This window comes from Poromitra crassiceps, assembly GCF_964638095.1.
Source record: "Poromitra crassiceps genome assembly, chromosome: 15".
NCBI classification, from domain to species: Eukaryota; Metazoa; Chordata; class Actinopteri; order Beryciformes; family Melamphaidae; genus Poromitra; species Poromitra crassiceps.
This window is the reverse complement of record NC_139634.1, coordinates 2,237,454-2,309,542: the sequence shown is the minus strand read 5'-3', so window position 1 is coordinate 2,309,542 and position 72,089 is coordinate 2,237,454. Positions and strand designations below refer to the sequence as shown.

General features: G+C 44.4%; 3 protein-coding genes, 1 long non-coding RNA gene and 1 pseudogene across 5 annotated transcripts in view; 2 read left to right on the top strand and 3 right to left on the bottom strand.

Moving 5' to 3' along the window:
- tbc1d9b (TBC1 domain family member 9b) overlaps positions 1–1,703 on the top strand; it is a 39,930-nt gene extending 38,227 nt beyond the window's left edge. The window contains exons 22-23 of the mRNA XM_083652229.1: positions 1–129; positions 1,131–1,703. The exon at positions 1–129 is cut by the window's left edge and continues 177 nt beyond it. Of these exons, the coding sequence (XP_083508355.1) occupies positions 1–129; positions 1,131–1,505 (504 nt within the window). The 3' untranslated portion in view covers positions 1,506–1,703. The remainder of the gene's footprint in view (positions 130–1,130) is intronic.
- A 3,850-nt stretch (positions 1,704–5,553) lies between these two features.
- On the top strand, positions 5,554–12,796 carry LOC310790811 (MRN complex-interacting protein pseudogene; annotated as a pseudogene). Its single transcript has 3 exons — positions 5,554–5,613; positions 10,956–11,015; positions 12,686–12,796. The product of its transcript is annotated as an MRN complex-interacting protein pseudogene (transcript).
- Positions 12,797–24,232: 11,436 nt separating this feature from the next.
- On the bottom strand, positions 24,233–47,336 carry LOC310790305 (sequestosome-1-like). The gene is made up of 9 exons (XM_083651982.1): positions 47,118–47,336; positions 45,970–46,158; positions 40,964–41,059; positions 38,331–38,644; positions 37,519–37,669; positions 36,495–36,563; positions 36,218–36,396; positions 35,755–35,971; positions 24,233–25,038 (listed from the first exon to the last, which is right to left on the bottom strand). The coding sequence occupies exons 2-9, from the start codon at positions 46,136–46,138 to the stop codon at positions 24,878–24,880; spliced, it is 1,356 nt and encodes a 451-aa protein (XP_083508108.1). The 5' UTR covers positions 46,139–46,158; positions 47,118–47,336; the 3' UTR covers positions 24,233–24,877.
- A 1,783-nt stretch (positions 47,337–49,119) lies between these two features.
- Positions 49,120–60,154, bottom strand: LOC310790810 (E3 ubiquitin-protein ligase RNF4-like; the record flags this gene model as incomplete). Its single annotated transcript, XM_083652522.1, has 4 exons — positions 49,120–50,113; positions 54,857–54,908; positions 57,610–57,736; positions 60,037–60,154. The coding sequence occupies 4 exons, from the start codon at positions 60,152–60,154 to the stop codon at positions 49,964–49,966; spliced, it is 447 nt and encodes a 148-aa protein (XP_083508648.1). The 3' UTR covers positions 49,120–49,963.
- Positions 60,155–66,541: 6,387 nt separating this feature from the next.
- On the bottom strand, positions 66,542–69,445 carry LOC310790742. The gene is made up of 4 exons (XR_014553399.1): positions 69,318–69,445; positions 68,643–68,677; positions 66,826–67,123; positions 66,542–66,651 (listed from the first exon to the last, which is right to left on the bottom strand). It is a non-coding gene; the product is annotated as an uncharacterized lncRNA (long non-coding RNA).
- Between the last annotated feature and the right edge of the window lie 2,644 nt (positions 69,446–72,089).

The following is a 72,089-nucleotide window of genomic DNA, read 5'->3' as shown; positions in this document are numbered from 1 at the left end:
GTCCAGACGGTCCAGACGGTCCAGACGGTCCAGACGGTCCAGACGGTCCAGACGGTCCAACATGTCCCAGCCAGCGAGGCCGAGAATGAGGACTGTGCGGAGGAGGATGGAGCGTCGGGCGAGTCCCAGGTAAGGCACACTCACTCACTTGATTGTTTTAAGGTAATGCATCTTTCTTCTTCTTTTATTCCACCTTATTTCTAGCTGCCATGATAATGATGTTTCAAAGCTGCAGGCGAACGGAGCAAATCAGGTCCAGCTTTGGCAGAAATCTTGTCGATAAAATATCCAGAGTTGTTCAAAGAGCAACAGAAATAGTGGATGTGATAGATACAATTATTACATTCCCTCAAATAAGTAGTCAAAGCAGTCTTATTTATTGTGACAAGCAACTCCCCCCCCCCCCTTATCCCACTTTTATCCCCCTTTAGTGCTAATTTAATGTATTTATCCTGGTTGCTGCTCCACCCTCTGCCGATCTGGGGAGAGCCGAAACTGGCTCCATGCTTCCTCCGAGACATGGGCAGTTAGCCAGCCGCTTCTTTTCACCTGACAGAGGAAGCTTCACCGGTAGGACATAGCACGTGGGAGGATCACGCTATTCCAACCAGTTCCCCTCCCTCTGAACAGGCGCCCTTAACGACCAGAGGAGGCACCACATCAGCAACCAGGATATTGCATGTTTTGGTGAAGGGGGTTCCTATATGAAGGAAACCCCCAGGGGGCACGGGGAGAACATGCAAGCTCCACACAGAAAGGCCCTTTTGACGACCCCACCCGGGCAGTGGGCACTCGAGGACATGCGGACGGGCACGCATTCCTTCAGCGTGCACAGCGTCCCAGGTGGGAATCGAACCCAGGACCTTCGAGCTGTGAGGCGACAGCGCTTACCACTGCACCACCGTACCCCCCTGAAATGCGCAAGCTTAACGAGGAAATTGCAAGCTGCAACAATCAAGTCACGTTAAACCGGACCTTGTACCCATAATTATTTTACAGCGGGGCATTAGAAAATAAGGTTGATATTTTTGTTTGTTTGTTTTTGTCTCAATGTTTTTCATGTTTTATGTAAAGCTGGTAGAATTGCCTTGTTGTCGCAATGTGCTAAATACATCGCCTTGCTTTGCCAGGTGTGCCGGGCGCTGGCCGAGGCCCAGCTGGAGGCTCCGGCCCAGCCGCCCTCAGACGAGGAGACCAGAGACGACACGTCGGTGTCGTCGTACTCGGTGGTGAGCGCCGGCTCGCTGCAGTGCGAGGACATCGCCGACGACACGGTCCTGATTGGCTGCGGTGGCGACCAGAGGCGGGGCAGCGCGCCGGACGGCGACTGGGCCATCACCTTCGAGCAGGTGCTGGCCTCGCTGCTGACCGAGCCCGTCCTGGTGGACTACTTCGAGAAGAAGGGGGACATTCGGGCCAAGATGGCCGCCTGTAAGGCTCAGCGGGCGGTGGAGAGGCAGACCAGCTCCTCCAGTGACCACGAGTTGGCCCAGCACTCGCTCTGAGCGAGCGGACCCTTCCAGGAGCTCGAACCCTCGCACCAAGGCCTCCTGAGATGAGATCTGCCCTCCGCTTCACCACAGTGTCCCAGGAGCTCGAGCCCTCGCACCAAGGCCTCCTGACATCTGCCCTCTGCCCTCCACTTCACCACAGTGTCCCAGGAGCTGCTCCTCCCACTCTGACGCTAACACAAGAAACCTGAAATCTGTTCGGTCTGCATCTATAGACCCTTTTCACAGCAACTGTTTTGGGGTTGGTAAAGCAAGGAAGTTAATCAGATGTAACCAATACCATTATTGTTGGTTCCATTCCATTTAGGTGTTCCAGTGCCAGGCCCCCCCCAATACTGTTATTAGTTACACCTGCTTTACTTCCTGCTTTACCACCTCAAAACGTTTGCTGTGAAAAGGGCCTATCATTTCCCCAACCATTTTAGATGAAACCACCCCCACTTCCGTACGACAAAAGCCTGGTATTTCAAACGGGAGAAACATGGCAGCTCGTTTGGAAACTTTCAGTTATATTAGGAAAACTGTTCCACCGAAATGTCTTTCTGGAAACATGAGGTGAGAAATCAGCCATGCAGCTGTTGAATCCGTCTTCATTTTACATCGACAACTGTTAGTTTACAAGTTTGTTTTCGGGGACGTTTCCAAACGAGCCTCCATGTTTTACTAGTTTGAAATCCGAGGCTTTCATATGGAAGTGGGCGTGGTTCATCTAAAGTGCGTTGAAAAAATGATGGATGCGTCCCAGTGAGGAGTCCTGCTCTGCTGCTCTGCGAGTCAGAGGAGGTGAAGTCTGCTACCGGTAGGCTCCTCTCCACTGTTTGGACAGATCCACGTCGTGTTTTTCTGTCCTCCGCTCAGCAGAACACAATCAGAGGCAGGGAGAAGAAGAAGCCTTTTGCTGTGAACTGATGTCATTAATGAACTCCTGTAATCCACCAGTGTCGTCAGTCTCACCTGCCTTACCACCGTCTCCATTCAAACACACAGCCTCTGTCAGACAGTATGTTCAGTGTTCAGGGAGGAAGCCGCGACTGTAAAAACACTATTCTGACATTTACTCGTGCAGTAATACCAATTTCTGTTAATTTAAAGAGTAATACCAGTCTATTAATTATGATCATTATAGTCTTTGTTGCTAAAAACAGCAGTACCAGTCTCCATTACTAACAGTAACTCGTAGTTTTCTGTCCTTACAGCTCAGCTTTGCTTTGTCTCAGTGAATCTACCTTTTTTTTTAAGCCTCTCAGTGGACTGTTCAGTTTCTGACTACGTGTGTGTATTTATCTGTACATGTATATTAATATGTATAAGGTATATTTTCTCTGTTCCCAGATAGTGAACTAGGTTTCTGTCCAAAGCATTTCTTCTGTCTGTCTGGAGTGTGAAGAAGAGTTGAAGGTCAATTCCAGTTTCAGTTTGATACATTTTAAACATTTAGTTTTATTGTCTATCAGCCTCTGTGCTGTATATGTAGGCCAGATGCAAAACTATGGAAGCCCATTGAGGACATACAGGATATTCATACATTTTATTTGCGGCGATCTTCCATGATAGCGACAATGTTCCTTGTTGTCTTGAAAACACAATGTGTTCTCTCGAGAAAATGACACCGTGAATAACTCAATATCTAGAGGAAATCAACTACTAAAAATATACTGTATGTTCCCAATGGGTGTGGGGCGCTGATTGTAAAGTGGCACACACTGGAAGTAACAGCAACATTTCACCACATTTAGCTCCAAACAATATAAACAAAAGTAGTGTGAATTGTTTAAACTCGCTTTGTACCAGATTTACAGCTTAATGTTAAATCTTAAATCTACATGTTAAATATAAATGTTAAATCTTGAATGTAAATGTTAAATATTAAATCTAAATGTTAAATATTAAATCTAAATGTTAAATCTTAAATAGAAATCTTAAATCTAAATGCTAAATGTGTGCTTGGTGAAACTAAATGTTTAGCCAATATAGCTCAAGTCTGCCTGTCGCTAGCTAAATATGTAGTTTCACCCAGCACACATTGCGCCTTTAGATTTAACATTTAGAATTAGTAAAAAATGCACACCACCGTTGTTTGGAGCTCTAAATGTGGCAAAATGCTGCTGTTAATTTCAGTGTGGCCACTTTGCAATTCTAAATAGGCTTCTGTAGAAAACAGTGTTACTGACTGATTCAACATTTATTATTGTGACTTCCTCCACAAACTGCTCTGCGTCCAGAGGATCAGTAGGTGAGGTGCTGGCGCTGTCCTCTATTGGTCTTCTCTTGGTCTCAGCTGAGCAGCAGACAGCCAATCAGCTGCTTGTTTACTGGCTGTGTCTCATACTGCCTTCATTTCAAAGTCGTGAACTCGTGTTTACAAGACCAGAAGTCGTGTGTACACAACATGCTTGACACTCAAGTAGTCACACATCGTGAGCATGCGCAGTTGACTAGCAGCCAACAATTTATTTAGCTAATGCTAGTTAGCGAGCGGCTAACTACATTAATGCAGGAAATGCAAAGGCATAATGACAGAGGAAAAAAAGTGACTGTTCGGAATATCAAAATGTTCCTCGGACATATTATATAATGACTATGGAAAGCTCTATACGGCTAAAATGACAATATGCCTATATTAACTTTCCGTCCACGGCCTTCAACATTTTCTGAAAACCTTACAAGTCACAAGTCGTGCATTTGAGGCTTTCAGAAGAATTCCACTTACCAAGTCGTGAATACCAGTACCACATGAGGGGGGCATTCAATTGGACTTATGTCATATTGGTAAACATGAGCCCAACTCCCAACTGAAGGGCCCATCAGTTGACTTTGGGAGGTGGTGTGATGTCAGCACTTTGTAAGCCGGAGTTAGTTTTGTAGCTGAATCACTTTCTATTTGCCCAACACATCTGCTCGGTCATCACAGAAAGTTATTCCAGCCTTCTTCTCTTCTATATCGTTTGCTTGACTGCCTGATTCCTGATATATAATGAAAATGATTCCCATTAACTTCAGTTTGATAAATGTGAATGATTACAAAAGCTCTTTTTTTTATTTCCATTGTCATTTAGAACTTCACTGTATCCATGTAACACATTATTTATTCACACACCTGCTTTTTAAATTGTTCTTGATCAGTACTGTATTATATTGTGTAATAAATCCTGAATGAAATTCACATTCTCTGGATCTGTCTGTGGAATTCAGCAACTTTATTTTAATTGACAGACATACTTTGCATGGATAGAAAAAAAAAATCTAAATAAGTAACAGGATATAAAAAGTTGTTTGCGGATATGATGTATAGGCTGCCTACATTCAACCTAAATACAGTTGGTTTTAGTGACTTTATGATTTGTATGATAAGACTTACAGGGTTCCAACAGGTCCTTGAAATCCTTGAACATTGTGAAAAGTCCTTGAATTAGATGTTTAAGATGGTGTGGGAACCCTGGACTTACAGTCAATACCAGGAAGTTTGGCTTCTGACTAAATAAAATTGAGTTTAGCTCAAATCCAAGCATCCTTATAGCTGCAGACCAGACTTGAGCTAGTGGGTCAAATGGAAGTCGGCCTGAGCTTGTGTTTTGGGTTTTAACCGGCCAAAAAGTGATTGTCTGCCAAAATCTGTATGGTCTGTATATAATAACATTATGTATAACAATACTATGATATTGTTTCCTATGTATGTGTTACAAATTATTTGAAAACTAACAAACCTATAATAACCATGATTTATGGATGTGTTATGTGTAAAATAAACAAATTATCTCTTTTGCAATTATCCTCATGACTTTGCATTATTTTACCTGCTCTGTGCCCTAGATTATAATCAACCCAGTCCTTTTTTTTCTTTCTTAAATATCTGTAATCTGACGGCAATCACTTTTTGCCACATCACGTTCCCCTCCCGTCCTGTAGGGGGCGCGCTCACATCAGCAGCACCGTTCAGCCGGGTTCAGTGACTTTGGGTTCAGAGTTCACAGACTGACAGACTGGTTCAAAACATCCCGGGAACAGAGCGAGGAGCCGAGCCGTGCTGAGCCAAGCGGTCAACATGGTGCAGGAGTTCCAGGTCCTCAGGTGTTTCTCCTGTGAGAGTTTCCAGGTGCAGCAGGTCAGTCACTCTGCTGAGACACGGGCTAACAACATTAGGCTAACGCTAAGCTAAGCTACACTCAGCCAACACTCGACAGATAAGAAGAGCCCTTTACGGTGCGTCGGGAATCGGTGCAGTTGTAAATCTGACCACTTTGCAACTGTGCTGTCATAAATATGCTTGCTTTGTGGTTAGGTTGCCATAACTAGCCGGGACACACATCTTGCATGTGCGTGGCGTGTGCGTGCTTGCTGCGGCTGGTGTTACGCGCAAATCAACCCCCCCCAAGGTTCTGTACTCGGTCCATTTCTGTTCATCACTTACATCCTCCCCCTCGGTCAGATCCTCCGTCACTTCAACCTGGACTTTCACTGTTATGCCGACGACACTCAGATCTACCTCAGCACCACCTCCCCCCACAACCCACCCCTCTCCCACATCAACTCCTGCCTGTCTGCCATTAAATCCTGGATGCAAGAAAACTTTTTACAACTCAACAGCAATAAAACAGAACTTCTCCTCATCGGCTCCAAGTCCACTCTCTCCAAAACCAACAACCCCACCCTCACCATCGACAACACCACTGTTTCCCCTTCCTCCCAGGCACGCAATCTTGGTGTCATCATTGACCCCACCCTTTCCCTTGAACCCCACATCCGTCAAATTGTCAAATCCTCCTTCTACCACCTCCGTAACATTGCCAAAATTCGCCCCTCCCTCTCACACTCCACTGCTGAAACTCTCATTCACGCCTTCATCTCCTCCCGCCTGGATTACTGCAACTCACTCCTCCACGGCATCAACTCCACCCTCATCAACAGACTCCAACTGGTTCAGAATGCAGCAGCTCGACTCCTCACCCACACCAAATCCTGGCACCACATCACCCCTGTCCTCAAAGAACTCCACTGGCTTCCCATCCCCTACCGCATCAACTATAAAATCCTGGTCATCACTTACAAAGCCCTTCATAAACTGGCCCCCCCTTACCTCACAGATCTCCTCTCCCCCTACCAACCCTCCCGGTCCCTCAGATCCTCCTCAGCCGACCTCCTTTCCACCCCCAAGTCCAAACTCCGCAGCTTTGGGGACAGAGCTTTCTCTCGGGCAGCTCCCAGACTCTGGAACGCCCTCCCCCAAGACATCAGAACATCAGAGTCCCTCACAGTCTTCCACTCCCGCCTCAAAACCCATCTCTTTTCCACCGCCTTCCCTTAGTCCCTCTGCTCCCTCCCCCTATCCTTGCTAGTGTGCTGTCTCTGTCTACTGTCTTGTCCCACCACTATCGCCCCCCCCCCCCACATAGTACTCAGTGTTTAGTGTAATCTCTGTCGTTATATGTTCACTAACGTCTCCCCCCGCCCCCCTCAGTGTTTAGTTTTGTTTAGCCTATTGTAAAGCGTCTTTGAGCCCTGGAAAAGCGCTATATAAGTCCCATCTATTATTATTATTATTATAGTGACAGATGCTGAAATGCTATTATTTTCAAGCAAAACACATGTAGGCCTATTCCTTGTTGATCAGCCTACCAACCATTAATACATGTTATTTCAAGAACCTTTTGCTTGTTGCATTCTCTCACACATGCAATACATGAAAGAGACAGACATGGTTAGCATGATGATTGTGAGAAATAGGTGACACCTGCAACAATGGCAAGGTGTGGTCAATCTAATTGTGCCTGTAAAGAATAGAAAAAATTGCCTCTTCACATTAAGTGTCTTTCTAAAGGATATTAACACAATAAATGCATGAATCTCCCAATTGAGGAATTTATCATCAGAGAGCTTGTAATCTTGACGTCAAAATTACCACTTAAGGTCATATTGTGACCCCAATAGGCTACATGCACAACTTTTTTACTTCCTGAAATTAGTACAGCTTCTTTATTTCCTGTCCTACACTATTGGATGAACTGATTAATCAGGTGTGCCTGATCATTGTTGTGACTGCAGCACACCTGACATTAATCAGTTCATCCAATAGTGATGACAGGAAATAAAGAAGCTGTACTAATTTCAGGAAGTAGTGGAGTTGTGCATGTAGCCCATAAAGAGGAACTAGGAAGACTAGAGCCAAGGTGTTTGGTTTTCCCAGTCACCTGGTGGCTGAAATGTGGTACAGCAGGGGACACTTCTGCATGAGGCGTACACATAGACAGTGGAAGAGATGTGAGGTCTTGGGGACAAGCATGTATGGGAGGGCAGAATTGCCCATAGAGAGGAATTAACTAATGCAAAAGACAGCAACAGTCATCAAAGCTCTCTGTGGTGCAGTGGTTTAAGAGCTGACTTTTGGCTGCAGAGGCCTTGGGTTCGAATCCCACTGTCTGTTGCATGTCTTTATAACGGTTTGTCTACTTACTTGAAAGGCCATGCATTCTTTAGTCGATTGATTGATTGATTGATTACTAACACCTATTTTTACAGTCCATCCTTTGGCAAGAGATGAAATGTTGGTACTCCAATTAATTCAAACCCTAAATATAGGCTACATTTGGAAACCTTTCCCTTTAAATGGGCTAGTGTGTACAGACGAGACTTGATGAGGTTCCATTCTTTTATAAGCCTCCATGGGAGAAACATTTGTACACATGGTGGTTGAAATGCGGTACTGCAGGGGGGGCAGTTCTGCACACTCACAGACATGTGAGGTGTTCACAGGAGGGACAAGCATGTACAGGAGAGCAAGGTTGCACATAGAAACAATTTAACTAATGCAAAACACACCAATTACCATTAATGGTCTCTGTGGTGGAGTGGGTTAAGAGCTGACTTCTGGTCCATGTTGCAGATTAGGGAGGCATGAGTTCAAATCCCAGTTGTAATGTGTTTTGCATGTCCTTATTATAACAGAGTATGTCTACAGCACTTGTCAAAGTCATGATTTTTTATTCATTTATTTTCTTAATACAAAGACCCGTTTTTACAATCCAACTTTAGACGGTTTTAACTTGACAATTGGCATTCTAAATTGTCCCTAGCTTACTTCCAGTTGCAGTGTTTGCTAATACAATAACTGACAGGAATTAAGCTAGGTTTCAAACTGTTCCCTAGCAACATCGTTCCGGGAAAACTGTCTATATTTAGTGAGATTTGAAGATCTGAGGTAACCTACTGCCTGCCTGTAAATGTAGCAGTGTTTTTATGTCCAGATGACACCTGGCGGCTAAAATGTGGTATTACGGGATACAGGTCTGTCCAATGCGTTTGTTTACATAGGGGGGCGCGCATGTACAGGGGGGTTGATTTGCGCGTAACACCGGCACGCCCGCGGCATCCACACAGGCAGCGTGGCTGGTGCGTGCAGCTGCTGCGCTGCTGCCTGTCTGCCAACTATCTTCCTATAGAGTTTACCTTTTATTAAATTTGCTATAAACAATACAATGATGATTTTAACTGAAGATCGATTGGGCTCACTTCAGAATTGAGGCAGTATGACTTGTGTGTGTCTGTGTGTGTGTGGTGGGGAGGGGAGGAACGAAGCCACTTGTAGCCTATGTAGTTCTCAGAGGGCAGGAGAACTGCAGCTGTGAGCTCAGCTCATCCTCTCGTCTCAAATCAAAACGAGCCTTGATTGGCTGTGGCTGCCCCTGTAAAATATCATTTTAATGTCTTTCTGTGTCTATTTGTGTAGAGACACGCTAGAGACACGCGCGCGGTAAAAGGAAAAAATAGGCTTCGCTTCTATTCTCTAGATGACGCGCGTCTCACGCTCGCAAGACACGCGCTTGAGACTAGAGCTGTCGAAAATAATCGATTCAGAGATGCATCGCGATGCTTAATAGGACGATTCTGAATCGATTAACAAATATCAAAAATCGATTATTTAAAAAAAAAAAAAAACTTTTTTTTTTTTTTTTTTTTTTTTAATAATCAAATAAAATAGAATCTAAGTACATGCAGTTGTTTATTTTAATTATGGATCATAATACAATGCAATTCCAAATGCACTTTTATTTTAAAAGTAGCCACACAGTGAGAAAAAAGAAAGTGAGAAAAAATAAATCATGTATTGCGGAAAAAGTGATGCATCGATTTAAGATGCATCGTGATGCATCGAGATGCATCGGAGATGCATCGAGATGCATCGTATAATCGAATCAAATCGAATCGTAGACTTGTATAATCGAATCGTATCGAATCGTGAGATCAGTGAAGATGCACAGCTCTACTTGAGACGCGCGTCTGATGCCGGTGGTGTGGCTGCTGTAACCTGTTAACATGGGCGCCGAAATGAAAACGACACGCAGACGCCACGCAGACGCACAGCACACGCAAGATGTGTGTTCCGGCCGTATTTTTTCCTTTTACCACGCGCGTGTCTCTAGCGTGTCTCTACACAAATAGACACAAAAAGATATTAAAATGATATTTTACAGGGGCAGCCAGAGCCAATCATGGCTCGTTTTGATTTGAGACGAGAGGATGAGCTGAGCTCACAGCTGCAGTTCTCCTGCCCTCTGAAAACACATAGGCTACAAGTGGCTTCGTTCCTCCCCTCCCCACCACACACACACACACAGACACACACACACACACACACACACAAATCATACTGCCTCGATTCTGAAGTGAGCCCAAGCGATCTTCAGTTAAAATCATCATTGTATTGTTTATAGCAAATTTAATAAAAGGTAAACTCTATAGGAAGATAGTTGGCAGACAGGCAGCAGCGCAGCAGCTGCACGCACCAGCCACGCTGCCTGTGTGGATGCCGCGGGCGTGCCAGCCGCAGCTAGCACACCACGCACACGCCACGCAGTCGCAAGATGTGTGTCCCGACCGATAGGCTTCGCTTTTATTCTCTAGATGACGCGCGTCTCACGCTCGCAAGACACGCGCTTGAGACGCGCGTCTGATGCCGGTGGTGTGGCTGCTGTAACCTGTTAACAAGGGCGCCGAAATGAAAACGACACGCAGACGCCACGCAGACGCACAGCACACGCAAGATGTGTGTTCCGGCCGAAACGGCTCCATGACCTCAAACTCTACTGTCTATCTGGCACATCTGAAACAACTGAATGACTGCAGGAGTTTATTAACTTTGGTAACATGTCAAACTAGTCACCTGCGCTGACAGGCATTTTTTTTAATCCAAAATAGGACACTTAAGTGAATGCCTTCTTTAAAATAATACTATGTGTTATGAGAAGGCAAATATGTTGACAGAAATATTTGCCACGGATCAATTCATTTAATTTAATGAATGGCCTTATTAACATACTGTACTGATCATTCATGTCTCATCATGATTGTGGCAGCTCAGTGCCTCTTTGTTAAGTTGTAATGAAAATAAGGGCCCAAATGAACCAAAACAAGGGAATCATGCATGTCCTGTTGTTTGTGTGTTTCTCTCAGGTGAAAAAAGCCAACAGATGGAGCTGTAAGATGTGTGGAGAGAAGCAGACTGTGCTGAAGGTGACGTCGACTTACACTGTTGCCTCTGTTTTACACTGTTCCCTCTGTTTTACACTGTTCCCTCTGTTTTACACTGTTCCCTCTGTTTTACACTGTTCCCTCTGTTTTTATAGCCTCAAAACCATCCTGATAACGTCACCTCACCTTCTGTTTTGCTCTACGTATCAGTCTGGACTTCTAGCCGCCAACAGTGATTTCCTGAAATTACAACCGGGCCAATTAGGGGCTGCGTCATTCATAGTTGATGACATAATCGGACCAATCAGGGCTGCTGCTGGCAAAACAGTAATGGCGTCTCCCAAAACAACGAGCGGCAACATTAACGTCAGTAGAGTAACGTAAAGTGCATAAATAGACTGAATAGGCCCTTTTCACACCAACCGTTTTGAGGTGGTAAAGCAGGAAGTAAAGCAAGTGTAACCAATAACATTAATGAGGGCACTGGAACAACGAAACGTTAGGGAACCATCATGAATGGTATTGGTTACACCTGCATTACCACCTCAAAATCATTGCTGTGAAATGGGTGTAACCACCTTATTTTTGAATGCCCCACTGTAAAAAAGAATTGTGCGTACAAGGTCCGGTTTAACATGACTTATTGTTGCAGCTTGCCATTTCCTAAATGGTATTCTACTTGATTTGAAAAGATGGCCGCCTACACTCAGTCCCTTGTACCCTGGCTGAATTGAACATAACTTGGCCAATAAGTATTTACCATACAAAATAAAACAACCCGTAATATCTTAAATTTATGTAGAATGCAGAGGACATGTAACTGTTTAGTTAAACTTGCATTCCAGGAATATTGTGCTCTAAAGATGACGATAGTGGCTTGAGACTGTTTTGTCCTGAAACCCACACGCTTTGTGGTGGTGGTTTTAGCGTAACCTATGTGGGATTCGAGGCGTAACCTATGTGCGTTTTAGCGTAACTTATGTGGGATTCGAGGTGTAACCTATGGGGGTTTGGCGTAACCTATGTGGGATTCGAAATAACGCATCCAAGATATAAAACGTTATGAATATAGCCACGTTATAAACAACAAACTAACGCTGGTGATCCGTATGGAAACAGTGTTACTCGAAATGGTTAAAAGTTCTATCAATTTGGTCATTTAGTGGCGTTTTACTGCCATGTAACATAACTAACTAGTGGCTAATATTAGCCACAGCAGGCGATTACCCATGAATGCACTGCGCTCTTAAAGGGATATTTATCGACGAGATTTTTGCCAAGCTGGACCTGATTAGTGATTTGCTCCGTTCGCCCAGACGGGTGTCAAGCTGTCAGCAACAAGGCTGGGAGGATCACACCGGAAGAAGCACCCATCAGCAGATCAGGAAAAAATGGCCGCCAAAAATAAGGTGTATAGAGTAGCGGAGTTTCTCGGCGCAAAATATGTCTCCGCCATTCTTCCAATTGGATTTGGCAACGCTGATTGGCTGAAGGAGTTGTCTGTCAAAGCAAGTGCTCCCGCCCACTGAAATCACTGTGGACGGCTGGAAGTCCAGACTGATAGGTAGAGCGAAACAGAATGAGAGGTCACGTGATCTGGGCGGTTTTCAGCAGGCTACTGTTGAACTGTCTGTTCCCTCTGTTGAGCCATGTGACACTTCTGGATTCCCAGTGTGTCATGTAAACAGTGGAACTGTGTTGTGATTGGACAGGAGTTTGGGCGTGGCTCCGGCGCCGACTGCAGACGTCACGTCCAGAAGCTGAACGCCAGGCGAGGAGCCATGATGGAGGAGCAGGAGCAGAGAGCCTGGTTGCTACGGTAACCTAACAACTCTCTCACAACCGTATTACATACTCTGTCTGTAAGCCCTCTGTACACTATATACACACATACTTAGGATACATTAAATCAACATCCTGATTGGTCTATGACTGGGGACACACACACACACACACAGTACTGCAGCATTCCCAGCAGGAAGCACTACAGTACAAAACAAAATAATTTAGATACGGTAAGTAGATTTGTAAGCGAGAGGGCACTTGGTAGAGTTCATACCGCCGTCAACTTTTCTACAAAGTTGTGTGGTGTTCTACAGTATGTATCCATTTAGAAGTGATGTGCCTCTGTGAGTGTACTAGTGTAGTTTCAGCTTGTCTTGGTAACAACAGACCCATGCTTGTGGGGATAGGCTATTCAATGTTTGGGGTCTATGTTAGCAGTATTACATCAGAAAGACATGGGAGCTGTTAAGCTAATATACATACTTCAATATTTGTTTATTTATCGCAAGCCATATCGTCATTGCAATATTGACCAATGTTATCGCGGCACATCACAGATTTTCCTCATATCGTGCAGGCCTACTCTCTATACTGATTATATATATATATATATATATTAGGGCATTCATGACTAGTGAATTTTACTAGTCGACTAGTCGTCCCTAAAGGTAGTCGACTAGTCGTTTACATTTTTTTTTTTTTTTTTTTTTATCTTTAAGAAAGAACATGAGGTATTTACACGACATACATGGACTATCATGTCCCATATCCCATATCCCCCACAAAGAACATCAAAACACAACAAAACAAAACAAGAAAACTGCATAAGATACACAATAATCCAAGAACAAACAAGACTATTGGACAAACAACCAAACAAAAACAATGCATTCAGCTCCTATCCTGATAAGCCTAATGACACTGGGGTAAAAAGTTCTTAAAGTCAAACTCTGTATGTGGTTGCCATATTTTGGGGATGTCTAAGAATCTGCCTTTGCTCTTGTAGTAAATGTTATCCAACGTATGGTAGCTTGAGAGTTCATTCCACCAGTGAACTACAGCTGGGGGATTGGATGCTTTCCAATTTAAAGCTATGCATTTCCTAGCTGCCAACAGGGAAAGATCTATGTATTTACTTTGAATGCATTGTTTTTGTTTGGTTGTTTGTCCAATAGTCTTGTTTGTTCTTGGATTATTGTGTATCTTATGCAGTTTTCTTGTTTTGTTTTGTTGTGTTTTGATGTTCTTTGTGGGGGATATGGGATATGATAGTCCATGTATGTCGTGTAAATACCTCTTTCGTTCTTTCTTAAAGATTAAAAAAAAAAAAAAAAATTCTAACGACTAGTCGACTACTAAGCACAGTGTCGACTAGTGGTTTTACTACTCGACTAGTCTGTGAATGCCCTAATGCTTTTAATGCCTAATGCAGTGTTTAAGCTGTATGCCTCACACAGCCCACATACTGAGTCCTGATCCCAGACCAGTGTTTAAGCTGTATGCCTCACACAGCCCACATACTGAGTCCTGATCCCAGACCAGTGTTTAAGCTCTATGCCTCACACAGCCCACATACTGAGTCCTGATCCCAGACCAGTGTTTAAGCTCTATGCCTCACTCAACCCACATACTGAGTCCTGATCCCAGACCAGTGTTTAAGCTGTATGCCTCACACAGCCCACATACTGAGTCCTGATCCCAGACCAGTGTTTAAGCTGTATGCCTCACACAGCCCACATACTGAGTCCTGATCCCAGACCAGTGTTTAAGCTCTATGCCTCACACAGCCCACATACTGAGTCCTGATCCCAGACCAGTGTTTAAGCTCTATGCCTCACTCAACCCACATACTGAGTCCTGATCCCAGACCAGTGTTTAAGCTCTATGCCTCACACAACCCACATACTGAGTCCTGATCCCAGACCAGTGTTTAAGCTCTATGCCTCACTCAACCCACATACCGAGTCCTGATCCCAGACCAGTGTTTAAGCTCTATGCCTCACTGTGTGGAAGAGACTGGGATAATTCTTCCATGTGTAAGACGTTCAGACTTTCCTAACTTTGTAAAACAAAATGGAACAAATAAATACATAGGTGTAAATGTACTGAATTGTTATTTATTAAAATAATAGCATTCGATACCAGCCCATTCTCACGATACCTGATCCAGCTATTTGAGTCAGTATCGGACCGATATGAGTATCGTATCGGTGCATCTCTAGTCTGAACGGAGCCTCACCTCTGACCTCTGAGCCTCACAGTGACACAGTTCAGCCATTGCAGAAGCACCTGCCTTCAAACACTGAAAAGCAGCACGTGTCAATGAACTCTGACCTTCCGTGTGTGTGTGTGTGTGTGTGTGTGTTTTGACAGGGAGGGGGAGGAGGAGGAGGAGGAGGAGGAGGCAGCTGGAGGAGGAGTAGAGGAGCATGATGGGAACCAGGTGAGCTGGGCTGAATTCAGCCCGACAATAATGATAATAATAATAATGATGATAATAATAATAATAAACTTTATTTGTATAGCACCTTTCTTAACAAGGTTACAAGGTGCTTGTAATAGTAAAAATACAATACAATAAAATACAAATAAATACAGACAGTCATGGAGTTCTGGACAAAATCACATCTGACAATGTTCTCAGATTTGGGTTCAAGAGACAAAATCAAACGTCTCCCCGTCTGTGTGGTTGAACGACGTCTCGGTGTGTCTCTGCAGTGGGAGGAGCCTCAGCCGAGTCGTTGGAGTAAATACATGGACCGAGCCCAGGTGGCGGAGCCAGAGGCGGAGCTGTGGGAGGAGCCAGAGGGGAACGTTTTGACGGACAGAAGCCGTCTTCATGGTGACAGGAGCGGCAGGTGAGCCTCCGTGCTGCAGGAGAACAGTGTGTCTGTTACACAGCAGCGTCTTCTGACACATACCGGACGGACCAGGGTTTCCACGGGTCTGCGAATGACTTGAATTTAAAAATAACTCAATCAAGTACTTGAAAGTGCTGGGATTTATAAAGAGGTCCTTAAAAGTGCTTGGATTTAGTCTACCGGAGTCTCTAAGTTTGAGCCTCGTGCGCTTCATCATCTCAAAATTTCCTGGGCCAAGCTTCATAACACTTTGCTCCTATTGTCATGTGTCGGTCCAGTCCAATCTTCTATCGCTTATCAGTGTTTCCCACAGGATTTGGAGTATTTGTGGTGGGGGACCGCAGACCCCCTAGGGGGGTGGGGGGTGGGGGGGGGGCATGCCCCCCTGTGAGATTTTTTTTAACATTTTAAAGTAAAATGCATGCATTTGGTGTACTTTGAGAAAGCTTAAGAGCAAAATTAAAAGGCTAGATCTATGAAGAACATGTCATCATTACTGTGCTGTGGGTTTACAATGACAAACTAAATTTCTCCCTATAGGTCAGGGATACTCAACTTGCTTTGCCACTTTCGTGAAATGATCGAAGGCGAGGGGCCAGTTAATAAACAAACAATATAAATTTTTCTGTAGCGGATTGTAGGTTTTTGGGGTGTCAGCCGGAGTTTAGGCTGACAATGTTGTGCACACCGGATAGTTAGTTAGGTTAAGTACATACAATACATTAAAACGGACATAAACTGTCCGGGCGCTGCCTCGCGCTCAGTTTAGAATCTAAGAATCTAATTTTCCCCCACCCCTAGTTCCTACTGTCGCTTTTGAATCGGCGAACACGTTGATGTTCCAAAACAGCCAACAGACAGGAATCCTTCTGTCTGGCTGTGGACTGGAACTGATAACTGCATATAGCTGCTGTCTTCTGTCTGGCTGTGGACTGGAACTGATAACTGCATATAGCTGCTGTCTGGCTGTGGACTGGAACTGATAACTGCATATAGCTGCTGTCTTCAGGTGTAGAGCCCCTCCCCCAGCCCCTGATCACATGCTGGAAACCAGCAGGGTGCCCTGACCTCTGACCCCTCTGTGTCCTGACAGGAAGAGAAAGAGAGGCGGAGGGAGAGATGGAAGGAGCGGAGAGGACTGCTGCACACCTGAACAGGTGACACTGATCCAGAGATGGGAAAAGTACACACATTCTTTACCTAAGTAGAAGTACAGTTTACCTGTGTAGAAGAAAACTGGTAAAAGTAGAAGTATGGATTCAACTTGTTTACTCAAGTAAAAGTAAAAAAAAGTTCTGAAATGTAATAAAGTATAAAAGTGAAAATTATTTTCTACCAGCTGTTTCTGTGCAAAGCTAACTGAACCTCACATCATATTAAGATAACTATAATGTTCACGTGCTGCGCGCTGTTATGACCCTGGGTCATATGTACTGTATTTTTCATCTGTTAAAGGAGAATTTTGGTTTTTTACACCACGGTCCTCATTTCCAGCTTAAAATATTATGTTTTACTCACAGAAATAGTTTGGCTTCATTCGGATGCCCACGGAAGATTTTGAGCTCCGAGTAGTCTCCTCAAACAGGCTATAACGAGAGCCTGCGGCGAGTGCGGGGCATGCTGCACACGCTCTCTAAATTACACTTTTTCTGACAGATCACGGTTCATTATGGTTGTAAATATAATTATTTAGCTAATAGCTAGAAGCTAAGCTAACATCAACACAACAGTCAACGTTGATCTGCCCCGCCCGGATGGGGTTACAGTGCGTATCTTCCCCCTTCTGTGGTTCCTCTGAAGAAGTGTGGTTTCACAGAGGGGGAAGATGGGCACTGTAACCCCATCCGGGCGGGGCAGATCAACGTTGACTGTTGTGTTGTTGTTAGCTTAGCTTCTAGCTATTAGCTAAATAATTATATTTACAACCATAATGAACCGTGATCTGACAGAAAGTGTCATTTAGAGAGCGTGTGCAGCATGCCCCGCACTCGCCGCAGGCTCTCGTTATAGCCTGTTTGAGGAGACTACTCGGAGCTCAAAATCTTCCGTGGGCATCCTATTTCCATGAGTAAAACATAATATTTTAAGCTGGAGTGTGTGTGTGTGTGTGTGTGTGTGTGTGTGTGTGTGTGTGTGGTCTGCTGATGACTGATTGGCTGGTGGAGATCATTTAAGCCAGCTGATGCTATCCTTCCTCCCCTTGCTCTCTCACATCCAACAATGGAGGCAACCATGCTGAAGCTGTGTTTTGTTGCTGCAGTCTTTTCTCTAATGTAATTTAGAGCTTATAAACATGGATGCTTTTGTGTTATGGTAACTTTTAACTTCTGTAATTGTAAATGGTAAACTGCACTGTAAACTATTTATTTAAGCAAAGTAGCAGTATGGAGGGAGAAGCCATTTTTGCTTGTGACATTTTCTCCTGTTCTGTTGTAGGAGTTACGTTACAGGTCTGTCTTTTGTTTAACCCATCCTTTGGTAGGTAAGTTTAGGGTTTAGTTTATTTTTGTTTGTTGTGTTAGCATTTTCTCTGATCTGAACTAAATACACTGCTACTTGTGAACTTTTGATTATGGTTCTGGCTGGCCGTTCTTGGAAGTGGGAAGAGTGGGGGCACCTTTGTGTTGTGATCCGGTTCCCCCAGGGAGGGTCGTAACAAATTTGGGGGCTCATCCGCTTTTCTTATTCTTTGTCGCGTAATCCGGTGAGTATTTTGTTGCTTCTATTTGGCTGGCAGTCTTTTGTGTTTGTGGTAATGGAGTGAGTTACAGGTGCTGTGGCATGAGGAGGCTGAGGAAGCTCGTGGTGGCAAAGCTGGGGAGAGAGGTTTGTTGGACGTGGAGCCGGTCATAGAGGGGAAGTGACGAGGCGGGGCCATCAGCAGCGCTCCACTCCGCCACAGATCTGCCTGAGTGGTGGGTATGTTGGGGGAGGAGCTGCGGGTAGTTCTCCATATCAAGGAACTGGAGGTTATGCGCCTTCAGATAGAGGCGTTCAAGTTGAAACACCAGTCTGGTAATGCACCTCAGTCCTCTCCACTCCTGCCCTCTTCCCGCGTAAGCTTTGATAACAGGCACATCTCCACAGGTATAAAGCCACCATCCTTTGAGGGGACTGCCAACCATAGTTTGCGTGGGAGAAAAGTGCACGCTTTTGTCTATATTGCTTCAAATTTTGGACTTTGTTTAAATTTTGTAGTTCAGTAGCTTGCCAAATTTGTGGTTGTTCGTGACATTTCAGTGTTTTGTCAAATTCTGTGGTCCTTCGGTGGCTTGCTTGTGTAGCTTGCTTAACTTTTTAGTTTGCGTAAACGCATTTGGAAAGAGGTAACAGTGTTTCCCGTTAGGAGTGATGGGTTGGCAGGGGTCGACATAAGAAAGAGGGGTAACAGTGGTTCCCGTTAGGAGAGATGGGGTGTTTGGTACTTGGCTGTTAATTTTTTCTGTCCTGAGTAGAACATCTTTTTGGGGCAAGATGTTCTTTTTGGAAAGGGGTGTTATGACCCTGGGTCATATGTACTGTATTTGTCATCTGTTACAGCAATCCTTTCCTCCTCAGTGTGTGTTACAGTGTGCTTGAGTGTGTGATTGAGGAATGATGTGCAGGTGGTGTTGATTGGCCTGGTCAGGTGATGGGGCAGTTGATGGCTGATGGGCTGATGGAGATCATTTAAGCCAGCTGATGCCATCCTTCCTCCCCTTGCTCTCACATCCAACAATGGAGGCAACCATGCTGAAGCTGTGTTTTGTTGCTGCAGTCTTTTCTCTAATGTAATTTAGTGCTTATAGACATGGATGCTTTTGTGTTAAGGTAACTTTTAACTTCTGTAATTGTAAATGGTAAACTGCACTGTAAACTATTTATGCAAAGTAGCAGTATGGAGGGAGAAGCCATTTTTGCTTTGACATTTTCTCCTGTTTTGTTGTAGGAGTTAGGTTAGAGTTCTGTCTTGTTTAACCCATCCTTTGGTAGGTAAGTTTAGGGTTGGGGTTTAGTTTTTTTGTTGTGTTGGCATTTTCTCTGAACTAAATCAACTGCTACTTGTGAACTTTTGATCATGGTTCTGGCTGGCCATTCTTGGAAGTGGGAAGAGTGGGGGCACCTTTGTGTTATGCCGGGTCGTAACATAACATATTTATGTTATGTTACGACCCGGCATAGGGGAACCGGATCACAACACAAAGGTGCTCCCACTCTTCCCACTTCCAAGAATGGCCAGCCAGAACCATGATCAAAAGTTCACAAGTAGCAGTTGATTTAGTTCAGAGAAAATGCCAACACAACAAAAAGAAACTAAACCCCAACCCTAAACTTACCTACCAAAGGATGGGTTAAACAAAAGACAGAACTCTAACCTAACTCCTACAACAAAACAGGAGAAAATGTCACAAAGCAAAAATGGCTTCTCCCTCCATACTGCTACTTTGCATAAATAGTTTACAGTGCAGTTTACCATTTACAATTACAGAAGTTAAAAGTTACCTTAACACAAAAGCATCCATGTCTATAAGCACTAAATTACATTACAGAAAAGACTGCAGCAACAAAACACAGCTTCAGCATGGTTGCCTCCATTGTTGGATGTGAGAGCAAGGGGAGGAAGGATGGCATCAGCTGGCTTAAATGATCTCCATCAGCCAATCAGCCATCAACTGCCCCATCACCTGACCAGGCCAATCAACACCACCTGCACATCATTCCTCAATCACACACTCAAGCACACTGTAACACACACTGAGGAGGAAAGGATTGATGTTAACAGATGACAAATACAGTACATATGACCCAGGGTCATAACACCCCTTTCCAAAAAGAACATCTTGCCCCAAAAAGATGTTCTACTCAGGACAGAAAAAAAATTAACAGCCAAGTACCAAACACCCCATCTCTCCTAACGGGAACCACTGTTACCCCTCTTTCTTATGTCGACCCCTGCCAACCCATCACTCCTAACGGGAAACACTGTTACCTCTTTCCAAATGCGTTTACGCAAACTTAAAAGTTAAGCAAGCTACACAAGCAAGCCACCGAAGGACCACAGAATTTGACAACACTGAAATGTCAACGAAGAACCACAAATTTAGCAAGCTACTGAACTACAAAATTTAAACGAAGTCCAACATTTTAAGCAAAATAGACAAAAGCGTGCACTTTTCTCCCACGCAAACTATGGTTGGCAGTCCCCTCAAAGGATGGTGGCTTTATACCTGTGGAGATGTGCCTGTTATCAAAGCTTACGCAGGAAGAGGGCAGGAGTGGAGAGGACTGAGGTGCATTACCAGACTGGTGTTTCAACTTGAACGCCTCTATCTGAAGGCGCATAACCTCAAGTTCCAGTTCCTTGATATGGAGAACTACCCGCAGCTCCTCCCCCAACATACCCACCACTCAGGCAGATCTGTGGTGGAGTCAAGCGCTGCTGATGGCCCAGCCTCGTCACACCCCTCCTCCGTCGTCCCCTCTATGACCGGCTCCACGTCCAACAAACCTCTCTCCCCAGCTTTGCCACACGAGCTTCCTCAGCTCCTCATGTCACAGCACCTGTAACTCACTCCATTACCACCAACACACAAGACTGCCAGCCAAATAGAAGCAACAAAATACTCACCGGATTACGCGATGACGAACAAGAAAAGCGGACGAGCCCCCAATTTTTGTTACGACCCGGCATAGGGGAACCGGATCACAACACAAAGGTGCCCCCACTCTTCCCACTTCCAAGAATGGCCAGCCAGAACCATGATCAAAAGTTCACAAGTAGCAGCTTATTTAGTTCAGAGAAAATGCCAACACAACAAACAAAAAGAAACTAAACCCCAACCCTAAACTTACCTACCAAAGGAAAAGGATGGGTTAAACAAAAGACAGAACTCTAACCTAACTCCTACAACAAAACAGGAGAAAATGTCACAAAGCAAAAATGGCTTCTCCCTCCATACTGCTACTTTGCTTAAATAAATAGTTTACAGTGCAGTTTACCATTTACAATTACAGAAGTTAAAAGTTACCTTAACACAAAAGCATCCATGTCTATAAGCACTAAATTACATTAGAGAGGAACACTGCAGCAACAAAACACAGCTTCAGCATGGTTGCCTCCATTGTTGGATGTGAGAGCAAGGGGAGGCAGGATGGCATCAGCTGGCTTAAATGATCTCCACCAGCCAATCAGCCATCAGCAGCCCCATCACCTGACCAGGCCAATCAGGGTGAACACCACCTGCACATCATTCCTCAATCACACTCAAGCACACTGCAACCCACACACACCCACACATACACACACACTGAGGAGGAAAGGATTGATGTTAACAGATGACAAATACAGTACATATGACCCAGGGTCATAACACGCGCTCAATTCTAGTGTGGGGACACACAGCTCTCCTATTATAGTACGGTAGTAGGATTGGCTACAGAGGATGTATGCAGATGGTATTTAATCTCTGCTCCTAAATTTGTTTGGGTCACAGTAGGGATGGGACCGATCCAATATTGGTATCGGGTGCCGATACTGACGTAATTCAAGGATCCGAAATTGCCAATCCGTGTGCCCTGTGGTGCCGATCCAGCTTACACATGGCTCACACTGAGCCCAACGTAACATGAGACACGCCTCCGCTCCAGAAATTCCATTGCACGGTTTGCAGGGCGCTAGCCTACAGCAGGCTGCTGCAACTCAACACGTCCGTGGAGTTGAGATATTTACTCTTGAAACACCAAAAAGCAAGACAGCAACTTGTAATGACACAAAGGCTCTCTCTCCCCCTCTCTGATGATGCATCAGATGATAGCAGTAACGTTAGGATATCATACATAGCGACTCATTTACACAAAACATTTCAGTGAAAATAAAAAGACAAGCATGTATATTTATTACTTTTCACCAATGAATGAACCGGTCTGCTACATGTGAAACAGTACATCCTCGTCTGTCTCCCCAGATGCGGAGCGTACCACTTGGTAGTTTCAGATGCGGAGCGTACCACTTGGTAGTTTCCTGACATTTTAATCTAGTATTGTTTAGTGACTGATAAAACATAAAGACTTCCTCAGATTTACACAAAACGTTGACCTGCATTCATCAACAACACTACTAAATTCCCATAGCAGAAAGAAAGTGGAAAACGTATTTAGTATCTATTTAAGTATTGTAACAAAGTATTTGTACTTAGTTACTTCCCATCTCTGCTGATATCACTAATGATAAATACAGTGAGAATAAATCATCTCTCAATGAATCAATCAATCATCTCTCTCTCCAGTCCAGCTGCTCCAGTGTGAGGCCTCCTACCAGAACTCCCAGTTCACCCAACGCAGACTCCAGAGCCCAGACTGCTCTCCCTACTGGTCTTCATACTGCCCTTCCTGGTCCTCCTACTGGTCTTCATACTGGTCCTACTCATGTTCCCACCAGTCCGCCTCTTGGTCTTCATACTGGTCCTCCCTCTGGCTCCAGGTGGACTCAGTTCCTCAGCGCTGCTCGCCAGGATGAGGAGGAGGAGGAGGAAGAGGAGCAGTCCAGGAAGAAGGTCTGTGGGCGGAGCTGCTCAGTGGGCGGGGCCAACGATCTGACTTTCGACAGGCCGGACACGGCTGTCAGTCTCTGTGATAGGCCGAACATGGCCGTCAGTCTCTGTGTATCTGATGAAGGCCCCGCCCACAAGTCAGCAGGGCCACAGCATCAAGAAGCAGTCAGTTGGCAGGCTCCGCCCCGTGAGAAGCCACACCCCTTCCTACCTGTCGGCTCTCTGTTCGACACCGGAGATGACTTCAGCTTCGACGACATGTTTTAACGTTCAGCGTAACGCGGTGACATGTTTTAACGTTCAGCGTAACATGTTGACATATTCTTACTCTCATTGTTTTCCACAATCCATTCAAAACAGTTAAGACAATGGCTGACTTGGTTTGAATTGACAAAAGGGTTGAACATGGGTCAAGTATGAACGTGGTAAAATAATCAAGTTAGGAAATAATACAATCCACCTGCCTGTCAACAGGTATTGTTTGCGTTTTGATTTTTTTTTTTAAATACATTTTAACAATGGTACTCTGACAACAGCAGGAGCTTCTGCCCTGAAACAGATCAGTGGGTCATAATAACAGCTAGAGGAAACATCTTAAAGGAACACTCCACCCATTTTTAACCAGCTTTGTATCATTAGAACATCAGTAGTATATCAGAAAACTGTAAACAGTTTTTAAGTCTGTCATTTAATTTGACAGTTATTGAGTGTTAAAGTGTGGACCAGTGACATCACTGGTCCACACTAACTCAAATTAATAACTCATTAACTCAAATCAACTCTCAAACTGTAAACGGTTTTGAAGTCATTCATCTAGTTTGACAGTTATTGAGAGTACTGATGTTCTAATGATACAAAGCTGGTTGAAAATGGGCAGTGTGTTCCTTTAAGTGACTCTGGTCCTTTAGCTTGTTTGAAGCATCTGGTTTATTGAAGCTAGTTTTCTTTCTATCCACTTTATTCTATCACTTTACATTCTAGTTGTTTAAGAGGCTCAGGAACCTGCCACACATTGGACACATTATTTCCACATGTTCACAATAAATTAAAAGCAATGAAACAAGAATAATTTGAAAGAGTTTTATTCAGACTCCTTCACCTCACCGCTGATACTCAGAACAGACAAAGAAAAACATTGAAGTCATAAAGGAGTATTGATGTCAGCTAGCAGGAAGGATTATAACATGTTAATAAGATGTTTACCGTATTTCCTCAAATACTGGCCCCGGGTACCAGGACTTTATTGGAAGCATATGATAAATAAACTACTTGAACTTGAAGCAGGGTTATATTAGAGACAGGACCCTCTGTTTCATAATTACAGTTTATATTTTAGTATCACCTTGTTTTCTGATCTGCTGCTTTGGGGGTTTGTTAGGTCGTTTGTTTCTCCGGCCTCTATTTGTTCATGCCGACCACGCCCCCCGGCCATTATCGGAGACCCGGCTTTCACTGTTAAGAGTTAATACGGTAAAACATGTTTGAACTGGTTCCAACATTATATTGTTACTGCCATTCAAATTCAAATAGATTTTTCTTCTCCTTTACATTCGAGTTATTCCACAGTCCACACTGAAAGATGACAGAACAAAAGCATAGATGGAAATGGAGGGATTACAACTATGAATGCATAGTTAAGTAACAGCTGGTGGTGATTGTTGTTACAGTATGATCGTGTGAGTGACATCAGGGTTTGGGCCTGGGAGGCTTGGCGTACTGGATGGTGACATCAGGGTTTGGGCCCGGGAGGCTTGGCGTACTGGATGGTGTCCAGCGCCGCCCCGATGTCGAAGGCTTTGGCCTGCAGGAGGCGGGTCAGCCAGCCCGCCTCATCTGTGAAGCCCATGGAGAGCATCTGGGACAGAGACTCCACCAGCCGAGGGTCCGCCTCTGCAACGGACAGAGACGACACTTTAATGGGCCATATCTTAACACCAAGGGCGAGCGTTCTCTTTGCTAGTTTCTAGCGCTCAAAATCCCCCTTTTATTTTTTCATTTTAATTACCAACTGGGTCAGTACATCAAAGGACGTGTTTCAGTGACCCAGTGGTGATTACAAGACGAAAAGGGAGATTTTGAGCGCTAGAAACTAGCAAAAATGCTTAGGTGAGAGAGTTTATGTTGAGACATGGCAGGTGTTCAATCTAATAAATAATCACCATGAAACTTCTGCAGTTGATTACTTAGATTAAGACAATTCTTTTGTGTTACAGGTTTAAATGTTATGTTTAAACATGCAAATGAGGCATTTTCTACTTAAATATGTGCTAATTTGCATACATTTCCACAACAGAAATCTGAACATTGGATAAAGCCAGGTAAAAAAATATTGTTTCATTTTGTAGACATATTGGAGCCAAAGGTTTTTACAGGGGGGATTTTGCATAATATCTCTTTTTATCACTCAAAACAAATGCATTTTTTTTTTTTTAACTTTTAAGAAATGTTATATAATTCAGGTTATGAATGATATATAAACAAACCCCATGGCAAAACCCCTCAGAATATAGATAGGAATAAAACTGGAAAGTTTGGTGTATGTAAGAGCTACTGAACTGGAGATTTCTGGCTCAGAGTATGAGAAAGAGACAACTTTTGACCCTATTCAATATTCACCTGCCACGCCTCACTCTGCTACTGATAAATACTGCAGCATGTTGTTCTTCCAGAGTAACACTCAACATGTTGTGAACAGGGCTGGACCATAGAGACACTGCATGAAATAGGCCACGCCCATCACGGGGGAAAAGCTCAGTTCATTTCCACACACCAGCGTCATTTTCCTTGAATTAAACATAGCTAAAAGCTGTTGTGTGGTGGGCTGCGCAGACAACAAATGTAAAAAATCGCCAGTTAAAGTTTTTTTGTACTCCCGAGCAAAACAAGGAAGCCATTGGGAATTGGCGAGAAGAAAAATGTGGATGTTGCTGTCAATGGAGTAAGTTGGAGTGTTCATCTTCTGTATATACGATCTTTTTGTGCAAGACCCGGCCATGCACGCGACATAGGAGAACGCCAGGATTGGACAGGAGTTTGTGTTTTCCCCCGTTTTGGGCGTGGTTTCTGAATGATGACGTGCTCCACAGTGTCTCTATAGGGTTCCTACACATTTCAAATTTCCAGACTTCTCTGTAGATTTTTCAGACCATATTTGGCCTCTGAGTAGACAAGGGCATCACTTTGTGTTGAAAGGTGGTGGGGACATGTCCCCATTGTAAAAGCTATGGCCACAGCACACTTTGGGGGTTTGGAGTTTGCGCCTCAGTGAAAGCTGGAGAACTTACAAAGTGAAGACTGAAAAGCTCTGACAGGAACGACCTGACCTTCCTGACCGTGTCAGACTCAGTGGCTCACAGAGTTTGACAATTGCATGAAGGTTTTGGAGGTTGTGGTTTTGAGTCTCAGTCAGAAGTGGACGTACCCCAGAGACAAAAGACTGAAAAGCTCAGAGAAAACCTGTAAAACCGCTCGCCACACATCGGTTAATTCACAGCCGTCAACGCCTTTTTGCGTCGTTTCTAGCTAACAAATGGTACCAGCGTACTTTGATGCCAAAATGCGTGCAGGTTATCAGGTGTGCTTTCCTCTGAAATAACAGCTGATCTTATTAGAAGAGTCAAACATTAAAACCCTTGTACCCTACTGGTCCGGCTGGCCGGATCGAAGCGGTAATCGCGTATCGGAAATTTGGAAAATCTTGGAACGAAAGGTCTGAAATTCAGCTCAGGTTTTCTTTATGGTTTATTATGGTAATTCACGTTGCCAGGACTAGAAAAAAATCATCCTGGCACCCAGAAACTCAAGTTATCATCAAATTACTATTAAGGTACGGCTGCACGGTCATTGACTTTCATTATAACCACCTTTTTTGAGACCTCCAGGAAATTCTTACAAAATTAATGTATTTCATTTTTTTCAGTGGGCATCCTGGACCAAATACCTTGAAATTTGACCTTAATATCTAACCTTGGGGTTGATTGAACATTTGGTGGAGTTACAAGTAGGGGTGTCACGATACACTCAGTTCACGATACGATACGTATCACGATACTGGGTTCACGATAACGATACGATACGATACGATTTTAACAATATTTTTTTAAACTTGAATAATGACAATATATGACTGGAAAAGTATTATTTTATTTGAAATGCACAAATACAAAACATGCTGTTGTGGGAAATTGTTATTACAATAACAACTAGAAAAAACATGAGATTGGAGATAAGGCTTATCTTGAAATAGAATGAGTTACACCGTCACTTAGATTTACTTTGAACTAAAAGGTTTCTCAGCAGTATAAAGGCCTAAACATGGTCGTCCGTCAGAGCCTCGCCCCGCCCTCCCCGTGTGACGGCGGGTGGACCGCCGTCACACGGGGAGGGGCCGCCGTCGGCTGACGGGGGCTGCTCGAAAATGTGACTTCACGGCGACGATACGTGCGTGACGACAGCGGCAGGAGAGTTGTGATTGGCCGTTGCCCTGGCTCTTCGTCGTAAAGTCGCCTTTCAAAGCATGATGTTAGATTATAACAACTAGTTGTGTGGCTTAGCCTTCCCAAATGTTGAAGGTCGTTTTTTAGAATTTAATACATAGAATTGGGAACGTTACATTCAATTTCATTCAGACTGCCTGGCACACAATCTCCGCCATTTTCACACGGAGCTTCCGCGGGGGGGGGGGGGGGGGGGGGGCGTAGTGGCGTCCGAGCATGTGGGGCTCGCTGGCGCCGCCAGACGGCGAGACGGCTCCAATTCGAGGCGGACGGACGACCATGTTTAGGCCTTTAATTCTCATTATGCATCTTCAGTTTTTCTTCAAACTCAAACAACAAGACTTTTCTTAGTCTATTTTTTATGCATCTTCAATTTTTCCTGTCAAGTAAACAGTTTTGCCAGAAACTCAATTGAATGGTTTCTCTCCTGTATAACTTCTCATGTGTCTTGTTCAACTGAACTACTTTCCACACATTGAACTTCAACAAACAAAGACGTTTCTTTGTCTATTTTTGGAGAAAAAAAAAAACATTTTTTTTTTTTTCCCCCCCCACGATATGAGATTTCATCTCAACGATACATATCGTGACGTTTTACTATCGCGAAATTTCGTGGGACGATATATTGTGACACCCCTAGTTACAAGGCTTCAAAATCCATTGCATAGTTTTTTCCCATTGATTTCAATGTTAATTTAGCAAAAAAACCTTTTTTTTTCGACTCCCAGCTACTTTCCCCAAAAATAATTATTTTTCTGATCTTACACCTCTCAGCTCGAGTCAAGACATCAAATTTGTAGTTTCTATTGTGTTTGCCCCCCCCCCCCCCTATTTGCTCAGTGTAGGCACAGCAACCAATTGCATGGAGATTTACATGAAATATACAGTACAGTGATCGTCATGGAAACATGGTCACATGACCTTGAAACCCGGATTTTCCGGTGCAAACTACTGATTTGAAGCCTTTAGACCGAGATTGATGGAGGAATCAAGCTATTTTGTGTTTTTTGTGAAAATTTGCCGGGAGTCCAAAATTGGCAGTTTCATGTATTTTTCGTTAAATTTACCTTCTTAGAAAGTATGTCCGTATCTCCGCGCTCGTTCGTTGTAGAGACTCGCCACTAGCATGGCTGGAATCGGCGTCGAAAATTGACTCTAGATCTCTAAAATCGTTGTGATCTGGCGTTCTAAGAGCGTTGTATCACTTCCGCTTTGAGGTACGCACAAAGCACCGAGGCACAATAAATCCGATGCCCACGAAGGAGCCTCTCGGGCGGGGGAGGCGGTCAGAGCGTCATAGGTGGAGCCCAGCTCTGCGCTCTCTCGCTCATGGCCTAAATGGCGTTGTTCAAGCGTGTGTCTTCAGCCGGATGTTAAACTACGGATATGAGGTATGAGGAATGGAGTCAGGAACGGATAAGAATCAATAAAAAATAAGCAAATAGTTAATTATGAATATAAAAAACAAGTACTGGAGATCACGTGACCGGCAACCGCGATGGCCGCAGACAGCTAGAGCTCCTCATAAACCTCCATATTTTATCACTAAGTCAGGTTTATTTAACCACTAAACAGGTGGAATGGCTACTCTATGGGTCCAGGACGATGTCTAGTGGTACAAGGTCGAAAATAAAATCGTTATCTACACCTGCGGACAAGCAAAAGAGAACAGCGAAAACAGCTAGCAAACATCCAAGAGCAGCTAACGTGGCTAGCGACAAGCAACCGGGAGTAGCTAGCGCGGCTAGCGACAAACAACTCAGAGAAGCTAGCGGGGGTGACGATAAAATGGAGCACGACATGGAGGATATTATCGCCAAAGTGTTAGAGAAACAACAAGGCATGCTCGAAGTCGTCGTTCACAATGCAGTAAAGGGAGCAGTGTCTGAGATCAACACTTCACTACAATTTATTCGGGCAGAACTTGAAACATATAGTACCACTGTACGTGACCTGGCGCAACGGGTGGACAATGCCCAAGGGGAAACACGGGAGATGAAAAAGTCAGTCAATGTCTGTATCGGTGATCACCTGAAAATTGAACACAAGATGGCCGAAATGGAGGACAGGTCTCGGCGTAATAATATACGCATCGTTGGGCTGACAGAGGGCCGTGAGAAGGATGACCCAATCGGCTTTCTACAAAAACAACTGCCGGAGTGGATCCCCGTTCTGAGCAACAAGCCTGTCATAGAGATTGACAGGGCTCACAGAATATATGGCAGAGGCTCCACACGCACCATGATATTCAGGTGCTTGAGATATCAAGACCGCCAGGCAATTCTGCAAGGCACGAGAGAAGCACAGAAGAACGGGCCAATTCGTGACTCTGGGAAGCTGTTACGGTTTAAAGCAGACTACAGCTCATTCACCATACAACGCCGTCAAGCATTTGTGGACGTGCAGAGAGAGCTTTACGCCAAGGGAATCCTCAACTTCCTGATTTACCCGGCCACTCTGAGGGTAAATCACAAAGGAAATACGCACAACTTCACCACAGCCAAGGATGCAGAAGAATTCTGTCTGGAGCTGAGAGAGGCAAACAACAGGGACAAGGACCCCAGACCACGACAGGACACCCCACGACTGGAGGCAGGACAGGAGAAGGAGCCGGACACCAACGATTAGCTTCTGAAATGCGTGGGCTAATCTTCACTTTTACAGCGGGACATGCGCAGCCTACTATTGTGATTACGTTCTTATACGGACTGCTGGATCCACGGAAAAGCTGACTCTCTTCATACGGAACTGGCAGATTTACGTTTTGTTGTGGGCGCACGTTTATTGATATGATTAGGACAGCCATGCATTTCGCCTATCACGGTGGGTAAGTTTTGCTTTCACTTTATTTGGAATAGGCTGGACTCTTTTCTGGACTGGGAAACTTATGATTTGCGCTATACAAATGGAAATAACTTGTTTAACACTGCTCTATCTATGTTAAGATAAGTCTGATTATTGTTTATACCCTGCTAATAAGTTAACGTTACGAATGTTGATGCTAGTTGTCACCCGAGCTGTAAGGGCTAATTTGACTATGTAAACAAACCTGACTCATTCTAGTGGGGAACGTTCCAGCCTACGTGACAGCTGCGCTTGGGAGTAGCGTGATTCATGTGAAACAAAGTGTCTCTAAACACACATACACACAAAAATTATTTGGGTGGTCACGAGTATTTATCTACTCAGTAGTAGTGTCACAGGACAGACTATAGTTAAGGAAGTGATATTTCACATACTTTATGATTGTGTGGGAGCAGCACTCCAGAGCAGCGGATGTGGGTGGGTCCTGGAACGTCCCCACGCTTCAGTTAGAAGGAGGTAGAGGGTTAGTGTGTGCGATCTGCGTTTGATGTGGTCGCGTATCTTGACAACAGGGGAGGGGTTTTGCGGTCTGAAGGAGGAGGGGGTTTTTCTTTTTTCTTTATATGTGAATCACACTTTGCTCAATGGTTTATACATATTACTGTCTTCAGTAATGTCCGACAGGGGAACTGACAATAACCAGCTACAATTTGATAATGGCTGATCTCTCGCTCCTTTCAATCAATATTAGGGGGCTCAATGGACCAATCAAACGGGCTAAATTCCTTGACTACTTAAAAAGAAAGAATGTTGATGTGGCTCTCATACAGGAGTCACACTTACGCAAAGTTGATGTTAACCGTTTACAAAACAAATATTACAAGGTGGCGGCTTCTTCTAGTGAAAGTACTAAAACGAAGGGCTCAATTGTTTTACTCTCTCGAAAATGCAACTTCTCAATAGATAAAATTAGCAAGGATCAAACAGGTAGAATTTCCTACATATGTACCACCATGAGAGACAGGAAAATTGCTTTTGTTTCTGTGTATGCGCCCACGGTATTTGATGCAAACTTCTTTCCACACTTAACCAGTGAATTGCTAACACTTAGTCAATACTCCTTAATTATAGGGGGAGACATGAATGCAGTATTAGACCTGAACTTAGATAGATCAAGGGCTAGCCACACTAATGTTCAAAGTCAAGCATCAGACATGTTTAAGGCAATGGTGGAATCCCTAAATCTCACTGATATTTGGCGGCTACATAACCCCTCGAGTAGAGATTACACCTTCTTTTCTACACGACATCATACACATTCCCGTATTGATTATCTTTTGTGCTCTGGTGAATTCAAGACTCTTTTTAAAGCAATAACAATGGATCCAGCTATTCTATCTGATCATAACCCGCTCATAACTACATTTGAGTACACTGCATTGGGTGAAAAGTCCAAACGATGGCAGTTTAACACGTCCCTTCTCCAGAACACAGATTTTGATCTGAAATTTAGAGCCAAACTCAATGACTTTATCTCAATTAACTCAGGTTCAGTCTCTGACCCCTCTTTTGTGTGGCAAGCAACTAAGGGTTTCATCAGGGATTTCACATCATCATTTGCTGTACATTTGAAGAAAAGTAGAGAAGCGAGAATTGTTGAATTGGAGGAACAGTGCCTTTCTTTAGAGCAGTCCCTTAAGACAGGTTTTTCTAAACCCACACAAAACCTTTTAGTGACACATCGAACAGAATTGAACGACCTGTTAAGAAGAAGAGCCGAATTCATAATGCACAGAGTGAGGCAAAACTACTATTTCAATGGCTGCAAACCAAGTAGGCTACTCGCTCTTAAACTTAAACAAAGTGAATCCCGAGCGGCAATTAACAGCATTCGCACACCCAGTGGTGTTTCAGCCAATCCAAAAGATATTAATGCGACCTTTCAATCATTTTATTCAAAATTGTATACAGCCGACTCCAAGTCAGACATGACCCAATACAAAAAATTTATAGAAAACTTGAATCTACCCAGTCTTGACCCCGAGGAGGCAGAAGAAATCGGCCAACCAATTCAACTACAGGAACTCCAATCAGCTTTGAAAGGGGTTAATAAAGGCAAAACTCCAGGGCTAGATGGAATCCCGTCTGAGCTGCTACTACAGTACTTTGATATATTAGGGCCAACCCTTCTTCAAGCCATAAACTCAGCTGTAAAGAGAGGCACTTTTCTTCAACAGACAAACACTGCTTTAATTTCCTTAATACCCAAAAAAGGTAAAGATCACTTGGACTGTGCTAACTTCAGGCCGATCAGTCTCCTGGGGGCTGACCTTAAGCTGTATGCCAAGGTGCTGGCACTCCGACTGGAACGTTTTATCCGTAAACTGGTTCACCCCGATCAGTCGGGTTTCATACCTCAGCGCCTGGGCGCGGACAACATACGCAGGCTATTACATGTGATTCATGAGGCTAGCACATTCCAAGTACCTACTGCAATTCTATCAGTTGACGCTGAAAAAGCCTTCGATCGGCTAGAGTGGAACTACCTTTGGCAAGTTATGGAAACGCTTGGCCTCGGGGCCAAGTTTATTGAGATGGTTCGCGTGTTATATGCAAATCCCACAGCCATGGTTTCAACAAACGGACTGCACTCAAAACCCTTTTCGATTGGAAGGGGTTCTCGGCAGGGGTGCCCACTTTCTCCCATGCTTTTTGCGATTTCTCTTGAACCATTGGCGCAAATGATAAGGCAGAAGGAAATTTGTAATATCAAAATTAAGTCATGTAACAATTCAATCTCGTTGTATGCAGATGATATTCTGTTATATATCTCTGACCTCAAGGAATCTATACCAAACATTCTCAAGACATTCAACGAATTTGGCTCGTTCGCCGGCTATAAAATCAATTGGGATAAATCTAATTTGCTTTTTCTAAACAATAAGACAGCGACACCATCCGTGTATGATAAGATACCGATTCAATCCAAAATTACATATTTGGGTATTAGCATACAATCCTCACTAGATAAGATTGTCAAAGACAATTATGAGACAATATTAAAAAACATTCAAAGTGATCTGGCCAGGTGGTCCACTCTTCCAGCGTCATTACGATCTAGGATTGCTGTGGTTAAAATGAACGTGTTACCTCGTATTAATTTTCTCAGTCAAATGATTCCTTTGCCCCCACCAACAACTTTTTGGAAAAGACTTGATTCACTAATCCGTAGCTACATATGGAACAATAAGCAACCTAGGTTAAAATATTCTACCCTGCAACGTACAAAAAACAATGGTGGTTTAGCTTTGCCTGATTTTAAAATGTATTACATGGCTTATCAATTACGATGTATAAAAGTGTGGATTGATCCCTTGTCTACAGTTCCATGGAGAGATTTAGAGCAACAAGTGATTGGAGTGCAAAGATTGCAGGATGTGGCTTTCTCAGGTGTTAAGTTAAAGAAGTGTAGGTCAACCTTTGGTCCCATCATAGCCAATACCATAGTCAATCTCAAACGAGTGGAGGAACATTTACGTTACACTAACAAATGGCATTTCCAAACTCCAATTTGGAACAATATGCATATACTATCTGGGAATAAACCCTTTGTTTGTAAGCAATGGAGTGAGAAAGGCATCTATAATCTTAATCACATGTATGACGGGAATGGTTTATTATGCTTTGAGGATCTAAGAACTCAATTTGATGTCCCAAGAAATACCTTTTTTGTTTATTTACGTTTACGTTCTGCCCTGAAAGGTTATGGAGCTCCATGGGGGAGAGGTCTTGAGGCACACCCAGTCATTAACTGGATTTCTGGTTCACCCTTTAGAGGATTGGTGTCGAGATTGTATGCCAATCTAACAGATGCACTCATAGGACAACTGCCAATAAGTAGAAAGTGGGAGGAAGATTTGACCTCAGAGGGAAACATGATTGAGTGGGACACAGTCTGGGAAAATATCTTCAGCTGCTCCAAGAACCCAAATCACCAGTTGATCCACTTCAACTTTTGTCATAGGACATATTGGACTCCTCAGAGAAAACACATGATTAGAGCCATTCCCAATCCTTTCTGTTCCTTCTGTCAACCGGAACAAGTCGGAACGTTTTTACACATGGTTTGGGAATGTGAACTAGTTCAAGAATTCTGGGATAAAACAACTTCAATAATATCAGATTTAATTGAACACCCACTCCCTCTGGACCCAATACTTCTATTAATTAATGATGACTCTAAGCTTAACTTATCGGGGAAGCAGAGGAAGATTTGGCTTGCTGGCCTAACCGCAGTCAAGAAAATGATAGCCCAAAGATGGCTTCCCCCTCACTCACTTAACATTCACAAATGGCTGGCATACTTTCGTGATATAGTAATGCTTGAACTTTCCACTGCGAGGGTTAATAGAGCGAAGTCCTCAACTCTCGAACTCTGGAGAGGTGTAGCATCTCAGATCTCTGACTTAATGACCTCAGTGCCTCAGGAACCAGTGCTCCAATAGCGAAGTGTGAGACAGTTAATTTAAACAAGAGACCGCGGGGGGGTGGGGGGTGGGGGGTGGAGAGGGGGCTCTCCTATATTTTATTTCATTTTGTATTTCTTTTTGTGTTGTGATAAATACAAAACTGATGTCACTCTGCATATATTCTGATGGGTATTGGGGGGGTGATATGAGTGGGCAGGTGGGTTGAGGGCTCATGCATCCTGACTAATGTCTGTCATATTGTCGTGTAACTATGCTGAACTACTGATGTCAATAAAAAATTGATCACAAAAAAAAAAAAAACAAGTACTAATATCAAGATCCATGACCATGGACCAGTGTTTGCTTAGTAGGAAAAAAAAATTAGTAGGAAAAATGTGCAATTCTCAAAAGATGGAAGCTGGAAGAAAATAATTCCTTCGCCAAATATGTGAGAAATCCAAAGCTATGATAATCCCACCACCCGCCACCAGGTGGCATTCATGGGAAGGGAAAAAAATAATATTTTGTGTTTTCTTACAAAATCTTATTGCACAGTAAGTACAGTAAACTGGCATTCGAGGGGTTAAAATTCAGAGTAAGCATGAAATGTTGATATGAGGTATGAGAGATGAAGTTACCAATGGATAAGAATCAATAAAAATAAAAAAAATAATTAATTAAGACTATCAAAAATAAGAACTAATGACCATGACCATGACCATGACCATGACCATGGACCAGTGGTAACTTAGTGATAACAAAATTAGTAGGGTAAGAAACCAACTGCAGGGAAACTCAACAAGGAGGTCAAAGCCAGTTGATGTGTGAGTGAATACCTTGAGGCAGGTGAGGGTAGAGGGCAGCCTCTCTCAGGCCTGAGGGCCTCTGTTGGTCGGGGGGCCCCTCCTCGCCCAGCGGCAGGCTCTGCAGCTCCCCCTGCTGGCCGGGTGGCCCCTCCTCGCCCAGCCGCAGGCTCTGCAGCTCCCCGGTGGACGGGTCCACCTCTCGGGGGCTCAGGTGGGTCCACTCCTCGTCGCTGCCCGGCTCCTTGCCCTGAGGGACACACCGCTTTAACACTAAGCCAAGCTCTGTGTGTGTGTGTGTGTCTGTGCTGTGTGTGTGTGTGTCTGCTGTGTGTGTGTGTGTGTGTGTGTCTGCTCTGTGTGTGTGTCTGTGCTGTGTGTGTGTCTGTGCTGTGTGTGTGTGTCTGTGCGCGCGCGCTCTGTGTGTATGTGCTGTGTGCGCGCGCTCTGTGTGTGTGTCTGTGCTGTGTGTGTGGTATATGGCAGAGTAACATACCTTGGCTCCCTCGCTGCTCGTTCCATCTGTCTCCCCTCCACCCTCTGTCCCCCCCGCTGCTTGCTCTGGCCCGCCCTTTCCCGGCTCCGCCCCCCCTGCAGGCTCCGCCCCAGGCTTGGCGCTGGGCGTCACCTTGGTCCTCTGGCCCTCGTGCTCCACGTCAATGTCCACGTCGATACCTGACACACACACACACACGCACAGTTTATTGACGTCGCAGTTCAAAGGGATTCCTGTGTTGTGTATTGGAGTGTTGCGTCGCTGTGTCTGTATTTACCCAGTGGGCTCAACATGGCCGCCACTCCCTCACCGATGTTCTTCAGGAATTCAACGTTGGCCTGGGAGGCTGCAGGGAGAGGTCAGAGGTCAATGTGAGGTAGACACATGTGACAGGGCTCACTAAAAACACAGTATTTCAACTAGATGGGCGTGGTTTAGCAGGGCATAGCAGTGCACACATCGGCAGGCTCTGTTACCAATTCAGCCCGGGCTCTGGGTGCACGTTCACGAGTTTTACACGATGCGGGGGGAGTTGCGTTCATTTTTTTTTTTTTTTTTTTTACAAATAATGTACGTTACTACTTTTAATTTGCATTTAAAGTCATGCTAACATTATTAGAATGACTTGGCAAGGTTCAGGCACCAGGAAGGGAGTGGTTGAGGTTAGGGTTTGGGTTATGTAAATGTCAGAATATATTTGAAGACTATTTAGTTACACATTTCCCAGGAGAACATGGTCAATTTGAGAATTTATCAACAGTCACAGAAATCTGCAGGAAAGTCTGGTCACGGTTGCAGCCTGGCAGCAGTGGTCTCTTCGTAAATTATCACAAAAAAGTTACAATGGCGTGAGGTTGACTGAAGGTTTAATCTTAGGGTTAAGCTAAACATGAGGTTAATAAACAACTTTTTAGTTACAGTTTTGCTCGCTTATCCAAAAAGTAACAAGACGACCCGTTGCGAGCCGACAAGAATGTGCATCGGGCACACAACACTGACGCAGGACGTAAGGCCCCACCCCCGGGTGAAATGGCGTATTTTTTTAGGGAGTCCTGTTTTTTAATGAAGTCTGGTCAACTTCCTGCTGTGAGTGAGACAAGATGGCCGCAGCATCACATCTGCTCTGCTGTAGGATCTGTGGTGAGAAAACTAAACTGGGCTCTGAAGAAGAAGGCTTGCTAGATTGAATCGACCAGAAGGACCTAACCCCGCCTCCGTACCTAAACCCAACCAATCGTCACTCCTCATGTCCCTCCGGCTGATCCATTCTAGCATAAACCAAGAAGAAGATCTGGACTCACCACCAGAGGGGGTGCTGCCGCTGCCGTCTGCTGCAGCCTGGCCGGACCCGGAGGCATCAGACTTCTCCTGGTCCCGGGTCTGGTCCTGGGTCTGGTTTTGGTTCCACATGCAGTGCCTCATCTTTCTCATCCATTTCCCACGAGGAAACCACTGCAATGACATCACAGCGGTCAGTCATGATGTCATCACTCAGAGACAAACTAACAACTGATCTCTCACATCAGTCTCCAGACAGCAACACTCTTGTATGTACAGCAGTTTCCTCTGATATGAATTGAACAGAATTAATAAAACTCCATGAAATTCCACTTCTAAGAGAGCTTGTCTCAACTCCTAAACATCACAAATCAAATCAAACACCTTCAGTTACCATTGCCATCACATGTTCTGCATGAAATACCAACTGAAAGATGTGGAATACTGTACTGGAATACTATTTTCTTTCGACCAAAATACACCCGCCAATTGTCTCACTGCACAGAAGGAATCTAAGGTTAGCTTAGCTTAGCTGTAATGTTAGGTTAGCTTATCTTAGCTGTAACATTAGCGCGCTTCCTTGCCATCCAGTTCCACTGTATTCATCTCTACAGCCGATATCTCCAAAACTTGGCAAATCACACCAAAACAATCACGATGGATAAACAGCACTACAGGTTAGAGGAAAAATATGTATTGGGGTGAACTGTCCCTTTAAATTAAGTAAATTAAACTTCCTGAAATTCTAGTTCTGTTTCCTATATATATATTTTTTTCTTCTTCTTCTTTTCAAATTCCAGTTGAACTATCCCATGATGCTGTGCGGCTGGCTCACCTGCAGCATGCTGATTGGCTGCCAGATGGGCAGCAGGCAGTGCTGAGTGTGCAGCCCCTTGGCCTGGCAGGAGGAGCACAGGTCGTAGTCGGGACACACGGTGCACTTGAAGCGCGTCCCGACCACCTGCCCCTCGCAGCCGTCACACGTCACGTTGGGGTGCAGGGTGGGCGGGGCATGTGGGGGTGGGGGGCCGTGGGGGGGTGGTGGGCCATGGGGGTGTGGGGGGCCATGGGGGGGCGGGGGAAAGGCGAAGGGATTCACTCCTCCCGGGAAGGCATGGAGCGGAAACTCCCGACGGTGCTCCTTCTTCTCTGTAAAGTTTCACATAAGTTCATTAGTATCAAACAGTCAGAAACACACCAACAGTCTGAACAGAAAGAAAGCGGTGTTGCTGCTCGATCTGAGTCGCACATGCGGGTCGGCCATCTTGGACAGCTATGTACGGCAACACCACTTGGACAAACCACATTAGAGTTGAGTTTGACACTCCCCGATTTGCATCCCATGCCCGATGTCTACCGTCCATGTGCAATATTTTAACTCCATTAACTTCTGCTAAAAGCGTTGGCCAAAAAAGTCTAAAGGTCCACTGGCCGTGATGCTAATTTTCACTATGTTCAACTCCATAGTTTTGTGGAAAGCATTAACGATCTAATAGTCCGCTAGCTGCAAATCCGCTAGCCGTCATGCACATTTTTGCTATATGCAACTCCATTGAGTTATGCTAAGTGTTAGAGAGCTCAAAGTCTGCTGGCCTGGAATCAAGTTTTTACTAAACGTATTAGCTCTCTAAAGTAATTATTTTGATTGGTTATGAATTAAATTGTGATTGTGAAACTGAAGTGAGCTGCCCATGTTGCACAACAGAAGTTTGTTAACTCATTGAGTGCCAATGACGACTATAGTCGTCAATTCGAATAGTAACGTAGAGCGCCAATGACGACTAAAGTCGTCAATTGCGTTTTTTGACGGTGGGACGTTGATCAAAGCCTGATCCATCTCCTGTGAAAGTATGGTGGATCTTGAATGTGTAAAAGCTATTTTACGGACCCATTAGGTGGCGACAGTGCTCTCCAGATTAGAGAAAGGCGAGGAAAAAAGAGAGAAGTCATGGGGAAACGGAAATCGCATCGGTATGCATCGATATGCATGAAGCATAACGTTAGCTGTGCCTGCAGCAGCCAATCTGCTGCCACAATTGAGCCCCTCCGTGTCCGCTGCGATAGCCCATCCGCATGATTAGTTGTGGAGTTGTTATTATTCTCAACTGGAAGCGATGGGAGCCGGTGACAAATACATGCGGAACGCTGTAAAAAAGCTGGATGTAGCGCACTTTTCAGTGCAGAGCAAACTCAGCAGAGAGCCACCAGAGCCACACCCACGGAGGAGGGGTTTGCCGTTGAGGGGAGGGGGGGGGGGGAGGTGGGGCACGCAGGGCAGCATACAACACTGACCCAGACAGACCCAGACAGCAGGACAGGATTGGCAAACACAAGCTAGAATATCTGATGCCCACCAGCAGTAAATCAAGACCAGCAAGAAGCTGCAACCAGCAGCGCACGCAGGGGCCAGCGCTGCTGGTTGCAGCTAAAAATTATTATTTTGCCAAACAAAATTCCTTTGTTTTCACTGTTTTATTGAAGGAAATTATTTTTGAGGTGTCACATCAGAAAATATTAGCTTCAGAGTCAGTCATGTGCTTGAAATGCTTCATTTCACAAAAGGCTAATTATCTCAGCTTCTAGTTTGAAACGTCTCTTTTTGGTGAAATCAACCTATCTTCTCCGGCTCATAACTAAAGAAGGGAAAATTATATCAATAAACTTTTTTTTGCTGATGATAGAAGAGAGTCTCATCGTTCTTTGGGCGTGTTCGGTGTTTACATAGTAATATCACACAATATTCTGTGGGCCTCGAGAAATCACTGAAAACACTCTGAAACTCTGGCACTGGGAGCGTCCGTTCTCCAAAAGTGGCTGGCACTCAATGAGTTAATTGAGCCTCTGAAAGTACATTTTCAAAAATTGAGCTATTTCCGAAAATTGGCCCAAGCCGGCTACTCCTGAGGGTTAATGTGTATGTAAAAACTGTTTGTAAAAAAAAAAAAAAAAAAAAAAATGAAATGCAATTCTCTGGCGGACCACCAAGCGGAGGCCCACGGACCACCACTGGTCCGCAGACCACAGTTTGGGAACCAATGCTCTATGTCATTGCCCGATTTGCATCAGATGATTTGCATCAGATGCAAAATGGGCATGCAAATGGCGTAGTGTCAAACACAACTCCAATGTGCTTCGTCCAGTTGCTGTTGCTGTACCTCGCTGTCCAAGATGGCGGACGCACTCACACATGCATGACGCTCCAGATCAGCCAGCAACAACCTGTTGACCCACAATGCTTTGACAGAAACAACGTCTTCAACCTCCCACAGATATAAAACTACAGACTGACAGACGCTCGGCTCACTCTGGCTCCACTGCAAATCAGTCAGTGTTTGTGTGTGTGTGTCACAGTGTGTGTCTGTGCGTCAGTGTGGGTGTGTCAGGTTTGTTGGTCAGTGTGTGTGTCTGTGTGGTCAGTGTGTGTGTGTGTGTGTGTGTGTGTGTGTGTGTGTGTGTGTGTGTGTGTACCTCTGATGAAGAGGCGGAAGGTCTGCTCCTTCATGCAGACCAGCCCCATCATCAGCTCGTCGTCTGTGGAGAAGGCGATCAGATCTCCATCTTCATCTGAGAAACAAACAAACAAACAAATAAACAAACAGATCAATTTATTCATCTTCTGTATTCTTGGATGTTTAACTTGAACAGATTATTGGTAACGTTTCCTTTTACTGTCACCTAAAAGTAAAATAATATAAAATAATATATAACGATAGTATATTATTGGGTAATTACCACTGGTAAACAAGAAGGTAAATACAGAGAAAGTACAGTTTGTGTTTATTGCATGGAAAAGGGAATAACCAGTTAAGAGCCTGGTAATACATACCTACTTATTTACTTGTGCTAATTATTCTATCATTTACCACATATTTACTGGGTAAATATTATTATTGTTTATGAGTTTATGACCAGTGTAGGAAATTTAAAGTCGAAGTGAACCGGAACGGAATGCACCAGCGCCAGCTGCTTCGTGCGGAGCGAGTGGACAATCCGATCCATAGGTGCTGCCCGCCCGCCTGGAATCTCCGAGAGACGACCCCTGACAGCCAGGGAGGCGCGCGCCATTATCGTTATAAATGTAAATAATATTCCTGGAATGCGTGTTTTAACGAGCCAGTTACATTTCTTTGCATTCTTCTTAGACATTACCGTTTGATTTAGTTTGCATAATTGTTCAAGTTAGTAGTTAGTTTATGGGCTAGAAACTCTGCCAGATGACAGGCACTAGGCGCCATTTTCCCCTTCATTTGGAAGAGAAAATGATCCTGAAATGAAGATTCGATTGACAGCTGCATGTCGTGAAATGATTGGTTGAAATGGGGTAGAAATTTGATAGTATTAGGTAGGGATGGGCATTTCTAGCAAAAACACTATTCGAAATTCGCTGGCCAAAGTCGACTTTTAATCGAAATTCGAAAAAAAAAAAAAAAATGTAAAGAAAAAAAAAAAATGTAAAAAAAAAAAAAAATGTATTTTTTTTTTTTTTTGTGAGTGAAATGTTGTATTGTCTCCCCTGATTCTAAGCATAGTCGAATCGCATGGTTTGAGCAAGTAAAACAATTTTTATAAGCATTTTAAGCAAGGTTTATGGAAAAATGAATGGCGGATGAAATCCCATGAAGAGGGAGAGGTTGCTTATAAAAATTGTTTTACTTGCTCAAACCAAGCGATTCGACTATACTTAGAATCAGGGGAGACAATGCAACATTTCACTCACAAAAAAGATTTTTTTTTTTTTTTTTCCAATAAACAAATTTCGACTTTCAATAATAAAAGTCGACCTTGATAATAACAACGATTATTCGAAAATTCGAAATTCGATGCCCATCCCTAGTATTAGGTGACATCAGCAAACTGTACATTACTGTTATCAATGAAATCTTGAAAAACGAACTTTTGATGTGAAAAAGTGTGAAAAACTAAAGAAATTAGATTGTTGTGATTTGTTTTGCATACATTATTAAATAGGTGCACTGCATACCCAGGTATTTGAACTAAAAGAAAAGAAAAGTCATTCTTGGGTTCAGCTCGACTTTAAAATATATATATTTTGGGGGCAACTTTTGCCTCCACTGTCTAAAAACTGGGGGCATTTACAACGCTAGGAATCTCGCGCGGTTGATTCCTGGGCGAGGCCGCGTCCTGCAGCTCGCCAAGCTGGCCCTTGCAGCTCGCATTCGCAGCTCGCCCGCTGCGCGGCCTTGCCCGCAACTTGGCTGCTGTGTGGACAATGAGACCAGCATCACGATGTCAGATTTATGACATCACTGATGATGTCACAGTGGGATCAGGGATTTATGACATCACGGATGATGTCACAGTGGGATTTATGACATCACGGATGATGTCACAGTGGAACAATCACAGTGGGACAGACACACAGAGCCCGAGCTCCCATTTTTGTTGGGGATTTTGGAAGCACTTAAATTTTTTTTAATTAGTGCATAACGTTGCTAAATTGTAGTCTGAACAACAACGCTGTGTGTGTGTGTGTGTGTGTGTGTGTGTGTGTGTGTGTGTGTGTGTTCTTCTTCTGGCAACCAGCTTGCAGGTGCTGAGTGTGTGTTAGAGATGCAAATGGAAATTAAATTAATTGAATGAAAAGAAAATTATCTAAATCTTGGGGCAATTTTTAGCCCTGGATCATGATTTTTAGAGGCATTCTTTAGAGATGTCTTGGGGCGTTGTTGCCCTCTTGTCCCTGGCTCAATTCCTACACTGCTTATGACACATGATCGTGAAAAGCAGAACTTGTTTTTTCATACTTCACTGACAGACAAAGCCGACTGGACAGGTTTCTGAGAAGTCCGTCTGGTTTGATCTGCTGCTTCTGCTCGTTATGAAAGCAAGGAGACAACTTGAACTCTCAGAGAGTCTCAGCCACACAAATACATTTCCATTTCCACTTCCCTTTATTTCTTTTGGATTTCATTCCATGTCTGTGGGTTCAGCTCACGTCGCGTGTCACAGTGTCAGTGTGTCATACCTGTCACAGTGTCAGTGTGTCAGACCTGCCAACACTCCCTATGGGAGTCTCCCTATGTTTAACCCTTACTCCTGCCGTGCTCCCGCTTGCTAATCAAATCAATCTCTGCATTTCATTCAAATAGCTGAGTAGTTTGAAAGCCACAGTGAAGTGACTGGTCATCTGGCATCATAGGAAACTATAAGACGTGAGGCATCTATTGGTACCAAGTAACCAGGTCATGTTAGCTTGTCGGGAAGGGGGGCTAATATTAATAATGCTCCAAAGTTAGGCGACGATGGAAAAACTATTTTCAAAGGACTCCCTTGACCTCTCACCTCAAGACATCTGAATGGAAATGGGTTCTATGGACCCATGAGTCTCCCCTTTGCAGAGAGGGGAGCACGGGCAGCATCCATCCACTAGGGGTGGGGGAAAAAATCGATACACCACAGTATCGCGATATTTTGCCTGACGATATTGTATCGATATTGCAAAAAAAAAAAAAAAAAATTGCAGGCCACCGGGCTACTATAAACTTTAGTTCCAAGGCCAGCAGTAAACACACGGTAGCATATTTTCATTTTGTTTTAACAGTAACAGTTTTGTCATAACAGTAATTTACAAATTCCCCAGTTACTGAATGGGCTGCACAAAATGTTTTGTGTAAGTGAAGTGAAGTTGCAAAAACTACATAAGTACAGTAGTCCACACACACATCCAGTTAAGGTGGACTGTAAGTAGACTGTAACAAACAGTTCAGTTTGTCAGGTGCATGCAACTATGACATGACTTTATGAAAGTTGTTGGTCTGTCTACTTGACAATGTTGCTGCAATAAAATGGTTGAAGTCAGATGTACAGACTGAAAAATTGTTCTTATATAAACCAGATGTTGACAAAGTTTTCCTTTGGGGACATCATTTGCAGTTGAAAAAGTAAGAAATCGCAATATATCGAGATATCGCAATATTCAATATATCGCAATATCGATATATCGCAATATCGAAAATATCGCAGTATCGCAATACTATCGTATCGTGACTTAAGTATCGTTTCAGTATCGTATCGTGGGCATCTGGTGATTCCCACCCCTACCATCCACAGAACACTGGATCTTCAGTGGACCTGACAGATCTGATGGGGGGGGGGGGGGGTACCCCAGAAGACCCCTCTCTTTTTCACAGCCTAATGTTGGCAGGTCCGGTGATGTGGTGTCATATCATCAGTGTCTTATTAGGTCAAGTTATGTAGGCTGCATTTGTTTATTTATGATGGTTGTGTTTATATAATCTGCACAGGTGGTTTCTGCCTCTTGGCCAGGCTGTCACTGTAATGTAATGTATATATATATATATATATATATATATATATATATATATATATATATATATATATATACATATATACATAATTGTCTCCGTCTGTCTGTGTCATAACACAGTAACAACAACAGACAGCACGAAGCAGTGTCAGGTCAGCCTACGACCAACCTGCCATTGTCTACAATAACATCAAATCATCATCTTTGAACAAAAGTACTGGACTAAGAGAACACAAACAGGATATATGTTATTATATTAGACCCTGAATGTCTGGGGACATAGCTAGTGGCTAGTTAGCTTTAGCTAAACTGATTACTCTGCTCTGAAAACAATTTAAATGGGACTGTTCCACTAGCCTTATTATGTCTCTTATTTATGTATTTTTCATCTCTATTTTTTTGTGTATCTTATCTATTCAATCAATGTTTAGACTCTAAACATTGATTGAATAGGTAAGATACACAAAAAGACTGAGGGAATAAATGTCTTAGGACCATTTCATAGCACTCTTTAGGGTCTTAGGTTAGTCTTAGGACAGAGGTGTCGTTGTACAGTCTTAGGTGTTTTGTAGGTTGTAAATGTTACTGTATAGATTATATACATGCAATTTTTTCCAAATCTAGACGTGTTAGTAAACATATTTTAAATATTTGCTTAAGTGTCTGGCTGGGCCCCTCATCTCAAGCTTCAGATAGCTTATCAGGGGTAGCATTTCACATATCTCGATTATGTCTTGGCACGTCAATCTATTTCTATTCTCGGCCTATTTCTATGATCTGCCATGATGTAGTCAGCTCTACAAAAACAGGAAGTCACACCATAGAATACAAGCAGACGCAGAGTGGACTTTATGCTGCGAGCTGCGTTCAAGACAAATCGGAACTTGAAAGTTTCAACTCGAGATTTCCGACATCAGCTGTTTTTAACTCGGGGTTTAAAATAAAACATACACAACTAGCTAATTTCATTGGTAAAATAGCTGTTGAATTCAACCAGAGCTCTGAAATGATGCCCACAGACCTGTAATTCCGACCTCGACGACCGTTCAATTCGTTTCTTACAAGTCGGAGCCCGTTCTTTTCAGAGTTCCCAGGTATCTTGAACGCAGTACAAGATTTGAAACAGACACAGAGTAGTAGGGGAACAATATCATAACAATAGAAGCAGAGTGGTACGTTATCTGACCCTTGTAGAACATGTTGAGGTTGGCGTGCTGCAGGTTGGAGAAGACTTCCTGGACTCTGGCGCTCAGGTGCGAGAAGCTGCCTGAGACCTCCTGGTCCACCGCAAAGCGCCGGATCTCCTTCACCACCTCCTCCTTCCCCAGCAGGTAGGCCTTCACCGTCACCGACATGGCTGCTCTCTGCTCTCTGCCTGCCCGGGTTACACCACAACTACAATCAGATTGATTCTTGGGGACATCTAGTCCCCATTTGTTCCCTCGCCCATCGCCAATGATCTCCGGGACTTGGTCACGTGAAATTTCCATCCGTGGTGTGAGAGGTACCACGTGCATAAAACGGATCCTTACCCGTTTCCGACATTGTATCGCAGATCTGAAGATCTTAGACTCCTCTTATAGAAGGCAGTAGTATGTCCGGAGGTGTTCAAATGATATTCCTGCGTGAAACAACCTTTTAAATTCAGACTTTCGACAGCCTGTGCCGAATTTACAGCAGGGTGCGTTTGATCTCACTAACCCGGTGCACCAACTAATACTGCAGTCACACGGATACGGCGGCACAGTGATCAAAACCAGCGCACCTGGGAAGCAAAACACATCATGGAATACTCAAACTCAAACTCCCAAACTCCTCTCCTAAATTCAGCACAGGCTGTGGAAAGACTGCTTTTCAACGGCTCTTTCACACTGGAGGAATATCATTTTAACATCCCCGGACAAACTACTGCCTTCTTTAAGAGGAGTTACAATATCTTCAGATCTACAAGACGACGTCAGAAACGGCTAAGGAACTGTTTTATCCACTTGGTTGGTACCTCACACCACAGAGTCCCAGGGCCAATGGAACAAATGGCTAACACACACACACACACACACACACAGACACACGCACACACGTACACACGTACACACGCGCGCACACGCACACACACACACACACACACACACACACACACACACACACACACACACACACACACACACACACACACAAGGTATGCATACAAGCTAAAACAAACAGTACAGTGACTAGACAGCGCACAGAGGTACATTTAAACAACTTAACTGATAGTTACAATAATAAGTGGGATATGTAAACCACACTGGATTGTAAATAACACTATAAGTCAGATATTGCGCAGCTATTTACCGATCTATGTGAGCAAAAACACTGCTTCAGCCTCGGTGTGTTCTGCTCTCTGTGTCCGGGTTACACTGCTTCAGACTCGGCTTCAGGTGCAGCTTCTCCTCGGTGTGTTCTGCTCTCTGTGTCCGGGTTCAGCTGCTTCAGACTCGGGTTTAGCTCCAGGTGTGACTCGGATCGGTTCTGTCGTCGGTCTGTTGCGCAGTATTAAATACCGAAGGCAGTTCTTTCTCTGTCTCCACTTCCGTGATCCACGTCAGCACGTCGCCTCCAGGAGGCTTTTGATTGGCCGAAAAGAGGCATTCGCGTCTGCTCGGCCAATCAGAAGCCTCCTGAGTTCGTGGAAAGGGCGGGTCAAGTGTGAAGGGTCCGTGCTCGAGTGCTGTGAGTGCTGTGTAAACAAGTAGGCGGGGCTCCGGGGCTGGACCAATGGGAGGTCGAGGAATGACAAAGCACTTTCCAATGGGGACTTTCCAATCTAATTTCTCATGATGTCATTACATGTCATTAATTTGCTGGTTATTTTAGCCGAATTATACATTCATGAAATTAAAATTCTTGAAGAAGTTACCATCTTATTAACCCCAACAAACAGATCTAGTATAATCTTCAAACACTTACATTTAAGAAGCTGCAATAAATTAATAATAATAATAATAATAATGATAATACACTTTCCAATGGGGGTTATTTCCCCGCTGATTCACATGACCCAGTAGAACAAGGCTAGCAAGTTAATATATCAACATGCATCACTGAATAATATTGCAAAATCTAATATTCAACTTCATATCACTAGAAACTACTAGAATCTTTTCACAGCCAATCGTTGACTGCTGTAGCGTAGACTCACTATGACATACTATTACTATGGAGAGAAAAACAAGGATTGCCTGTAGTATTAACAGTTTAACTAATCATCTGTGTTTATGTATAGTTGTAACAGTTTTAAATAGCCTAGACAGGTTTAATTAAAAAAAATTTTTTTTAAATGGCTGTGACTTTCTAGACATAAGTTCTGATATAGTTTTAATATTTCACTGTGCTGATATGTGACTATACATGACCTTCACCTTTGCTCCTCCTTGTTATCATGTAATGTTGTCATATTGAAGCCACGCCCCCCACATCATGATGACTGATATCAGACCGGCTGATAGAAGTTTCTGGAGTTTACATCAGATTGTGTCGAGCTGTTCGGCCAATCACTCAGCAGCAGCCCATGGGTCAGCTGACGGTGACTCATCTCATCTCTGCCCTGTGATCACATGACTCACCATCACATGAAGGGTGTTTGTTTCTGCTCCAAACTGCTGAGTCATGCTGCCTCACAGTCTCAAAGTTAAGACAGCAAAGCATCGAAATAACTCAATACAAGCAGAACACCTCTCTCCTGTTTTTAGACTGAATGGTGTCACACAATCTGCATGTTCTACCAAGTGAGCTAAATGTTCAGTTCCAAGTCAAAGCCACACACGAGATCTCACAGGCAAACAGCATAGGGCTGGGCTATATGGGCAAAATCAAACGTCACAATATTTTTGACCAACTAGGCCAAAATCGATATAGATATTGTAACAATATTGTAGGGCCCCCTGACTGTTGGTGCTTTCGCAAAATAGTTTAGCACACAAGATGTTTTGATAAATAAGCATCAGTAATGTGTATACAATCAAGTGGGTAAAGGCACATATTAGAACAGCTAGAACAGTCTGGTAAATTCAGAAAATGACATCATTGCACTGTAATGCAGCCTTTAAAACCAGGGAAAGATAACAATATATGCCATATCACCATATGACATTACCATATCCAAAATCTAAGATGGTATCTAGTTCATATCATGATACCGATGGAATATTTGCCAAGGCCTTTGTTCAGGATCAAATGGAAATAAATCAGTTAGGAAGTGAGTTTGCCTTTGCCTAATCATTAACAAAGGGTAGAACTTAATAAAACAATACAATACCAGAATCGGATTTACTGCCAGGTAGACTTACACAGACAATCAGAATCAGAAAACTTTATTGATCAAAAATAAATATATAATAATAATCAAGCAAATGAATCAAAATTAGAGAAAACTTTGTAAGCTGCTATGTTCCCCGCATACGCATCAGATAACAACTTTTAATGGATCAGAAAGAAAAATCTATCAGTTACAGTTGAAAAGCATTTAAACAAGAGGCACAATAAATGTTTCCTCCCACAGAACATGTTTTGTATTTCTTCTCTAGAAAGAACAGTAGAGACAAATCCAACAAATACAGACGCTTTGTGAACTCAAGAAAACTGTCTTGTAATAACACTGAACTGGACCAGAGAGATGTTGCAAAAAAATAATAATAATTAAATAATCAACATTTGAACTCAGAAGAGCAACTTCTTCTCCGGTCGTTGACAAAACTCGCCGACCATTTCCACCGTGTCAGCAGCTGCCCAAACCTTTAAACAGAGGGGCGCTCGGCTGGCCGCGGACATTTGAACATTTGAAAAGGAGTCCAGTGGAGTTGAGCTCAGATGTAGATGGGGTGGTCCTGAGTGCAGTGGAGTTGAGCTCAGATGTAGATGGGGTGGTCCTGATTCCAGTGGAGTTGAGCTCAGATGTAGATGGGGTGGTCCTGATTCCAGTGGAGTTGAGCTCAGATGTAGATGGGGTGGTCCTGAGTGCAGTGGAGTTGAGCTCAGATGTAGATGGGGTGGTCCTGATTCCAGTGGAGTTGAGCTCAGATGTAGATGGGGTGGTCCTGAGTGCAGTGGAGTTGAGCTCAGATGTAGATGGGGTGGTACTGATTCCAGTGGAGTTGAGCTCAGATGTAGATGGGGTGGTCCTGAGTCCAGCGGAGTTGAGCTCAGATGTAGATGGGGTGGTACTGGCGGGGCGTGAGTTTTTTGCGGCAGGTCGGACAGGTGTGTGACCGGGCCAGAGAGTCTCTGATGCACTGGCTGCAGAAGAGGTGCCCACATTTAGTAGAAACCACCAGCCTGCCGGTGTCCATGATCTGAGGACAGACAGGAGGACGACACGTCACACATCTGCTATGCTAACCCCATACAACACATGTGCTATGCTAACCCCATACAACACATGTGCTATGCTAACCCCATACAACACATGTGCTATGCTAACCCCATACAACACATCTGCTATGTTAACTCCATACAACACATCTGCTATGCTAACCCCATACAACACATGTGCTATGCTAACCCCATACAACACATGTGCTATGCTAACACCATACAACACATGTGCTATGCTAACCCCATACAACACATGTGCTATGCTAACCCCATACAACACATGTGCTATGCTAACCCCATACAACACATCTGCTAACCCCATACAACACATGTGCTATGCTAACCCCATACAACACATGTGCTATGCTAACCCCATACAACACATGTGCTATGCTAACCCCATACAACACATCTGCTATGCTAACCCCATACAACACATCTGCTATGCTAACCCCATACAACACATCTGCTAACCCCATACAACACATCTGCTATGCTAACCCCATACAACACATGTGCTATGGTAACCCCATACAACACATCTGCTATGCTAACCCCATACAACACATGTGCTATGCTAACCCCATACAACACATCTGCTATGTTAACTCCATACAACACATCTGCTATGCTAACCCCATACAACACATGTGCTATGCTAACCCCATACAACACATGTGCTATGCTAACCCCATACAACACATGTGATATGATAACCCCATACAACACATCTGCTATGATAACCCCATACAACACATGTGCTATGCTAACCCCATACAACACATCTGCTAACCCCATACAACACATCTGCTATGCTAACCCCATACAACACATCTGCTATGCTAACCCCATACAACACATCTGCTAACCCCATACAACACATCTGCTATGCTAACCCCATACAACACATCTGCTATGCTAACACCATACAACACATGTGCTATGCTAACCCCATACAACACATCTGCTATGCTAACACCATACAACACATCTGCTATGCTAACACCATACAACACATCTGCTAACCCCATACAACACATCTGCTATGCTAACCCCATACAACACATCTGCTATGCTAACACCATACAACACATCTGCTAACCCCATACAACACATCTGCTATGCTAACCCCATACAACACATCTGCTATGCTAACACCATACAACACATGTGCTATGCTAACCCCATACAACACATGTGCTATGCTAACACCATACAACACATGTGCTATGCTAACCCCATACAACACATGTGCTATGCTAACCCCATACAACACATCTGCTATGCTAACCCCATACAACACATGTGCTATGCTAACCCCATACAACACATCTGCTATGCTAACACCATACAACACATGTGCTATGCTAACACCATACAACACATGTGCTATGCTAACCCCATACAACACATCTGCTATGCTAACGCCATACAACACATGTGCTATGCTAACCCCATACAACACATGTGCTATGCTAACACCATACAACACATATGCTATGCTAACACCATACAACACATGCTATGCTAACACCATACAACACATATGCTATGCTAACACCATACAACACATATGCTATGCTAACACCATACAACACATGTGCTATGCTAACACCATACAACACATGTGCTATGCTAACCCCATACAACACATCTGCTAACCCTATACAACACATCTGCTATGCTAACCCCATACAACACATGTGCTATGCTAACACCATACAACACATGTGCTATGCTAACCCCATACAACACATCTGCTAACCCCATACAACACATCTGCTATGCTAACCCCATACAACACATATGCTAACACCATACAACACATCTGCTATGCTAACCCCATACAACACATATGCTAACACCATACAACACATGTGCTATGCTAACCCCATACAACACATCTGCTAACCCCATACAACACATCTGCTATGCTAACCCCATACAACACATATGCTAACACCATACAACACATGTGCTATGCTAACACCATACAACACATCTGCTATGCTAACCCCATACAACACATATGCTAACACCATACAACACATGTGCTATGCTAACACCATACAACACATATGCTATGCTAACACCATACAGTAGCCGTGTTTCCATTTCATTGTCAAGCGGATTTTAAGTGAACTGTTGAAATGTTGCAAAAAGCGGGGCGGAGAGAAAAAGTGAATTAGGTGCGGTTCCATCAGCTGGTTTGGAGCGAATACATTAGGCTAGCGTAATGCATAACTTGGTCAGGACAGGAGATGGTGGTATACTATAGAGGCTATGTTACGCATGGTTAAGTAGAGGTTGCGAACTGGGGGTTTTTTTGGGGGGGGGGGGGTCAAAGTTGCCTTGGCCATCTACAAATGAAAATGGAGAGAGGTCTTTGAGAATTATGTTCAGTTGGGCAAGTTGTAATTGTTCTTTCATGTCAGCTACAGCTAGTATTGGCTTTTTCGAAAAATGCAAAAACCACCTTCAAATCTGTTTGTGAAATTTTGGATTTCTTATTTTATTTTGCAGTTAACTTTTTCTAATATGATACTTCAAAATGTGCATAAAAATATGTTTATGGAACAAATAAAACTACTACATTTTTAAAGCTCGATTTCTAGGGTGGAGAGTCTAGTCTAGAGTAACTACCTTTTCTAGGGGTGCACCGATCGATCGGCACGCAATCTGTATCGGCCGATTTTGACCTCAAATATGTGATCTGCTGATTGCAGATATTACTTTATTGTCGCGATTGCATAGCCGATCATGCTGCACGTGAGAAACATGAGGCAGCCCATTTTCATGTCTTCAATGTCTATCGTTTAACTTTCATATTGTGCTCTAACGTTTATATCATTGTGTTGCAAAGCACACGCTTTGCTTTCGTCAGTGTACTCACCTCCACACACCACACCAGACTGTCAACACACCCCTTGCGTCTTTGAATCACACAAATCAGCTGGTGATTAGAGCAGACTCGGCAGAGAGAAGTTACCTCCAGTCCTCCCGCCTACCGAGGCATTTGCATGCTGTTAAGTCCGTGTTTGATCCATATGTGCGTGTATCCTCGTAACGTTAATAGCGCCGGTTAGCTTTAGCAGCTTTAGCTTAATCGATAAAATAGTTTACTTGGGTCGAAGTTATTTTTCTTCTGTAACAGGGAAATCCCAGAAAATTGAGTATTTTTGTGGAGTGAACTGAACTGCATTGAACTGGTAACATGGAAATCCCGAAGTGGAACGATTTTTGTTCTTTTATAAACTGAACTGAGGGAACTGGACTGAACTACGAGCCATTTAGTTCAACATGTCTTGTGCCCCAATTATCTCACACACAAAAAATCATGTTGGCGGTTTCCTTTAGCCTACAAAATATAAAATATTGATGTAGAAAAAAAAAGAAAATGTGCTGCACTTTCAATTTGATGCATGAAATGTAGGCCTATATGTAAAATGGAAACTGTTCTATAATAGACTGCTATAGCTGCTTACAAAATAAATAAATATATATATATATATATATCGTGATCGGTGATCGGTGGATGATCGGTTGGGCAGATATTTCTCATAGCTGATCGGCAATCGGTGGCAAAAAATGTGATCGGTGCACCCCTAACCTTTTCCACTTAACTCACCCTTGTCCTCTTCTCCCTATACTACTTCTTCCCTACATTCTGTAAAACCTGATCGGTTCCTCCTCCTCCCTACTTATCAATCCTACATCTCCCACCACTTATAAAGCCTCAGCCAGGAATCACTAATGACATCACAATTGCTCAAGTGACATCACTGATGACATCATAATTCAGCGATGTATTACATCACTTTCGTCACAAATCATGACTGCCACTGCCACAGACAGCCCACTTAGGTCGCTTTCACATATAAGCTGGTGGACTCGGTGTGATTCGGGGGGGGTGAAGTTGCAACATTGTTGCGATTTTCATTTGGTCTGGTTCACTTTTACACAGCAACTTGTCACAAGCAGCAAACTTTCTGAACAATGTCACATGGTGGAAACAGTCACTCGTCTATTGGATAGAATAGAGAAGGGAAATCTCTCCTCCTGAGCAGGCTTCTTGCCTGGCTGAGGGCTGACGACCTGAGGGCAACACCACCTGCGATATCGGGATTTCTGGTTTTACTTTGGTGTTACTATCAAATAAATATTTGACAAGAATGTGCCCAATATGAGCAGCAGAAGAGGCAGCGAGCTGTTGAACATTTCATTCTGCAGATGAGACGAGTAGCCTACATACCGAAGGAGAAAGCTGTTGAGAAACGATGTGTTGTTATAACGTACGTCATGCGGCGCGCAGGTACTGTAGTACACGTGTGTGCACCACAGTGTTTGTTTTACTCCCTTCTACGTTCTACTGTCTTCTACTCATGATGCACTGCATGAGTGCATCAGATGCAAGCGGACCAGAGTTCACTTGTTTGTTCCGCCCCAGCGTTCGTTTGCGCTTTCACACCACCCCAAACGAAGTGCACTATCCGAGGAAACAAACTCTGGCGTGTTTAAAGCGGACCAAACAGCTTATATGTGAAAGCGACCTTAGCCAATTTTAACTAATAGATCATGGATAGGATTAGGCGGTACAAAAGTTTTAGAATAGCCATTTTTAGCCGCGGGCGGCAGTCTCGGTTTTTGAGGATTAACAGCTTGTAGATAGAATATTAACAGGTTATAGTTATAATAGCTTAGCAGGATTTCTCAGTACTCACCTCAGTGTAAAGGTCCATACACACCGGACAGCTGATCGCCCCTGGTGTCGCCCTGGAAAACACACTCTAGTTAATAGTAGTGAACTCGAGTGTTTTGTTTTTAGATTATTTTTGGGGGCATTTGCTTTTATTAGACAGGACAGTTAGGCACACAGGGAAAGTGTTTATTAGACAGGACAGTTAGGCACACAGGGAAAGTGTTTATTAGACAGGACAGTAGGCACACAGGGAAGGTGGGGAGAGAGGGGATGACATGCGGCAAAGGAACTCGGGTCAGATTTGAACCCGCGTCGGCCGCGCGAAGGACAGAGCCTCCATGGTACACATGCTACCAGGTGAGCCACTGAACTCTACTGCTAGCCGGCACTAAACATGATATTCAGCCCTACTAGATGCCAGCAAACCACTACTATATATCTAGCGAGACAGGCGAGCGATGCTGTTCTGAGCAGGCAAGGAAGCCACGCCCCCTCTGTGTGTTGTGAAACGCGAGGCAAGGAAGCCACGCCCCCTCTGTGTGTTGTGGTCGCCCAACCCCTAGTTGGAAGACGTGCCATAGACCAGTTTTTCCCAAAACTTTCTTTTTAAAAATGAGAAAAAAACATTGTGACCCAATTCACAATAGGCCTCGTCTAAATGAATGTTGCCGACCATTTTTACTGCCATTTCTGCGTCACCATCTTGAATAGGTAAACCAGCCATTTCGAAGAGATATACGTTTGATAAATAATAATTTTGTTTTATGCGTTATTGAAACACACATTTTATAAATGAGCCCAATAAATGCATTTAGGCGGCATTAACAGACTCAAATGTTTTCCTCTAATCAGTAAAAACTAATAAAGTAAAACTCATTTTAAATAAAAGACTGTAGAAGAAATTCTGTACATTTATTAGGCAACCCAAATAAAATCTCCTGCGACCCACCTGTGGGTCCTGACCCAGTATTTGGGAAACACTGCCATAGACTAGGGCATTCATGACTAGTGAATTTTACTAGTCGACTAGTCGTCCCTAAAGGTAGTCGACTAGTCGTTTTTTTTTTTTTTTTAATCTTTAACTCATTGAATGCCATGGACGTCCTTCGACGTCCAATTAAATAGTGACGTAGAGTGCCACGGACGTCCTTCGACGTCCAATGCGTTTTTTGACGGTGGGACGTCGATCAAAGCCTTCCGCAGCTCCTGTACAACTATAGTAGCTATTGGAGGTGTATAACCTATTTTACGGACTCATTAGGTGGCGACAGTGCTTGCTCGGTGCAGTCCAGATTAGAGACAGGTCCGAGAAACAGCCTAAAAGCCGTGGATCAAAGACAAACCGATGCATGCTCCCAGAGCCATTTGCTCTGTCGCGGGAGCTGACATTGGCTCCGAACAGGAGTCAATCCGCGCTCACAACTGAGCCCCTCTGTCCCTGTCTGTCTGTCTGTCTGTCTGTATAGTTTCTCCACCCGATTAGCAGCCAGGAAAGCAGCCCCTGACGCCAAACCATTCAGCAATCCGGGTTGGCTCTTCCCTGCTGTGGCGCTGAGAGCCGACAGCAGCACACAAACGCAGCACTCCGAAAATATAATGGTTGCGTGAGGCTGTGTGCAGTGTGGGGAGGAGTTTACGGGGGGAGGGGGGGAGGGGGGTGGTGCACGCAGGGCATCACACAACAACTACGTCACTACATCAGAAAATATTATCTTCAGACTCAGTGAATGTGCTTGAAATGCTGCATTTCACAAAAGGCGGATTATCTCAGCTAATAATTTGAAAAGCCTGAAAACGCTGAAAACAACCTATCTTCTCCGGCTCATAACTAAAGAACGGAAAATGGTATCAATAAACTTTTTTTTGCTGATGATACAATAGAGCCAGCTCGTTCTTGTGCGTGTTCGGTGTTTACATAGTAATATCACACAATATTCTGTGGGCCTCGAGAAATCACTGAAAACGCTCTGAAAACTCTGGCACTGGGAGCATCCGTTCTCCAAAAGTGGCTGGCACTCAATGAGTTAAGAAAGAACATGAGGTATTTACACGACATACATGGACTATCATATCCCATATCCCATATCCCCCACAAAGAACATCAAAACACAACAAAACAAAACAAGAAAACTGCATAAGATACACAATAATCCAAGAACAAACAAGACTATTGGACAAATAACCAAACAAAAACAATGCATTCAGCTCCTATCCTGATAAGCCTAATGACACTGGGGTAAAAAGTTCTTAAAGTCAAACTCTGTATGTGGTTGCCATATTTTGGGGATGTCTAAGAATCTGCCTTTGCTCTTGTAGTAAATGTTATCCAATGTATGGTAGCTTGAGAGTTCATTCCACCAGTGAACTACAGCTGGGGGATTGGATGCTTTCCAATTTAAAGCTATGCATTTGTTCTTGGATTATTGTGTATCTTATGCAGTTTTCTTGTTTTGTTGTGTTTTGATGTTCTTTGTGGGGGATATGGGATATGATAGTCCATGTATGTCGTGTAAATACCTCATGTTCTTTCTTAAAAAAAACAAAAAAACAAAAAACGACTAGTCGACTACTAAGCACAGTGTCGACTAGTGGTTTTACTAGTCGGCTAGTCTGTGAATGCCCTACCATAGACTGTATTTGTTTTGTGTCTGATGCTGCTGCTCTAGTACGACATCTAGTGGGCTAAAAATAATCTCACATATGAGTTGACTCTACTGACACATGAGTGAAGAACACAAGCATGGAGAGTGCAGAGTGGTGTTCAAGCTGTGGTACCTGGCCTGACTGCTGGCCTCCAGTGAAGACATGGCCGCAGTGTTGAAGACAGCGGGGAACTCCTCCTCTTCATCACTGCTCACAAGATAACTCTCTCTGCTCTGAGCACCTGAAGGAGGAGCGTTGACTTTAGCAACAGAGATGGAGAGCAAGAGATTCAGGACAGGAAGAGATGATGAGATTAATGTCGGTGAGACAGCACCCATGCAACGTGCAGCTGTGGTTCAAACTGGGTTTCTCCACATTTAAAGACCCTGGAAACAGAAATCGACAAAAACCTTCTAACCGTGTAATTTAGGGTCTTATGCGAGTAATTATAAGCCTCAAGAGGTTTGAGACATTAGTTTCAACACAAATCCTAAATATCGCCATTTCATTATTTACAATTTTTCTGGAGGCGGGTTTGAATTGGGCGGTGCTGAACCCCTTTAAACTCCCCGCCTGTTGAAGTCACTAGTAGGCAGAGCCAATCAAGTAGCTTGCAGTTGTCCGTTCAACAAAACCTTTGCGCCCCCGCAGACGGTCCTCACCACCAGGGAGACACATTGCATTTCTTTAAATGCGTGTTTCAAAAGTCTGTACATGAAACACATTATGCTCATGTTTTTGCATATCTGCTGTGGGCTATTTAAGATTTATTTTACATTTATAAAACAGTCAGACGAGTCTCTGAGCGAGCCCATTCCACTTTCACTTTCTCTGAGCGGGTCTCAGCAGAGCCAGAGAGACCGTGAGAGAAATGAAACGTACGCTACACTGACCCGGGTTTTGCGGTCTTCCTCGCTCGTGATTCAGCATTTTTCACGGCATTTTGGGCGAGAGAGAGCGAGCGCCTTCAGACCGAGGCAGAGGCAGAGAGAGAGAGAGAGAGAGAGAGAGAGAGAGGGAGAGAGACGAAGAAACCGAGTGAGCCATCCTATTAGGGGTGTCACGATACACTCAGTTCACGATACGATACAGGGTTCACGATAATGATACAATATTTTATTTTTTTGCAATCGATTTGTAAGTTGAGGGGGCATCCTCCACACTAATTTGAGTAATTTCACCATTTTCATCCTCCGTGTCTGTAACGTCCCTCGTCTGTTCAAACAAAGCAATGAAAAGGAGAGCGAGCATGCAATCAGATGCAGATCAGTGCCACCATGTTCAGCTTCTTTTTCTCACGATATGAGATTTCATCTCAACGATACATATTGTCACGTTTTGATATCGCGATATATTGTGGGACGATATATTGTGACATCCCTACATCCTATAATATGAGACGACACATCTCTCTCTGTGCTGTGCATGCTGCTGCGCTGCGGAAGGGCTCTAAACTCGTGGGTCCAAAACGTTGCTATTTTACAATTGTCTGTGTGAGACTGTTGCCTAAAGTCTAAAGACAGCCATGGCAGCTCTCTGTCTCTCTCCCCCTCTCTCACACACGCGTACGCTACCGTCGCCTATCACAATCCAGACATGTCGAGATAGAGAGAGAGAGAGAGAGAGAGAGAGAACGTGGGGTGGCAGACTAAAGGCCGTTTCACACCGGTGCGGATTTTCGCGCGAATATTCGGCACGGAGATTTGCAACAAAATGTTTGAATGAGTTGCAATTGAACCTTGCACACCGAGGTGGAACATTCGTGCGGGGGTTTATTTTTCCGGGCGGACTTTGACTTCCGTGGATTTTCGGATGCGGCAAGATACGTTTGATCAATGAAATCCTTTATTTACAACTGACGTCACATGGTGTGATGGTGTGAATCAGATTGGCTATATAATTACACAGTATGGAGCTGCGCTGCTGTTTGGCATGGTGATGATTCAATTTGTGTTCATAGCCTACTGTCATCCCCAAAAGAGCCTCAAATTGCTCAACTCCCGTTCTGAAATACTGCCTGAAGCGACTGTGATACAGGCGCTCCTCGACCAGCTGATGAAACTCGCCATGTTCTGTGCGCCTCTCTAAAATTGGGTGAACCCAGAACCTTCTTTTCCTCTTTCTCGTTTGTTTTCTCAGCAAAATGAGGAGCAGGTCGTCATCACTGCTACTACTACTGCTTGACTCCATTGTGGTCTCTGCTCACTGTTTTTCCGCAGACGCAAAATGAACGTGGGAATGCAAATAATTCGCACCCGGACCTGTGTGTATAGTTTGCAATGCGGAAAATCCGCACAAAATTTCGCATCGCATTTCGCAACGCATTCCGCACCAGTGTGAAATGGCCTTAAAACATCACAGTGAGTGTGTGTGTGTGTGTGAGCGTCTGTGCGCTCCGCTCCTCCTCCTCTTTGTCTCACTCTGCTGTGTAAAATTAAGTGAGTAATACAACTTATTTAATTTAATTTAATTATTGAAATGGCTCGGAGCTATTCATAAAACAAAAAGCCCGGCCCCAGCCCGTATTGGCCAGGCCCGGGGCCCGCGAGGAAAGGGTACCCTCGGGCTTGCAGCTCTCTACCTCCACCCCACCTCTCCCCCAACACCACACCTGCGATTTGGGAGACGTTTCAATGGACACGCCTAGACAATCCACCAGGGAGCATGAGGGGATCATTCTGCCTAGTTTCTCCATGACTTTCAAACCTAAATTGATCAACTTTGCATCATCGTTCAAATTTGGCTGGTGGCTTATTAACATATGTTCCTGTGGTGTGATGAACTCAAAATGTATATTTATTTTTGGTTTCCAGGGTCTTTAAAAAAAAATCCATACTTTTTCCGGGCCTTGATTTGTTTTGAAGATGTTGTCTGGTGTTCAATATGATTTAGGGAGATAGACATAGATCGTGCCCCTGCTATCTAGGTTATATATCACTGTATAGTGACATGTTCTTCACAGCCACAAAATCAGAATATGTGAGATGATTGGCAGGGGTCCTACACGGTTTCCATTTTAAAAGTCTTTTGGAATTCTTGTCTGGATGTGATTTTGGTGCAGACCCTACGTTCTTGACTGGATGTGATTTTGGTGCAGACCCTATGCCTATGTTCTTGACTGGATGTGGTTTTGGTGCAGACCCTATGTTCTTGACTGGATGTGGTTTTGGTGCAGACCCTATGTTCTTGACTGGATGTGATTTTGGTGCAGACCCTATGTTCTTGACTGGATGTGATTTTGGTGCAGACCCTATGTTCTTGACTGGATGTGATTTTGGTGCAGACCCTATGTTCTTGACTGGATGTGATTTTGGTGCAGCCCCTATGTTCTTGACTGGATGTGATTTTGGTGCAGCCCCTATGTTCTTGACTGGATGTGATTTTGGTGCAGACCCTATGTTCATCACTGGATGTGATTTTGGTGCAGACCCTATGTTCTTGACTGGATGTGATTTTGATGCAGACCCTATGTTCTTGACTGGATGTGATTTTGGTGCAGACCCTATGTTCTTGACTGGATGTGATCTTGGTGCAGACCCTATGTTCTTGACTGCATGTGATTTTGATGCAGACCCTATGTTCTTGACTGGATGTGATTTTGGTGCAGACCCTATGTTCTTGACTGGATGTGATTTGACCCTATGTTCTTGACTGGATGTGATTTTGGTGCAGACCCTATGTTCTTGACTGGGTGTGATTTTGGTGCAGACCCTATGTTCTTGACTGGATGTGATTTTGGTGCAGACCCTATGTTCTTGACTGGATGTGATTTTGGTGCAGACCCTATGTTCTTGACTGGATGTGATTTTGGTGCAGACCCTATGTTCTTGACTGGATGTGATTTTGGTGCAGACCCTATGTTCTTGACTGGATGTGATTTTGGTGCAGACCCTATGTTCTTGACTGGATGTGATTTTGGTGCAGACCCTATGTTCTTGACTGGATGTGATTTTGGTGCAGACCCTATGTTCTTGACTGGATGTGATTTTGGTGCAGACCCTATGTTCTTGACTGGATGTGATTTTGGTACAGGGTATTTGATATAATGCATGCTGACAGCGGAGCATGCATTTGCGGAGCATGCATCTCATAAGAGCATCCCTCTATCTGAACATTATTCTGATCATCAACACAAAATGTGGACTCAAATTGGCTCAACAACAACATCAACGCTAGAATTATGTGTGTATCGGACCTGAAGCACCACCACATTTTCCAATTTCCAGACTATTTTTTTTTTCAAATTTTAAACTATTCAAGACCAGGAAATGAACAAATCAATTTTTAATAGCAGACTTTATAGACGTGAGTAGGAACCCTGAATCAAGCTCAAGTGTAATGTTAAGTGTTAATAGCAGACTTTATGGACGTGCGTAGGAACCCTGAATCAAGCTCAAGTGTAATGATAAGTGTTACCTTCTCCCACCACCTGGGATCCATCACAGCAGCCAACAGCATCACCAAGAAGACAGAAACAGAAAGGACAGTTGTTATTTTAATTGAGATCAAAGCACCACCTGCTGGACAAAACATGCTATAAAGCTCAACAGTCCCCTGACTTTTCGTGGCGTCATTGCCCCGGATGTAAGTTCCCCATTCATTCATTTTCTCCATAGACATTTAAAGTCCCTGGAAACCAAAATCCACAAAAACGTTCTAACTATGTTATTTAGGGTCTTATGTTAGTAATTGTCTGCCTCCGAAATTATTATACATTACCGGTACTTTCAACCCAAAGCCTTAAAATCGACACTTTTCTACAAGATTCTACAAGATACTTCCTCATTGAAGAGAGCAGTGCGCGAGGTGCTAAAATGCAGGAGCTTATGACGTCATAAGCTCTATATAACCTTTGTACACGCGCGCAATCTGCCCTTCTCCTTTTGTCCGTTCTTTGCCCCCAGTGACAGCGCTCCCTCAGTGTCCGTCTGCCTCCCACTCTGTGCCGAGCGCTATGCTGCTCTCTCTCTCTCTCTCTCTCTCTTCTCTCCTCTCTCCTCTCTCCTCTCTCTCTCTCTCTCCTCTCCTCTCCTCTCCTCTCCCTCTCTCTCTCTCTCTCCTCTCGTGTGAGAGAGAGCACAGAGAGACACACAGCCTGGTGACGCGAGGTTACTCACACATACACACACACGCTGTGCAGTCGCAGCAAGAGTCCCTCTCCGAGCAACGAACACACACACACACACACACACGCACGGTGTGTGTGTCGATCTCTCTTTCTCCGTTTCCCTCCCCCCCTCTGTCTCGCGCTCTCTCTCTCGGAGGCTGCTGCAGATGGGACACGCCCACACATTCCGCAGGAGAAAATACACTCTAAAAAATAATAAATTCTCATTACTTTTGCCAGACGGTCAAACCTAAATTTATATACTTTGCGACGTTCATCATCGTTCAAATTTGGCTGGTGGCTTATTAACATAGGCTCCTGTGATGTGATGAACTCAAAATGCTAAATAATAATAAAATATTTCTGGTTTCCAGGGACTTTAAGTACCATTCAAGTACCATGGTTACATGCTACTGAAAAGTAACCTTCTGTGGTGGAATAAATAATGTTGCTGTATTTCTATATTGTTAAATAAAGACTATACTGCATGTGACAACTTTCTGACACTAGGCAGCACACTTGATTGGCTGGCTCGCTCGCTACGCGGGCTCGGTAGCTCACCCGCCCTGCAGCTCGCATACGCAGCTCGGCTGCTGCGTGGCCTCGCCTGCTGTATTGGCATACGCAGCGCACAATTGCCTCAACTTTGCATGCCTATGACATCATCAGTGATGTCATAAGATGATTTTAGTCAATAATGATGCCACTGATGACATCAATGAATTCTGAGGGGCCGACATTCGGCAGCGACCAAAGGTCCCCGGCTAAAACATTTTGGTGGCGACCTAAGGTCTGAATAGATCTGCAATGATTCAATCAGTCTGTCCAGATAAAGTGTGCTGAATCCACTCATGACGGGTTGATTTATCTATCAATGGGTCCATTTAGCTATTTCTAAAATGTTGGCCATTTGAAGCCAGATTTAGAGGAAGATCTCATTTTAAATTAACATTAGGATTAGACTGTTGTGATGTCATTATTCAGTTTTAACCATCACTATTTTGCTCCTTTTCTCATTAGGGTTACTGTATATTTATTTAGAGATTTTGGTCAATTATTTGTGCTTTTATGGTTATTAGCTTAGTCACTCACTTCTACACTATAGCTTCTAGACTGCTGCCACTTTTCTTGAAATAGTTAAATCTTACTTCACCTAAAATGTTATTCACATAAAAAGACTATATCCACAAGAACTGCATTGACCTGGATACATCAAATGGAATTCAGTGTTTTGCTACAGTAACTACAGTATAACCTGTGATAGTGGTGGTAAAAACTAACAGCTCACTGCCATAACAGCTCTGGCTAACATTACAATGCTAACTTTAGCTGCATGGTAGGTACAAGTATAAGCCAACTAACTTGCTATGCAAACTATGCCTATAATAACTAACAGCATTTCATTTTCACCTATTTGAAAAGGGGATTGATGCTCTACTACTAATAACCGCCATGATTTTCCCCCCTCTCTTTCCCCCCCAAAACATCTGAGGGGGCAGCTGCAGTTTCAATGGGCATGACGCTTCTGCAGAAGGCGAATAACAGCTCAAGTGAGGGAGAAATGAGTTAACTAAAACTGAAATGGAAGAGTGTGTTAGAGGGTACACATAGGAGAGAATACTGTCACAGAGGACTAAAGAGACGATTTACCATCTAAAGAAACAAGAACATTTCACATTTGAGAAGCTGGAATCAGAGAATTAGGACATTTTCATTAAAGAAATGGCTCAAAATTATTAATAGATGATCCACATAGGCAATTAATGTAATATTTGGCAATGAATCGATGAATTGACTTAAAGAGCATGGTGCAGGTTAGAGACCCCAATCAGTCAATGTGTAGGTGAATTATGGAGGAACTCGATTTTCACATTAAGACACTTACATATACACTACAGTGACTTCTGGGGTCGTTTTACTTTTTTAACTTTTATTTTTAAATAAAACTCTGACGTCAGAAAGGGGAGTCGCCAGGCATGCTCGTCTGTCCCTCTGTCTGTAGTCACTTAGGTCAGGGCTGTCAGTCACACACTATGGATGCTAACGCCGGTTTTCAGGAGGAAGAGGAGGTAGCAAATGTTTATGCACATGCATGTGATGGGCCTCAGGCTAATTTTGACAGTGAAAGAGAGCAGGAACAGCCCACAACGGACCGCGGAGAGAGAGTTGTGAAGGAGCCTGAAAGCAGCGGAGGCGGGCCGAGGTGCGGACTGTAATTCGACACACACACAAGCGAGCGGAGGCGGGCCGAGGTGCGGACTGTAATTCGACACACACATACACACACACACACACACACACCGAGAGAGAGAGAGAGAGAGAGAGAGAGAGAGAGAGAGAGAGGGGGACTGACGGAGCGCCCCTCCACTCGCTCTTTCCCCTCCCTCCCTCCCTCCCGGAGCGAGTGAGAGAGACGAGAAAGAGAGAGATAGAGAGCGTGTCACCGCGCAGACAGCAGGTACACACACGTACACACACACACACACACACACACACACACACACACACACCGAGAGAGAGAGAGAGAGATAGAAAGAGACTGTGTCACGCAGACAGGCAGCAGCAGCAGAGTGGAGCTGACTTGTTATCTGCATGCAGTAACCTGGCGACACCCGACCCAAAACTCACTGACAACGACTTACTACAGGCAGCTACTGACTAAATGACTAACTATATACTAAAAACTAACTAGTGATTAACCTACCAACTAACCGACCGACTAACTGGCTGACTGATTGACTTTGACTAGCGTACGTACCTGACCTGCTATCTGTCCTGAAATGCGACTGATTTGACCATGGATTTGACGACAGTGGGAGGGGAGAGGGAGACACGCACGCGGGAGCCACTCCCCACTGTGACGTAGCAGACTTTGTCTAACAGAATAAAAGTCTGTTATTTCCTTCTGAAAAAGGAAGGTGTTTTTCTCCATATTTTTTTTCAAACTTTTTTTTTTTTTTTTTTAATGATGCATTAACTTTTCAAATGGACATAGGGACAAGGTTAAGTATACATTTAGCAAAGGAATTACCCTGCTCCATGCTCTTTAAGGTCCTTACACATCAAGAGCGATGCGAATATACGGCACGAAATTGCGATGCGAGTTTTGACCCACCTGTCAATCACAGCCACAGATGTGTACACGTCGGAAGCGAATTTCTGAAAAATCGACCGTGGTTCGAAAAAATAAACACCGCAATAACGCTGAGCGAAACTTCGCCGTTGGTATGCACAGTTGCATTGACTGATATAGGTTCGGAAAATATTATTGACGTGCGAATTAATCGCACGAAAAAAACGTGCTCGGTGTGTAAGGACCTTAATCGTTGCAGCTCTTTATCAGTTTTTATAAAATGTATTTTTATGTATTTTCAAAACAAAAAAATATGTATTTGTATTTCAAATACATTTTTCAGACCAGTATTTTGTATTTGTATTGTGATACATTTTTTGAGCAAGTATTTGTAATTTGTACCAAAATACTTTTTTATGTATTTTCGCCCATCTCTGGCTACACCGCTGCCTGAGGTAACGTTCAGCTAACAGTCCACCCTCTAATGTGTCCGACCAGTCGTGCGTATTCAGCAAACGTCCGTTCCGCTCTGTTGGCTTAACATATGGTCTATAACATTATAGACTTTGGTGCGCAATCAATTGCGGGACTTCTCCCGCATTATGAATTTACAAATCTGCGGGAATTGGAAAAATATGCGCGATTCTCGCAAACAAACGGGGAATTTTAAGCCCCGTCATGTGACCAACAGGTGGAATTGTCCAGAACAGTCCCTGCTGCTGGAGCAGAATCCTTTACTGGAGGAAATGGATGGTGATCTGAGCTTCAGAGTTCAGGCTCACTTTGTTTTTCAGCCTTCAATCCTAAAATATGATTGGCTGTGAGATGAAGCATCCATGTGTGTGTGTGTGTGTGTGTGTGTGTGTGTGTGTGTGTGTGTTCCTCACCATCACTGAGTCATCATTGCTCACCACCAAGGAGTCGTTGTTTGTCAGGTCAACAACAGCAGCCGGCTCTGTTCGCTCACAGGTCAGATCCACGACGTCCTCCTCACCTGCACACACACACACACACACACACACACACACACACACACACACACACACACACACACACACACACACACACACACACACACACACACACACACACACACACGTGTTTAACCACTCATCAACTTCAACACACCAAAGTGCACTAGACGTCCTGCACACACGTTACTACTCACTGGCTCCAGTGTTGTCCAACACATCAATAGTCTCCGTGGGCGTGGGCGGGTCCAAGGCATCCGCGGCCGGGACAGTGTTACCCATCATGCTGGGCGCGTTAGCTCTCCTGCTAGTGTTCGTTGTCCTGCTAGCGTTCGCCGCTCTTCTAGCGTACGCCGCTCTGCTGGTATTAGCCGCTCTGCTAGCGTACGCCGCTCTGCTAGTGTTAGCCGCTCTGCTAACATTAGCCGTTCTGCTTCTCTTGGCGTTGGGTCTGGAAACCACAGGAGTTCCTGTCGTCCTCCTCTTCCTCTGAGCCTGAAAATAGACATTATACACACGCTTAATACACATGATACATACTGTGGACACATTACCTAATTTCACACAACCTGCCAGCTGAATCTGATGCTGTGTTCCATTTACCTGGAAAGTCAGAGCTGGGAATGACGTCACACCCAATTTAGTCTGGCTGGCCAGAATGGTGACCAGCGCTGCCTGAGACTCTGGCCAGCGAGACTACACCCAAGTTGACCATCAGAAAACCAGCCAGGTTAGCAATACCCATGGATAACACATTCCGCAGTATTTTGCGCATACAAACACCATAGCAACATGTTGACAGATAGAACTTAAGACAGAACTGATTTGATGAGACACAAATGAGACGTAGTGCTAACATATTACTACAGCTTTCACTACTGTTGATGTGGGAGCACCATCTTAGCCCTCGTTCACACAGGATGCTGAACGTAAGCAGAACTGAAGCTTGAAGCAGCACAAGCTGAACGTACGCTTTACTGTTCACACAAGACGCCTTCTCTCTTCCTCTCAGTGCCTACTCTCGTGCCTTGAACCCGCCCACAACTCCCATTGACTTCATGCTTCACGGCTTCAGCGTCACGCTTGGAAATTCTGCGTCAGTCTTGAGCGATCGCTTCGGTGCGACGTGACCGTGGCTTCGGCAAGGTGTCAGCGTGGCACACACGCGCGTGGGTGGTGTGACGGCTTCGCCTGTTAACAAGGACGCCTAAATGAAACTTGTGGGTTCAGCGTAGGTAGAGTTTCGGTTGAGTGTTGCTTCGGCGTCCTGTGTGAAGGAGGGCTTAGATTTTGAAGTCAGGTTGGTTAGGTTCCCCCGACTTTCCAAGTCGGAATTCGAACGTCAGGGGAGCACTCCTGTTGAAATTTCTACTTCCCACCCAGGTCAAATGGAATGCAGAATTAATCATATTTTGCACATGTCCTGTGTGTGTGTGTCCTGTGTGTGTGTGTCCTGTGTGTGTGTGTGTGTGTGTGTGTGTGTGTGCGCGCCCGGTGAATTTATAAACAGGATTAGTGAGATCAGTCTCTGGTGTGACCTCACAGTCACAACGAGATCACTTTAGATCCATTTCTGACCAACTTTTAGGCCCCAGTCAGATGATCCTGGTGAAGATGTATGGGAAACAGTGAAGACTGATCAGTGAGAGTGATCAGCCTGTCCTCTCCTCCCCACTGCCTCCAACAACAACAACATGCACTCCAAACTGTGACTGTCAACATGGCTGCCGAGGGACCTGGACTGGGACCAGTTTCAGGGACCAGACCAGAGTTTAGGAACCAGTGGCCTCAACACAATGCAGAGGATCACAGCCTCATCTCTCTGCTGTCCACGCAGCAGTCCTCTCCCCGGGAACAAACGGCAGACTGCTTGTGGCTTTGACTCACAACTGAACATTTAGCCCACTACTTTGTAGAAACCCAGATGTATTTATTGTGTATCGCCATTAAGCTTACAAATACTGAGATGTGATTTTTTGTTCATAATCGCCCAGCGAAGAAAGGAGAAACTTACAGCACTGCTCATGTTGATGAACACAGACAGATACCCTGAGAGAGAGAGAGAGAGAGAGAGAGAGAGAGAGAGAGAGAGAGAGAGAGAGAGAGAGAGACAAACAGGCAGACAGACACACACACACAGATAGACACAGACAGAGAAAGTGAAATTAGAGAGATTTGCCATCTAGTCAAGTAATCGTTGAGTCTTTGGTATTGGTAATTTTAGAGACAAAGAGAGAAACTACCTACCTACTCGTATGCATATGATTGTAATGTTACATAGCTGTAACACATCTTTATCCTAGTTTATATCTTTAATTGTACGCAAATATTTGTACCTTTACACTTTATTTATGTAACGCTATCAGTATGCTATGTATGTATGTATGCATCTATCTATCCCAATGCGAATTCCCTAAGCCCCTTTGAATTGAACTGAGTTATACAGCAGTGTCACCATGTTAGCTTGCTAACAGCTTGGTACCTCTGAGCTAAGCTGTTAGCCTCTAGCGTTAAACGACAGTAACATTGTTGGGGTTTAGCTTCCAGCTGCTGCGGTATAGATGTGACGAGAGGAGCAGCGAGTCTGCCGTTACACAACAAGACATGTGGCTGAAGTAGCGGTAGCGGTTATGTGACAGCTAGCAGAGCTACATTATTATGAATCCAGGCACTAGCCTAGCTTTCCTACCGTCTCAATGCGTTCTCCCGTTAGCACCTAGTTAGCTCTTAGCTGTTGTGAAGTTCAGCGCCAGACTTGCTGTGAACTGTGAAGACATGTGGAGATCGGGCCGCAGCCCCAGGTAGCTGCTATCCCACCACAGGAGCTGAGCTAATGCTAGTTAACGCTAACGATCAGTGTTCAGCGTAGATGAGAAATGAGCTGCGAGAGCATGAAGGTCTGTGAGCCAAGATAGCAAGCTACAATTTCATTTCGACTTCCGGTCGGTCAGCATTCTTCAAAATAAAAACCCGCTAAAATACACAAATTGAACTGTCACACAAATTGTTGACAGCTGTGGACATTTCTGGAAATGCAAAAAGCTTATTTGGGGGGGAGAGAGAGATTTGGCAACACAATGAAATCTATCTGATTAGAACTGTTGGAATCATTTTGTTGAAAGGTTTGAAAGAGCTAAACTGAGATTTGCTTCTCCTTCTTCTACTTCCGGCAGACTGCCGCTGAGCAGCGCGCTGCCGCCCTCCATCGTCCAGGAAGGAAAACATACCCATGTGAGAAGACGGCAGTCATGCACCTGACCTGATATTATTAACATGATGATACAACATTCACAAACTTGTATTGTCTGTGAACATTGAAAAATAAATAGCTTATCAAATAAACTGCGTGGAACAACTCTCAAGAATCAGAAAAAACGTTATTGATCCCCAAGGGGAAATTGAGTATTGTAGCGAATCAGCAGTACACACATAGTGGTGAGCAATGGTAGTGTCTCCGCTACAGATAGGAACTGTGTGGGGGAGTGTTATGTTGGGGGAGCACTATGCTGTGGGACCACTTCCTGAGGGAGACTGAGCATGCGCGTCAGTCTCCGCGCACTGCCTAAGGGAAAGCTGCTATCTATGAGCATGACAACAGCGGAGAGTTGTAAATATGAATAACTGTGAATAAAGAACCTGTACCAGCAAGAAGCCTCTGCCTCATGAAGTACTAAGAACGTTACATTGGCGTCAGAAGTTTAAAACGGTGAATTACCTCCAGAATCGGCAAGATGGTTAACAAGTTCCTGAAGAAAGAGAAGCAAAGACTCAAACGGGAGGCGGGAAGAGAAAGAGCCGGGGCGGACTACCAAGCATCCGAGGAGGAAGAAGACTGGGTAGACGCGGCCGCTACCACAGAGATCCAGGCGGGGATAGCAGCAGCAAGCCTGGGGTTTGTGATGATAAAATCCGAACTAAACGGCGATATCCCCGTAGCCACGGAAGCTACCCCGTGGCTCAAAGAGGCTAGCAGGCAGGCTAACGAGGCGGCGGAGAGAGCGGAAGAGCCGAGGCCGGTGAGAGTGAAGATCGAGCGGGTTGACAACACCGCTGTAGCCATGGAGGCTGTGCCACAGCCCGGTGAAGCTAGCCGGAGAACCGGAGACAAAGACGGGACACGGGTCGAGGAGACAAAGGACGGCGGGCGGCGAGGAAGAAAGGAAATCACCCCGCCAAAATTCAACGGTAAAGGCGAATGGGAGCCATATTGCACAATGTTCAACGTAGCAGCGGAAATGAATGGCTGGTCGAGGGGAGAGAGAGCCAGTCATCTGGTAATGTCACTCGAGGGTGAAGCTATAACATGTGTAGCAGCAATGGCAGATACCAAAGACTTAGACGTTGTGATGGCGGCCCTGAGGAGGCGTTTCGGACGATGCAAAGAAGAAGGCATTATGGTCGCAGAACTGTGTAACAGGCGTAGACGACCAGGGGAGTCGCTGCGGGCGCTAGCCACAGACATTGAGATCCTCAGCCGGCGTGTATACAGCCGGCTGCCGCCAGAAGCACTGGACGAGCTAGCCCGAAACTACTTCGTCCAGGCTATCGCGCCGCGAGGGCTACGAGAGCAAGTAATGCTGCAACGGCCAAAGACACTAGAAATAGCGCTAGAGCTGGCGTTTGAAAGAGAGACAGTGGAGGGCTGGGCCATGAACAGCGAAGAGGGGAGAGCTGTCCCCGTAGTGAGAATGGCAGCGGAAAGCCCGATACAAGAAGAGCCAGCGTGGAAGACGGCTTTGGCAGAACAAGGCAACATGGTGAAAGAACTGTCCGAGTCAGTACAACAGCTCAAAGAACAACTGCTCCGCAGAGCGACCCTGCAGCCCAACCCCGCTCGACAGCCCACCCAGCGGAACAACAGCTGGGCTAGAGGGAGCATGATCTGCTGGAGATGTGGGCGCCCCGGTCATCGGGAAGCAGACTGCCGCCGGAGAGCGTGGAACCAGGGAAACGGTACGGGGCCCGTCCAGATGGGGCGAGACGGGTCTACGATGCCACAGTCCCCGTAGCCACAGCGTCGCAGGAGGGAGCCCACCGACAGCAACAGAGAGGTGGGGCTCCGCCGTGCCCCGAAGTAGACGACATCGCCGGAGCTGTCAACATGCAGAGCGGGCCGCGCGCGATGAACGGCTGCCATGTTCCAGCCTACCTACAGGGGAGATACTGCGCCGCCCTGGTGGACACGGGGTGTACGGCGACGCTGGTGAACGTCAACATGATGCCCGAGGGGATGCGCCTGGAGCAGCCAGCAGCACAGCTGCTAAGAACAGTGTCCGGTGAGTTAATGCCAATGAGGGGGAGGGGACACGTAATGATAACAGTGGGGGGACAGACAGTGGACTTTCCGGTGTGGGTGGTAGAAATGGCGGGGCCTTGCATCCTGGGGGAAGACTACTTAACGATGAACAAATGCACAGTAGACCTAGGAAAAAGCACATTGACATTTGCAGAAGGAACGGTA

Bases quoted from the DNA above. Each gene is read 5' to 3' on its own strand.
- LOC310790305 (XM_083651982.1), bottom strand. From the start codon at position 46,138: ATGTCGGTGACGGTGAAGGCCTACCTGCTGGGGAAGGAGGAGGTGGTG. The intron at 37,670-38,330 runs GTGAGCCAGCCG...ATGTCATTGCAG, and splicing joins AGCCAATCAGCATGCTGCAG to TGGTTTCCTCGTGGGAAATG. The intron at 25,039-35,754 runs GTATTCACTCAC...TGTCCGTTGCAG, and splicing joins CTACCCTCACCTGCCTCAAG to AGGCGGACCCTCGGCTGGTG.